Source organism: Balaenoptera ricei, chromosome 5 (assembly GCF_028023285.1).
Source record: "Balaenoptera ricei isolate mBalRic1 chromosome 5, mBalRic1.hap2, whole genome shotgun sequence".
NCBI lineage: Eukaryota > Metazoa > Chordata > Mammalia > Artiodactyla > Balaenopteridae > Balaenoptera > Balaenoptera ricei.
In genome coordinates this window covers 4,007,744-4,079,832 of record NC_082643.1, presented here as the reverse complement: position 1 = coordinate 4,079,832, position 72,089 = coordinate 4,007,744, and positions in this window count along the sequence as shown.

Below are 72,089 nucleotides of genomic sequence, written 5' to 3'. Positions count from 1 at the left end.
TCTCAGGGCCTAATAATGTGCATGGCATCTCGTATAAGTTTAATAAGGAATTTTTATTGAATAAAAAGAATATTGTGATTTGAAAGAAAGTTGCAGCTCTAATATTCCACACATTTTGAAACTATAGCCATATGCATAAAAGAAGCATATAATTTCTGTTCAATAAAGACTAGATGTAAACTGTACATAATAGAAATAATAATTCTTTAAAATTTTTATATAAACTCTGAAAAGGAAATTACTAGTTTAATTGATACTAGAACAGCTGATTATACCAGGAAATGTCACACAGGTTGCAATAGTCAAACAGCAGATGACACCAAGCTAGAACAATGTCAGGAGAATCAATGGGACAGACATTATATAACTGTGTAAGTTTCCTGAGGGCCCCACTGAGGATGAATGTATATTTAATAACAGAGCCTCATACCAATGCAGTATCTGTAGATGCTCTAAATATGTTTAATTTGGTTAATCCACATAGATGGCACTATTCCTAACGAATGTGTTTGTTGCATTTATAAGGCCTGCATATTGATAAAGCATTAACGGAAGCTACTCAAGCAAAGACTACTGACTAATAATCAAAATGAGTCTTCTCTTCTTAATAGTTCTAGAGCTAGACTCTGTGTGAGTGGGGACAATGAGGGCCACCTCCACACCTGACCCTTGGAAACCTGCATGGGGCTATCATGAGCTCTTTCCATTTCTGGATGACTGAGATAGCTCCTACCCTCACGGAAACCTTCGAAGTCATGGGTGGAAAGCATTGGAGCCTCTATCAGGCTGGGTTCCTGAATCCTAGCATAAAAACTCCCTATTCCCTACCCCCAGGAAATGAACCAAAAACAAACGTACTGGCTTTGATCCACTGCACATTTGGAGCCAGTTTGTTACCCCAGCCTACCTTAACTAATACTATTCCTGACCCAAGCGATACCAGTCAAGACTTAGAGTTGCCCTCTTTTTATAAAAATTCTGAATTAAACCCCTTGCTGTTTGAGCACATCAATCCATACAGAAAAAACATATTTCTAGTTTCCTTTTCTGTATTATAAATGAACAACACATATTTATATATTCAAATTTTCCATACAGCCATTATTTCAATACAGAAAAATATAATAATACCTCAGCAGAGAAAGAACAGTAGGGCTGAAAAAAGATTTTATGTCCTTCTTGCCTCACACTCTGAGAATAAACTAGGGGAGTCTATGACATTACTTCCTACAAAAGTGAACTGATATATGTATGTAGAATATGCTGCATACAATTTTGCAAAAAGCCAAACACATATTCATTGTATTCATGTTCTTTTAAACATTTCTTCCACGAAATGTATTTTCTCCAGTATTAGAACTTATTACAGGATTTAAATGAATTGATGAGTTGGTTAAATTCTCAGGCAAACTACTGTTGCTCTGGCTGAGAGATAAAAGGCAGTTCCTTTGTAACACTCTCCACATCTTTATATAATAAAAATGTGTCCAAAAACTCAAAAGGTAGAGAATGGAGACCGTAATAATAGGCATTGTTACTAAACAGTTTTGATACCTCAGTGTAACTGTGTTCCCTGTGGGGCAACAACAAGACATTCAGCAGGAAATTGTATCATCATTAAGGTCTGGCGGATACGGTCATTAGGGGCAGCAGGGAACTCGTGTTCCGTGGAGGAGCGCTGTCCAAGGTGCTCGCAGCAGCTTTCATCCCAGTTTTTAAAGAGGAACGTACAAAATGGCATGTGTACACCTTGACAAAATTGCCCACAAGGGCTTCATGAAAAGCATTTACCATGAAAAATCTTCATAGCAGCCTTTTGTCGGAAAAGGTAGCGGAAAGGTGTCAAATTCTGGTCTTTTGCAGTACATAATGAGCCACTGCCATTGCTAGATTGTCCTGACTAAAGCTGGGTTTTAAATGGTTCTTTAGGAGTAAACTCCTACATTTGTCAAATTTTATGTCATTCGGAAATTTTGTTTGGAATGTTTATTATGTCTCTCACCCAAGCTCTCTAAGCTGCTTACCTTTAGCTCATCCCCTCATGAAAAGAAAAGGAGAGCACAAAAGAAGACAAAGATGCTCTTCTAAAACTACACCAGACCCTCAACTCTGGTTCTCATTTGACTTAGCGATTTGCTCCTTATGTCCTAGCTCCTGTTGCTACAGGGTTTGAGTTTTAATTGTTCAATTTTCTTTGGAATTACCAGTTTCTTCATACTTTCCTTGTACTTATACATTGACAACTAACCTCCCATCCTCCCAGAAACCACATGCTTTTTTTTTTTTTTTTCTTTAAAATGGGAGTAAAAACATCCTATTTTAATTCTTAGACGATGGCAGTTGGCATGTACTTAAAATGGAGTGAGTAGTGTGAAACTATTTCTATGTCTTGAGTCCTTTATATACATCTTACTTACAGTACAAAACAGTTTAAACATATGCATTCTTGTGCTCTTTGTTACCTTCATTGTAAATATCCTTTCTATCCCCTCACTTTTTTCTTGACCATTTTCTTAGAATTTACCTGATTTCCTGTCATTGGATTTCCTTGTCTACGCAGAGCTCGATCTTCCCTTACAGTGCCTTGGCTCTGATATTATTTGAACCCACAGGAACTGACGCTGCATTGACCCTGACACCATTTTCTGGTACTCATCCCTATCCTATTCTCACTCTTCTTCACTTCCAGATTAGAACTCATGCCTTATCAATATTAGCCTCCTTTGAAGTATCCTCAACAGCCTTCATAATCTATTTCACCCATAAAACTGCCCAGAGTCCCCAATATGGGAATCTTCCATCAACTCTGTGCTTGAAGAAAAATCCCAACCTTGTTGGTTGCTCTCATTTTAAAATATGACCACTAACTTATGCAGGTCCTTGATGTGGCTCTGCCATCCTCTTACAATTCCCCAGTCCAGTAACTTGCCCACTCCTTCCAAGAAGTATTGTAACCATCTTCTCTTTCCTCAAATTCTACTCCACCATCACTTCTATCCACTTCTATCTTTCTTCCAATGCACTGTTAAAATAGAAGTAAGCACAGAAACAAAATTCCAGCTGTACCCAGCATCCTATTTCTAACTCATTCACCACTGTTCTCACATATTCTGTCCATACTCTTATTTATAAGGATCCATGGTTGCACTTGTTCTCTAGATCCCATCTACTTTTCTTTTCTTTACTCAGGGACATAATTGTAAGAATCATTTCTTTTCTCATCATTTTATTCCTTTCTCTTTGCTCCTTACTCATTTTATATTTTTTCATTAAAAAAATCTTTTTACACTGTAACCAGCCCCACCCGCTGTACCACTTTATAGCAAAACTGTTCTCTCCATGTCTTCATCACTCAGTCTTTCTTGAACTCACTAATTTTTACTCTTCTTACCCAACAAAATATCTTTGCTTATATACACTTTGCTAAATTCAATGAGTAATTTTTTGCTCACATTTTGCTTAATCTATTCGCTTCACTCAATTTGATAGGATTTAAATACCATCTCTTTGTTGATGATTGACAAATACTTCTTGGGATGTCTATCCAGAATTCTAGACTGGTATATTAGGCTAGTTACTTGATATCTCCACTCAAATGCATAAAACTTTACTCAATATCTACCTTAAAACTTACTCTTTCCATAGTTTTCTCCATCTTAATAAATGGAAACTTCATCTTTCAAGTTATTCAGGCAGAATAAATCCTGAATTTAGAGTCCTGTCTTTATTTTTATATTTCATAACCAAACCACAATGAACTCTTATCTCCACACTAAAATACACTCAACATCTGTCCGCTTGACACAGTCTCCACCAATAACAACTCCGTCCAAGCCACCATGTATTACTCCCACCTGGACCATTGCCACAAGTTCCCAAGTTATGTCTTCCTGCTTTCACTCGTGTCCACCTGTCTTCCTTTTAATGCAAAAACCAGAGGGAATGATGTCAGCCAAACCATAGCTATGTGGGTCGTATTTGTTCACTTTCAACTTGTGTTATTTACAAATTGACTTATATTTTAAATTCTACTGGTTATTTATCTTCGATTTTATCAATGTAAATATGATACCCTATTTCTCTAATTATCAAAAACAAGAAAATATATTTTCCTGATTTTTAACAAGCAATATGAGGTATATTCATGAAATTGTTTTCTTTCTTCCTCACAGTTTTCATGATTGTTAATTTGTTCCTGAAGTTTTAGATGATATTATTTTTACTACATATAAAATCTATTAAGATTGAGTAACGATGGACTATCTTAATGAATATCAATGAGATATTTGTATGAAAAATGTATGCATGAATGTACTAATCATGATTTGATTTCATGTATAAAATACATGAGTGAGAAATATTATTTTAACCAGTCAGTATTAACTTGCAACATAAGTCTCTTAAATTTCCACATAGGTTAAAATTTATGTCACAAATAAGATAGAAATGTTGAGCTATTCATAATTAGAATTGTTTTTCTGAGTGGTTGTAGGAATTGATCAGGAAGTCAAAGACATAGTTTCATTTACCATGATACAGACAAAAAATTTGGATTATGGGAGAACCAGATTGATAACAACAGAGAAGCTAGGCAGAAACGTGGAGCTACACTATAGAAGAACTGGATGACTTACCTAGCCACTTCAATTTTCCTTGTGGCAGAGTCTTAGCATGGGTACGTTTCAGTAAAGTTAAAGGCCAAGAGGAGTTACTCTTGATCATTATCATATCTTTTCCTACTAATAGGTGAGCAGATGTAGGAGAAAAGAGGAATTGATGGCACTTTCTTCTTTGTCTAAAACACTCAATAAATAGTCCTAAATATTCTAATGTTGAATAGTCAATTAAATTAAACTATGGGCACGATTTGGGATATAACTGGGACTGGGTTTCATTTCTGTGGCTAACTTGACTACTTGAGAGAAAAATACAATATGATATGCATTTATAAATTATTAACGTTTATCTCTCCATATACACGTATACACACATGACACATAGACACCCATGTTTATATTGTTTTTTCACTGCCAATATTTCTATTCTACACACTTTCTATTCCTCATTTACTAATCTTGGTTTCTCTTTCACTTGGCTGGAAACGTTCTTAGGTATTTTACTCAGAAGAGTATATATTTTCTCTGTCTTGGCAGCCATGATGTTATTTTAAATTATTTCATCACATAGACATCATTCATTACCTGCAGTGACCCTCCAGCAGTCACCTTCACTCTGGCTTAATTGCATATTAGGAGCTATAGCTTCTTAACATATGTAGAAAAAAAGGGTTGAAAAAGTTCCAAGGTTTATTGTGTCTTGACTTCAAAGGAAGATCCTGAATTATCTGCTGGTGACTTCCTATTCCTTCCTTCCTCCCTTCCTTCCTTTCTTTTTTCTTTCTTTCTTTTTTCTTTTCTTTCTTTCTTTCTTTCTTTCTTTCTTTCTTTCTTTTCTTCCTTCCTTCCTTCCTTTCTTTCTTCCTTCCTTCCTTCCTTCCTTTCTTTCTTTCTTCCTTCCTTCCTTCTTTTCTCTCTCTCTCTCTTTCTTTATTTCTTTCTTCCTTCCTTCCTTCCTTCCTTCCTTCTTTCCTTCTTTCTTTAAACACGATTATATTTTAATACACAACCAAAATGCAAAACACCAGAATAAAATGATGGCAATAAAATATGGTATTTCATTTGCATTGCATGACGAATTCTTAACACTGCCACCTCCGTCTGTTATCTACTATTTTTTTTATAGTTCTACCACTTATTTTTTTTTAACATCTTTATTGGAGTATAATTGCTTTACAATGGTGTGTTAGTTTCTGCTTTATAACAAAGTGAATCAGCTTCACATATACATATATCCCTATATCTCCTCCCTCTTGCGTCTCCCTCCCAACTCCCATCCCACCCCTCTAGGTGGTCACAAAGCACCGAGCTGATCTCCCTGTGCTATGCGGCTGCTTCCCACTAGCTATCTATTTTACATTTCGTACTGTGTGAGTACTGTATGAGAGAGTCCATGCTGCTCTCTCACTTCGTCCCAGCTTACTCTTCCCCCTCCCCATGTCCTCAAGTCCGTTCTCTACATCTTCATCTTTATTCCTGTCCTGCCCCTAGGTTCTTCAGACCTTTTTTGTTTTTGTTTTTGTTTTAGATTCCAAATATATGTGTTAGCATACAGTATTTGTTTTTCTCTTTCTGACATACCTCACTCTGTATGACAGACTCTAGGTCCATCCACCTCACTACAAATAACTCAATTTCATTTCTTTTTATGGCTGAGTAATATTCCATTGTACATATGTGCCACATCTCCTTTCATAAATAAGGAAGCAAAAATTAAGTGATGGTATATTCATACAATGCACTACTATATCTGTTTTGGACATCCCTTCTGCAGAGAAAAGTTTAAAAACCAGGACACAACATTTTTTAAAAAGTTAATTTGAAATTACAAGTCATCAAGGGAGTGACAAAGGTGGAAAAGTATAACATTTGGAAAAAGGAAGATCTTTTATATTATGAAATCAATTGGTCTTCCAGGCCAAAAGAAAAAAAGTAAGTTGAACCCTAATTCACACTGTTCACAATTGTAGATTGTAATTCCAAATTATAAATCACATTGTAAAGGGAAATAATAAAATGATTAGAAGTTTGCTTAGAATAATACCTTCATGAGTCTGAGCTTGGAAAACCAATTACCATAAAGGAAAAGATTAATAAGCAAGACTATGCTACTTTTAAGAATTTCTGTTCATCAAAAGATACATATAAGCATGAACAGGCAAAAAATGGGTTCTTATCTAGAATGTCAATATCTTATTAGAATGTCAATATCTTCTATAAAATAATATGAAAAAGCCAAACCAAAAAAGACTTGAACAAGAATTTCAAAATAGAATGTCCACATAGCTAAAAACATGAAAATGTGTCCAAACTTGTTAGTTATTGGGGAGATGCAAATGAAAATTACCAGTAATATGCTTTTAAAGACCTCTAGAATTGCTTTTAAAAAACTAGTGAAAATACCAATTGTTAGTGAGAATGTAGAATAACTGAATTCTGATTCATATACTTCTTATGGTAAATAAATACCAGTACTATGAAAAAGAAGTTTGGAATACATGAAAAGTTTTAACATGTTAATTCATTGAATACCTTAAACACATATGGTTTTTTATTTATGATTTCATACTCCGATAAAGTTATTCAACATGAGAATTAAAAGAAAGTATAGGGTGCTATATGGGGTGATATAGAAAAACCATTTTAAGACTAAAAAGTATAGAAGTATATAATATATTATCTCATTTGTGAATATAAAATAGGTAGCATTTTTCTGGAAGGAAATATAAGGAATTTTTTAGTACTTGACAAGTAGAAAAGTGGATGGGATACTCTTCATTCTGTAATTTTCTGTTTGAACATTCTACTATGTGTATGAATTACTGTTATATTAAAATAAATAAAGGAAAAACTAAGGAGTGTTGTGTACTGATACTATTAATAAAAATATTTGCAATATAAAATAATTCTATAATAATGTAAAATAGATTCTAAAAATAGGAGGTTAAAAATGAGATCATACTTAGTCACCAGAAGAAAAGTACCATAGTTATATTTCCAAATTCTCTCTTGGTTTCTTAGTGTTTTATACATTAACAAAGTATTGAATATTCTACTTATTTAGGTAAATATTTAATAAAAGTTACACTAGCTATTTATTTTATATCAAAATCATATTTTTATTAGAGAAATATTGTGAGGTTTAATTAATGTTTAATATAAGCACACAAAGGGTAATATTATTGAAGTCAAATTCTTGCATTTGTCACTTCCATGGAATATAACATTGTATAAGGTACTTAAACTTTCAGTTTTCCACACAGTAATGGATACAGAACATTTTCCATTTCATATGGATATTGTTTGCTTTATTTAATTGCTCTTTTTAAAGCATTCAGACACTTCATGTTGATAATTTCAGAATTTAATTTTATTTATTAAGGACTATTGTTAATAGTCCCTTTTAAAAATTCCTCCTTTCTCTGTTCTCTGGTTTTACTCTATAGTTACACTGACTTGAGTGTTGTGCTACACATTTTCATTCATTGCAGTGTCCTTCAACTAATTTTCTGTTGTGCTACCTAATCATGTGTAAATATGCTAAAAAGAAAGAAAGAAGCAAAATAAGAAAGAGACAAGCAAAGAAACAAAGGAAGAAGGGGAAAGAAATAATTGAAAGTTAACATTAGGAAAAAGACAGTTTAAACTAAAATGTGTAAAATGTGACCATCAGCACATAAACTGAGACCAATGAGCTTAGAATCTTCTTGTTAATTTTTCTGAATTTTCTTATTAGCATTAACTTCGTTCTCTGTCTTTCCCTATAGGGGCTGAAAGTCTTAGAATTATGTTTTCCAAACTTTCTTGTCTTTCTCATTCTAGATGCCACTTCCGATATGTCAGCAATATACACATATAAGAGATTCAGAAGGCAGAGGCAGATGATGGGGACTTTGACAGATGTGGAGATTTTGGGTAGCAGCCTGTCTGCCAGGCACCCACTCCTGCCCTGTAGATGGAGTTAGCAGCACATTCCTGGGGCATCTGACCATGGCAAACCAAAGTAATCTCTTCATCTCTGGCCCATTGCTATAGCAGCTAATATGAAGACTGGTGGTTTTTTCTCTCTAACTCCTTCAGTGCTTCCAATGTTTTTGTGGGCACCACATCCTCTATATGAATTCCTTTCTGTTTTAAATTTCTGTAATGGTTTATGTTTTACTGAATGAACCCTGACTAGCAAAGTATTCCTGAAATAATGCTTGAACTCTTTTTGACATTATTTTCTTTGTCCAGGAGATAATTGTTTTTGATCATACTTGAAGTACTTCTATTTTATTAAATCATTTGACATTATGTCATTAATTCTTTCCTCTGTTTAAAATCCAGGTTCCAAAAATACAGGCTTTTGGGGGAAAGCAGAAGCAACATAAACTTATTTTCAATCCCAAATGAAATAACCCTTCAATCACTATATATTAAAATAGAAATTCTTAAATCTTATTTTTCTCATAAAGTCTTTTATATATGATATGACTATTAAAATAACTTAGTTATTTTAGCTGGTATTTGTTTATTATGCCTTTTTGATCCCTTTAATGTGAATATTTTTTGTTTAGATTATAGAAATATCTTTGGTAAACAACATAGAAGTGGACATTTAAAAATGATCACATATGATGATCTCCTAGCTAGGAATTCTAATCCATTTACATTTATTGTGATTAACAATATATTTTGACTTGTTTATACTATCTTATTCAGTGATTCTCTATGATTTGATAAACTATATCAAAAAAGAATGTGCTTTCAACTCATCTATTATGCATCAATGGAAAAAAAAAATTACTAAAATTTAAAATTTGAAATATCATGCCCTCTAGGTAGAACTATCAAGGATATCCTATCCCAGTGGTAGATTGAGTATTTGTTTAGCCCCTCTTGCAGCTACTCATGCAATTTAGAAAGATCTTTCTTTACCTTCGTCCTACCTTTGGAGAGTAGATTCCTCGGCCATTTTCCTATATGGCCATATCTTACTTACACATTGAGATAGATTCTCATCCTCAGACATGCAAAGCATTTACAGCTTACTTTCTTGGTATAACTTTGAAAGAGAAGAGATAGGATAATGAGTTGAAAAGTAAAAGTAACTGATCATTAGGCCTTATTTGACAAAACAGTTCCCTCTATAACATGAGTGTAGGGGTGGGGAATGAGTTAAATTTATTTAAACATAGCTATACGAATTGTTTTATCTATATGTAGTCTTTCAGACTTAGGAGTCTTGTATTTTAACCGCAGTCTTCTGTGCTTGTCCTAACCCCCTAAGCTTCATCTAATCACCAATTTGAGAAAGTAGTGTCTGGCGGAGAGACACCTTAAACACTCACTGGTTCACCAGGTTTTTATTGAGAATTAACCTTGTTCCATGTCCTTTTCTAAGTACTAGAAACAGAGGAGTAAACTATTTTACTAGAAAACAGTACTAGTAGTAGAAACAGAGGAGTAAACTATTTTACTAGAAAACAGTACTAGTAGTAGAAACAGAGGAGTAAAGAGAAAAATTACTTTCCTTCTAGAGCTTATAATACAGTAGAAGGTAATAAGCAATAAAAATTAAGCACATAACATTCAGTTTGCAAAACATGTTCCAGAGAACAATAAAGAAGGATGGGGAGTAAGGGGTGTGTGTGAGACAGAGCTGTAATCTAAAATGCACATTTGAGGATGGAGCCAGTGTTACTACAACATGAAGAGTTCAGGGAACAGGAGAGAAGTAACAAAGGAGAATGATTAGGAGAAGTTACTAGTGAAAAAGGAGGAAGACTAAGATAGTGTGATACCTGGAATTCAAGGGAAGAAAGTGTTCCAAGCAAGCATCCATTTTTCCCCTGCTACATGGAGATCAATCATAACATTCACTGGGAAGTGTTTGTTCAGCTGTAAGGAAAAGAACTATTAAACAATATTTGCAAGGTAAAAGGACGGAAATCAGGATGAATACCAAGAGTGGGCAACTTTTTCCAGATGTTTTCTATAAGGGGAGAATAGGGGTCTATCTAGTGAGAGAAGTAGGGTCAATAGGATTCATGATGATAGAAGAAAAATAGAATTTCACTTTTTTTCTGATGAGAATGACAAAGCAGAGAGGAAAAATGTGATAATACAGAAGAAAAAAAATTAATGTAATTCTGTCATTGAGTTGATGAGAGAAGATGGGACCAAGCATACAACTTCCATAGGTGGAAGGAGTACTGACAAGTGATCATCCTGTCAAAAGTGAAAGATGGGTGAATGTATCAGGGATAAGGGGTTGTGGATGTGTGTAGAAATCCTTTTCTGATGTATTCAATATTCTGAGTAAAATAGGACACTAATCCATGAGCCAAGATAAGAAAAAGGGAGGATGTATGGGGAGATTGAGGAGAAATTAGGAATAGTCTTCTAAGAGAACGGGAGAGTGAAGGAGTTGGGGAAATGTAGGGTGATCTCCAGACAGATTTTAGAGTCCTCTTAATATTCATTGTACTGGGTAGAAAGTAGACTAGTCAGCTAAGGGACTGGCTAATACCAGCTAGAAGATGATAAAAAGGACTGATGTGTGTATATCCATGGAGTAAGAAACACTTACACAGTGATACAGATGCACTATAGTTTACAGCGGACTGCTTCCAGCCAGGTGGCCAGCACAGAGCCTGAGTTGCTAGGTATGTTACAAAAGTCATGGTTTAGGGAAAAAATTTGAGAAGGATCCAGTTTTTACCCCAATGGCAGCATCATTACCATTTGTGCCATGCTTCAATAGGAAATATTATGATGGCCATGACAGCCACACCTCTACTTGGTTCAATGCCTAATATACATTATTTATATATATATATATGAAATATATATTTATAAATGTATATATATTCTTAATTTCTTAGACCCTAAACTCACATTAAAATTACTTGTTTATCTTTTGTTTGTGTTTCCTTCTGTCAATCATTGTCACTCCTATGACAACCATGACATCCCTATATGAATATCCTGGGTGTTTATTTTTAAGTTATATTATAATTCTCAAAGTTGTTTATCCTTTACACTACATTTAAACTGATTCACTTTTTAACACCAGCTAGTCCGTTTTATGACTGTACTATTTCATAGTGATATTTTTTTAAATGTTTTGAAACACTTGAGACAAAATTTAGAAAGGCCAGTATAGCAAATAGACATACTCGTCACATCATGCAGCTTAGGAAATAGAATATTAATATAGTTTAAGTTTTGTTTACACATCTCTCTGCTCATATGCCCTTCCCTCTACGCAACATGATTATGCTATGCTTAGTGTTTAAAATATCCATGTATTTTCTTTATACTTTAACAACATATTAAGCTTTATATTCTATACTTTAACAACAAATGTTTAAACAACTTAAGTATACCTACACTATGCTAACATTTATGTGCATTGTTTAGTAGGATTTCAAACTTTATATGAATGGTAATATACCACACATAACTCTCTTAATTTTTCCTCCCCTAATGTGCTATGAAGGTTAATTTCCACAGTCCTGGAATTAGCAAGGACTATTTTGCTAAAGTTCCTGCATATCACTAACCTTGGTAAAGTCATGAACATACTGACTGATGGTGTTTCTTTGTAACCATGAGTACAAGGAGTTTCAGGGTGGTGTGTACCAGCTTATCACCACTGTTCATTGATAACAGTAAGATTGAAAATGGTAAACCAGAAGGCTTTATTGTGAAGCTGGTTGCATAGCAAGAATATTTTTGTGTGACCAGTATGGCCTAAGAAACCCTGACCGAGATTCCATTTTGTGCTTTTCGGTCCTGAGGCATTTTGTGCACATCTTGATAATTTCTGGTTCAAAAGAAATATATAGAAATATATTTGTATGTTTGTCCTCATTGAGGGAGGAAAATAGGAGCTAGATCTTAGCACCTCTAGACCCCATGTTCTGAGACAGCTTTGGGTTATGAAATAAACCTTTAATTTAATGTTGTTGCAATATTGCATCTTTTCCTGCAATAAACTGTAGATTTGTAAACATTGTCTTTTGAGGCCCTGTAAGTCTTCTTTAGTAATTGAACACTGTCTGCTTACCATTGTGCACCTAGCAGCACTATGTTTATGAAACTAATTCACAAACTAATACAGCACTATTTATTTCACATTTCCTGCCGCCTGTGTGTTTATTTTTCCACTATCTTATTGATAGATATTAGGTTGTATTCTATATTGAAAACAATGCCTCAGTTAGCATTCTAATACATATCTCCACCTGTATTTGTGTAAGAATTGAGCTACTAGGTCAGAGGTTATAAATAACTTCAATTCATTAAATTTTGCTGGAATGTCAAGCTCTTATATCAATGTATAGATCCAAAAACAGTATATAAGTGTTTTCATTCTCCTTAATCTAGGAAAAAATACTTATTTTGAGACTTTTATGTTGACCAATCTGTGGAATGGTTCTTGGGTTAATACTGTGATTTTCCTGGATTCCTAGTAAGCATCTTTTTATATATTTATTGGCCATTACTATTAGTGTTCTTGAATTACTTTTCACAGAAGAGTAATTTTTTTCTTTTTTCTTTTTTTCTACCTTTTGCTTATTTTTTCTAGTTGGTTAGTCTTTTCTAATTCATTTGTACAATTTATTTACATGTTTTATATAACAATTGTTATTTATATATACAGCAAATATCCCCTGTAAATCTGAAGTTTATGTTTTTACTTTTTATTGTGACTTTTGAGGATTTTTTAAATGTAGTCTATTTCACAAACTTTGAATTTGTTTCTGCTTCTTTTGTGTCTTGTTTTAAAAATACCTAGATACTCTGAGATCTTAAGGATATATTTCTAAATTTTCTTAGAAATTCCAAAATCTTAGGATTTCACATTTATATTTTTCATTCATCTACAATTAACTTTATGTATGGTGATGAGTCACTTTTTCCCCATAGTTATTGTAAAATTTATCAGATTTTTTTATTAGCATTTCTCCTTAAAGGCATAAATCACATTAATGTACTTTGGTTTTTGGTGTTTTGTTTGTACATTAACATATTTTGTTATGTTAAAATATTCTTGCATTCTTGGTCATGATTTTGGGTTATATTTCTATATTTAATTTGAGTTTTTCAATGTTTATAGCTATGATCATAATTGAGATTATCCTACAAATTTTGTGTGCCCTTGTGGAGTTTTGGTACCATAGTGAAAGAGTTCATTAAAAAATTGATGAGTAATCTTTCTCTTTCATCCTCTGGAAGAATGTGTATCAGTTTGGAATTTTGTGATTCTTGAATGTTTATTAGACCCAGTTAGTACAACTATCAGCGTGTTGATTTTGTTGGAGGAAAAGTCTTAAATATTAAATTTATTTTATAGTTCTATGAATATTTTAGATTTATAAAATGTAGTCTTTCTTTGGACACAGTTTATTTATCTTCATTTTAAAATGTGCGTTGCAAAAGCTTTCATATAATTTTCTTAGCTTTGACCACTCTACCCAAAGCAGTACATTTTCTGACATATCCTTCAGACTTTCACTTCTCCAGATTCTTGACTAAGTCTGACTGATAAAGTGCAAAAAGTTGTTATTGGGGAAGAGAGCCTTGAGGACAAGTGAATATTTTCCAAGTAAGACAGAAAAAGTAAAACGAAAAACCCAGATATATGCTCCTAATTAGGAACATATTTAAACTATAAAGAGATAGAACACAAGAAAGTCAAACAAGAGGATAATATCAATGGAAACCATTGTAGCTATGATAATGCCTATCATTATAGATTACTAAAGAATAATAGGAAACTCAAGGCTAATTTTAACAAACAGAAAATCTCACTACTTATATTAATATCAGTTAAAATATATATGGTAACCACTTAATACAAAATGCACTAAGAAGATGTAAAAATCTTAACTTTCATGCAATTGGTAACATACCTGAAAAATAGATAAAAACAAAATTACAGACTTGTGATGAATAAATCAATAAATAAACAAACCTGCCATTAATGGAAAGTACCCTCCCCCCATTTCAATTATTTAAGAAAACTGTGTCCTTTAATCCATAGAATTTAAATCGTGATGTTTACTTTTTACAAACGTGAATAATCTGATGATTACATATAGAAGCTTCTTTAGATTCAGGTTTCTTTTGGGGGGCAAAAATACAAGGTGCTGCATGTTTCCTGTCATCATGCTAGATAGAGTATCTGGTTTTCCCATTTTGAATACTGTTAAGATTGACACTATTCAAGATCTATTTGTTATAATGTTCCCTATAAATGTTTTACCTAATAGTTTCATCATCATTGATAACTGCTGTCCCAATTCACTGCATTAAATGTGTCAAAATATTTTATTTTTAAAATATCATTTTAGGGTTTTTTGGTTGTTTTTTAATGTAATTGGTGTACAATATTATGTTAGTTTTAGGTGTACTACATTGTGATTTGACAGTTGTATGCGTTATGAAATGATCCCAGTGTTAAGTCTAGTAACCATATGTCCCCATACAAAGTTATTCCAATATTATTGACCATTGCCTTATGTTGTATATTACATTGCTGTCGCTTATTTATTTTATAACTGGAGGTTTTTACCTTTTAATTCCCTTCACTGATTTCACCCACTCCTCTGCCCTAAACTACGCACCTCCCGCTTTCTGGCAACCACTGTTTGTTCTCTGTATCTGTGAGTATGTATTCATTTTGTTCTGTTTATGTGTTTGAGATTCCACATATAGGTGAGATCATACAGTATTTGTCTTTCTCTGACTTATTTCACTTAGCGTAACACTGTCTAGATTAATCTATGTTGTTGCAAATGGCAAGATTTCATTTTTTATGGCAAGATAATATTCCATTGCATATATAGCACTTTTTATTTATTTATCTATTAATGGACACTTGGGTTCCTTCCATATCTAGGCTGTTATGAATAATGCTGCAATGAACATTGGATGCATATATCTTTTCAAATTAATGTATTTATTTCCTTTGGGCTAATACTCAGGAGTGAAATTGCTGAATCATATGGTAGTTCTGTTTTTAATATTTTTAGAAACATCCATACTGTTTTCCAAAGTGACTGCACCAATTTACTATCCAAAAACAGTGCACAGGTGTCCACTGTTCTCCACATCCTTACCAACACTTATTACTTGTTTTCTTTTGGATGATAGCCATTCTGACAGCTGTGAGGTGATATTTCTTTGTGCTTTTGATTTGCATTTATCTGATAATTAGTGATGCTAAGCATCTTTTCATCTGTCTGTTGGCTATTTGTGTGTCTTCTTTGGAAAAACAAATTGTCTCTTCATGTCCTCTGCCCTTTAGTATGATGTAGTCTTATTTTGCTTTTGTTTCCCTTGCCTGAGGAGACAGATCAAAAAAAACAAAAAATTGCTATCATCAGTGTCAAAGAGTGTACTGCCCGTGTTTTCTTCATGGAGTCTTATGGTTTCAGATCTTACATTTAAGTCTTTAATCCATTTTGAGGTTTTTGTTGTTGTTGTTATATGGTTTCAGAAAATAATCCAGTTTGATACTTTTGCATGTACTTTCCAGTTTTCCCAACATGCTTTATTGAAGAGGCTGTCTTTCCACCATTGGGTATCCGTGCCTTCTTTGTCATAGATTAATTGACCATATAAGTGTGGATTCATTTCTGGACTCTCTATTTTGTTCCATCATTTCTAAGCAACAAACCAGACTATCTCCAAGTACTACAAAGACTTTATACTTGAGAATTGGAAGTTCTTCCCTTTCTAAAGAATTTGTTCATTTCAATATTCTTTCAGTTTTAATATTCTTTCAGTTTTAATATAAAAGTAATTTAGTATACTGGCACCAGATAATTTATCCAGGAATAATACATTAAGGAACATTTATTGACTCAACAAAAAATTAATCTCAACCCACTATATACCGAGCACTGTCCCACAGCACTGGATCAAATAGACATAAATACTGCCCTCCAGGTAATTACAACATCTTGTGAATACAAGTGTGTTAGTTAGTATTTTCCAGAGAAACAGAACCAATAGGAAATGTAGAAACAGATACAGCTTTATCTATCTATTGAGAGCTTAATTATAAGAAAAGGGATCACTCAATTGTGGAGGCTAGCAAGTCTGAAATTTGTAGGACAAGCAGGCTGTAAATTCTGGTAAAAGCTGATATTGCGTTCTGGAGGCTGAATTCCTCAGGGTGACAGCTGCAAACTGCAGACAGGCTTTCTATGCTGTAGTCTTGAGGAAAAATCCTTTCTTCAGGAACCCTCAGTCTTTTCTCCTAATGCCTTCAACTGATTGGTTGAGGCCCACTCCCATTATGGATGGTAATCAAGTTTACTCAGTTTACTAACTTAAAAGTTAATCACATACAAAAGAAAACACAAAACCTTCACGGCAACATCTACACTGGCATTTGACCTAACAACTGAACACAATATCCAAGTTGACACATAAAATTAACCATCACATTAAGGGAGGGACTTATGGTGGGTTACAGAGAAGGAAGGGTGGTGAATCCAAATAAATTACTGAATTAAAGGATCATGGTATCAATAAAAGAGGATGACAAACTGGCTGGAGAGAAAGCAGAAACGAGGGATCTGGGATCTCTTGATTGATCCTCTAGATCAGATGATCTCTAGTGTTTATTCATCTCGTAAAATTGAAACATTGTATCCTTTGACTATGTGATTTGAGGACAGGGTAATCAGACAAAGGCAGTCTCTTCTAGTGCTCCTGTTGCACAGAGAGGAGAAAAAAATGAAAGGGCTGAGAAATGCTTCTGAAGGTCACAGCCAAGGGGCCAAAGCCAGTAAAGGATAAACAGATTTAATCACAAGATTATAGAATGCCTGCTTTTCCAACACCTATCACTACAAGAATAGGGCTCCAGGATAACAGTAGTGAATTACATCTGGGATAGCTGCAAAACAGACTCTGTTTAAGAAAGCATTATTAGGGAAATCCAGAGACAATGGGGAGAAAAACAACAACAAAAAGACTGGAGGACATTAAAGCCTCTGGCACCTGGAGCCGCAGACAACATTAAATATTTCTCTGTTCTTACACAGATTCATATAAAACCTCACATTAAAAGCTAGATTATCTTAGTTCCTATAACCAGATACATCATTTCCAGCTTTCAGTAAGAAAATACAATGCATATTAAAGACAAGAATAAAGAAAGTTAGAAAAGATAAAGCAAAGCATCAGAAAGAGACTCATACATGACACAGATTTTGTAATTATCAGAGAATTTAAAGTAACTATGATTAAAAGGGCTCTAGTGGAAAAAGTAGACAAGATATAAGAACAGATGAATAATGTAAGGAGAGAGATGGAAATTCTATGAAAGGATCAAAAGAAAATGCTAGAAATCAAAAACATTGTAAAGTAAATGAAGAATGCCTTTGATGGGCTAATTAGTTGACTGGACACAGTCCAGGAAAGATTTTGTGATCTTGAAGATTTGTCAATAGAAAATTCCAAAACTGGAATGCAAAGAGAAGAAAAGAGTGGGATAAAAACTGATAGAACTGCAAGAAGAAATGGAAAAATACATTATTATAGTTGGAGATTTAAACACATCTTTATCAGTAATCGACAGATCTAGCAGGCACAAATTCAGTAAGGGTATAGTTGACCTGAACTGAACAATTAATCTAGATCTGTTTGATATTTATAGATGTGTCATCAAACAAGAGCAGAATATATGTTCTTCCCAAGATCACATGGAACATACACCAATATATACCATATTCTGGATCATAAGCCAGACATTAACAAATTTAAAAGAATTGAAATCATACAAAGTATGCTTTCAGACCACAGTGGAATTAAACTGAAGAACAAACAAACAAACAAAACAGAAGCTGAAAAATTAAAATATATTTGGAGATTTAGAGAAACATTCATTCATGTATTTCAAATAACATATTAATCAAGAATAAGTCTCAAGAGATTCAAAAATATTTTGAACTAAACGAAAATAAAACTCATCAAAAATTTTGTGATGCAACACGCATTGAATACATATATCAGAAAAGAAGAAAAATCTAAAATCCATAATCTAAGCTTCCAAGTTAGGAAACTGGAGGAAAAATAGCAAATAAAATCCAAAAAACAAAGAAGAAAATAAATAATAAAAAGTAGAGCAGAAATCAATGAAATTGTAAATAGGAAAAAAATAGAGGAAATCAATGAAACTAAGTGTTGGCACTTTAAAAAGACCAATAAAATGAAAACCTTTAGCCAGGCTAACAGAGGAAAAAGGAAGGCATAAATTTCTAATGTCAGAATGAAGGAGGGATCTCATGGACATTAAATGGATAATAAATTGATTTTATGAACAACTCTATATCCACATATCTGATAACTCAGGTAAAATAAACCAATTCCTTGAAAGACATAAATGACGAAAACTCATGCAAGGAGAAATAAATAATTGGATAGATCTATTTCTGACAATGAAAAAAGCAATAAATCAATAATTTATGAACTTCCAAGGAAAAAAACACCAGACCCAAAAGGTTTCACTTATGTATTCTATCAAACTTTTATCAAAAGATTCTCTACAATCACATGCAGAAAATAGAAGCAGAGGGAACACTTTCTAACTTATTCTATAAAGACTGTATTAATAAATAAAGACTTTATAAGAAAGGAAGACTAAAGATCAATATCTCTCATGCACATAGATGTAAACATCATCAAGAAATTATTAGCAAATCAAATCCAACAATGTACAAGCAGAACCATTCTCCATAAACAAGTAGGATTTATTCCAAAAAGTGCAAGGATCTTTCAGCTTTTTACAGTCAATTAATGTAATTCATTACATCAACCAGCTAAAGAAGGAAAGTCATATGATCATATTAATAAATGTGGAAAAAGCATTTGACAAAATCCAGCACCCATTTATGATAAAAACTATCAGCAAAGTAGGAATAAATGGAAACTTCTTCAACTGGATAAAGAACATCTACAAAGAGTTCACCACTCATATCACACTTAATGGTTAGAAATTAGATGCCTTCCCCCTACAAACAGAAAGCAAACGAGTCCCCTCTCATCACTCCTACTCAACATTTTACTGGAAGTCTTAGCTAATGCAATGGGACAATAAAAGGAAATAAAGGGCATACAGATTGGGAAGGAAGAAAGCAAACTCTCATTATTCACAGATGTCATGATTGTCCTTGTAGTAAATTCCCAAAGAATAACAAAAAACTTCTGAAACCAATAAGCAATTACAATAACAAGGTTACAATACAAAGGTAATATATAAACTCAATTGCTTTTCCATATACCAGCAATGAACAATTGGAGTTTGAAATTAAAACCACAATACTAGTTATATTAGCACAAAAAATGAAGAAAATACTTAAGTATAAATCTAACAAAATATGTACCAGACCTATATGAGGAAAACTAGAAAACTCTGATAAAAGATATCAAAGATTTAAATGGACATGATCATTGATGTTCATGGATAGGAAGACTCAATAGTAACAAGATGTCAGTTTCTTGCAGCTTGATTTATACATTTAACACAATCCCATTCAAAATCCTATTAAGGGGGCTTCCCTGGTGGCGCAGTGGTTGAGAATCTGCCTGCCAATGCAGGGGACACGGGTTCGAGCCCTGGTCTGGGAGTATCCCACATGCCGCGGAGCAACTAGGCCCGTGAGCCACAACTACTGAGCCTGCGCATCTGGAGCCTGTGCTCCGCAACAAGAGAGGCCGCAATAAAGAGAGGCCCGCGCACCGCGATGAAGAGTGGCCCCCACTTGCCACAACTAGAGGAAGCCCTCGCACAGAAACAAAGACCCAACACAGCCATAAATAGATAAATAAATAAAAAAAAATTAAACTAAAAAAAAAATCCTATTAAGTTATTCTGTTGCTATAAACAAAATGATTCTAAAGTTTATAATCTAGAATATAAAAAGTTTAAGATCTAGAATAGTCGACACAATACTGAAAAGATTTAAATTGGAGGATTGATACTACTTGACTTCAGAACGTATTATAATGCTGCAGTAATTAAGACGGCATAGCATTGGTAGAAGAATAGACAAGTAGATCAGTGGACAGAATAGAGTTAAGAAATAGGCACACATAAATTTTTTTTGACAAATGGGCAAAGATAAGACTTTTCCAGTGCTGCACTGCACCCTGTGACTCTTCCAACCCAAACTTTTCCCATCTCCCTGCACAGGTGTCAAACTGGTGCTGTAGTCTGAGACTCTCTCTAGCTATGCTAGCCCCCTTGCTTTTCTATCCTTCACAGATATCCCTCCAATATATCTCTTATGTTTCTTGACGTTGCTTCCTTGAGAACCTGAACTGACAGACAGTGCCTGCAATTGTGTTGTCAAGTAGTAGATAATCAAATACTTATTATATGATTAAATATTTTTGATCTGGTAACACTGCTGGAAAGTGTTTCAGTTATGCAAACATAAAGCAAACTGCTTCTCTTGTTGAAGACGTTAGAAAAGAGAAGCCAAATAGAACCAAATTTAATTTTCTGTTTGGTAGTGTAGATTGGGTGCATATTTTTGGCAGTTATGTTTGAAGATGTGTTGCTCTTTATGTGCAGATTTTCTAGCCCTGAGCATCATTGCTCATGGAAAGGATGTGCTTGTTTATGTTCAACCAGTTGCCTACAGAACATTCAGTGAACAGGCTTCAGTCTTGAAGAGAGCAATTATAGACAATGCATCAGCCTGTCATGGTGCCACATATGGGTTAATAATGACAAACTGACTGGTAGAAATGTACTTTTATGCACCCATTATGTTTTGTTGTTGTTCCTGCTGCTAATGTTGTTAGATCCATATGGTTAGATAATGTCTGAGGTTGGTGCATGAGGCAACCCTGGAGGGATGTGACATGCCCATTCTCAGTTACCTGGAAGAATGCAAGTCTTGTAACAGAGTGTGAGTTGGGAGTGTAGCCTTAGGCTTGGATGAGAAAAGAAATGTCACTGCTTCCTTATTTGGAAGTGATTATGAGAATCCCTGATAGATATAAACTTGCCCAGTCACATGGTGACAATTACGATCTAGGTCGGTAGTGCTCAGAAAGAAGCCTAAGTGGTGAGGCCTTTGAGACAGGGAAGTATGGAAGCTTCCTCATATTTGGTATTCAAATTGCCTTCAATTATTTCCAACATAATCATATATGGGCCCTGGGATATTAAAGAAGTGTATTTGATCATGCTTTTTCCTTATCACACAAAGAGTGCCTAACATGAGGGGAAATAACCAGACAGTATAATGTTTAATAGCCAAGGCTCTGGAATCAAACCACCTGGTTTCAAATCCTTGCAACACTGCTTTCTAGCTTTGTAAACTTTGCCTGAGTTTTCATCTGAAAAATTAAGATAATAGTGGCATGTAAAAGTAGTAATGACCTTTATGTCTAAACTAATCAACACAATTTACTCAACCTGGTCACATTTTATTACTACAGAAATGAGTGTGAGACACATACTCACATGTCAATTTAAAAGAGAAACATTTTTATTACCTATTTTAAAAATAGGAAGATGTAGCCCTACGAAATGACAACAATGATCCTGTGGACATGAGAGGAATTTTAAAGCTGTAAAACAAAGCTGAGGAATCCAATATGGTTATCAAGCTTCATCTAAAGCCATTCTATCCTAAATGTTTTGTAAAATAACCTATCTTGTTTATGCAAACTTAGGCTAGGTCTCATTCATTCTTAATTAAAATTCCCTAATGTTATATTTTATTTATTTAAAAATAAAAATTAAGTCAGATCGAAAGGGGTAGGCAAAGAGCAATATTAACCAAGGATTTTGAATATCCTGAGAGCAAATCTAATAATTATTCAATATAACTATGTTATATAATAAAAAATCAAGATAGAAATAAGTTTTTAGACTTGTGTTCCTAATCTTTTTTGCATCCAGACATAAATAGAAAATCACAATATTTAAAATAAAACTGAAGTAAGTGAATAAAGAAGATGTGGCACATATATACAATGGAATATTACTCAGCCATAAAAAAGAAATGAAATTGAGTTATTTGTAGTGAGGTGGATGGACCTAGAGTCTGTCATACAGAGTGAAGTAAGTCAGAAAGAGAAAAACAAATACTGTATGCTAACACATATATATATAGAATCTAAAAAAAAAAAAAAAAAAAAGGTTCTAATGAACCTAGGGGAATGACAGGAATAAAGATGCAGATGTAGAGAATGGACTTGAGAACAAAGGGACGGGGAAGGGTAAGCTGGGACGAAGTGAGAGAGTGGCATTGACATACATACACTACCAAATGTAAAACAGATAGCTAGTAGGAAGCAGCTGCATAGCCCAGGGATATCAGCTTCGTGCTTTGTGATGACCTAGAGGAGTGGGATAGGGAGGGTGGGAGGGAGATGCAAGAGGGAGGGGATATGGGGATATATGTATACATATAACTGATTCGTTTTGTTATACAGCAGAAACTAACAAAATATTGTAAAGCAGTTATACTCCAAGAAACGTGTTAAAAAAAAAAAAAAAAAACTGAAGTAAAAGGACAAGACATCTTGCCCCCAGAGAGCTGGGAGCTCCAGTGCCCCAGTCAGTCTCTACCTGGGCTCTCCTGATGGAGGAAGGGGTTACCATCTTGTTCATACCGGTAAACCATTCATACCATACCCTCACTAAGTGGCACAGAGTTTGGGAAGTTCTATTCTAGAAAACTATAATATAGGAGGAGTTAGGCATGAAAGGAAATGAAAAACATGTAAAATGTTTCTGTCTTATGCATAAGGAGATTAGAAACACCAAATAACTTTTCACCTTTGTAAGATAAACATGACCCCATGATGTAATCTAAAATTTGTAGATAGCTACTAAAACTATAAGACTATAGCTGGAATTCACAATTTCCAATGGGCTGAAGGATAATTAATAGAGGGGAAAGAGAATAAATAAGAATTGATAACTTCCAAGAAGAGAGAAGAAGAAGACAATGCAAAAAACAGAGCAGGGGGAAAATGTAAAATAAGATAGCAGAAATCAGTTGAAATATGTCAGCAATTACAAAAGTATAAATGAGTTAACCTCACCAATATTAAAAGGCTGAGATTTTCACATTGACCACAAAAAATCCACTTATATGTAGTATACTATAGTATAGAGCATTATCTAAAACAAAATGAATGTGATTGAAAGTAGAGAGATGAGAAAAATATTATAGCAAATAGCAAATACAGCTGTCCTATCAATATGATATCATATAAAAATTTAAGATATAAATAGGGATATTACATTATAATATAAAAAACATCCAGAAAAATACAATTAACATTTATTTTCCTAACAATATAGGCTGAAATTTTCAGAGATAAGTAACAGAATTACACAGAGAATTAAAACAAGAACAGTATAATGAATGTGATTAATACAACTCTCAAAGGAAATGATAGCTCAAGCAGACAAGAAATAAGTAGATATATAGAAGGTCAGAAAAACATGATTAACTAATCCATTATAATAGCTACAGAGAGACCCTTTAACCCAGTAGAGAGTATGCATGCTTTTAAAATAGACATTGAGCATTTGTTAATATTGACATCTTATAAACTAGAAAGAATGGGTCAAGAAACTCTGGAGTCTCAGTGTTATATCCTCTGATAACAAAGCAATAAAATTAGAGGTAAATATCAGATTGTTAAAACACATTATACCACAATTAAAAACTGAAAATATAGCCATAAGTTATCCACACATTAAAATGGTAATTAAGATGTATTTAGAAATAGATCACTGTGAAATCATTACATCTCAAAACTATTGGAAACAAATTGTCACTTATGAATAATTTTTAGCTTTCTTATATATATAGCAAAGCAACAAATTTTAAAAAAATAAACATTTAAATCAACAAGCTAGAGTAAGATATATACATAAAGTTGATGAGTTAGAGAATAAAAGAAACTGCCGCCCAAATAGGAAAAATCCAAAAGCAGTTCTTTGAAAATTAGAATGGAATAGAAAAAATAAATCATGGGATAAAACTAATCAAAACAGAAACTAAACAAAACAAACAAAAAACAAAAAAGACACAACAAAACCCAATAATAAGTGCAAAATAAGGACATGGAATTAATCTACATACACATGTGGGGTTTAAAAGTCATAGGAAATTTTTATGAAATAAATTCAGGAATCTAAATTTGAAAATAAATTTAAAAATTCATTTCCAGATAAACATAAATGACCAAATTAATTCAAGAATGTAAAATTGTTAAAATAGACTAATAAGCAGTTGTATAAATAGGCAAAATTTCACACACATGCGTACATATACTCACAGCCAAATTTTCCTAACACTTCAAAAAAAAGTAATCCTCAGTTGTTATTTTGAACAAAGCTTTCTAAAGAATAAAAGAAGGAACAGCTACAAGATGTATTTATGCAGTTTACATAATCTTTACACCAAAATTGATGATGGATTGTTCAAGAAAAGAAAATTACATAGATCAATCTCACAATATTAATATAAATGCAAATCATTCTTCTAACATAGCAAATGAAATCCAGCACCATATCCAAGATAAACCATGCTCATTAGGCTTTGTCATAGAATGTGAGAATGGCTTATCAAGATACCTAGTAATGAAATCTACCACATTAACAGATTAAAAGAAAAATATCACCATAATTGTCCCAGAGGCAGGAAAAGAATTTTCTAAAGTCACAGAGGTAGCAAGTGGCCAAGCTAGGGTGTGTGAGTTTAAACCTGGGCTTGCTTCACTGTGCTTCTAATACAACACAGGAACTGAGAGAAAAGTTTCAAAATCTTTCTATTTTTATGATGCCATGTACTGTTTTGCACTTGCATCACACACTAATTAATACGAATCTACAAGTTCTCTACACTTTGTTCTTTTAATCATCTAATTTGATCTTCCTTTCTGTCTCTACTGTGTCTGCCTTATCCTGATCTCTGTCGTAATTGCCTTGCCAGGCCTCTGAGCCATCTGTGTATAACAGATTCAGTGCACAAGAGTCCAGGTTCTAAAACTATTTCAGGAATGCATCTAGAATGGAATACAACATCAAATTACAAAATGTTTTCAAATTTTCTTAATTTATAAAAATACTTCCACTAAAATGAATTATAATTAATTAGAAATTCAGCATTTATAAATTGTATAAATTATCTACAATATATAAATTATCTATAATACAGTCAAATAGTCTTTATTTTGAACCAAATTAAGTAACTATAGAGCTACTATATAGGTTTTTATATGAATTAAAATTTATTTACTTAGAGAATATTTAGTATGGACTCTGTTGGGAATTTATGCTTAAGGATTTTTCTTTTATTGAGGTATAGTTGATGTATAATATTATATAAGTTTCAGGTGTACAACATAATGATTCACGAGTTTTAAAGGTTATATTCCTTTTATAATTATTATAAAATATTGGCTATATTCACTGTGTTGTACAATATATCTTTGTAGTTTATTTATTTTATAAATAGTTGTTTGCCCTTCTTAATCCCCATTCCCTATCCTGCGCCTCCCTGGTTCCCTCTGCCCACTGTTAATCACTAGTTTGTATATATATGAGTCTGTTTCCTTTTTGTTATATTCACTAGTTTGTTGTGTTTTTTAGACTTCACATATAAGTGATATCATACAGTATTTGTCTTTCTCTCTCTGACTTAATTTCACTTAGTATAATACCCTCAATTTCATCCATGTTGTTACAAATGGCAAAATTTCATCATTTTTTATGGCAGAGTAGTATTCCATTGTATATATACCACATCTTCTTTATATGTTCATCTGCTGATGGACACCTAGGTTGCTTCCATGTCTTGGATATTGTAAATAGTGCTGCTATGAACACTGGGGTGTCTGTGTTTTTTTGAATTAGTGTTTTCGTTTCTTTTATATATATAACCAGGAGTAGAACTGCTGGGCCATATGGTAGTTCTATTTTTAGTTTTTTTGAGAAACTCATACTGTTTTCCACAGTGGACGCACCAATTTACATTCCCACCGACAGTGTAGGAGTGTTCCCTTTTCTCCACATCCTTGTCAACATTTGTTATATATGTTCTTTTTGATGAGAGCCATTCTGACATATATGAGGTGATATATAATCACAGTTTTGATTTTCATTTCCCTGGTGATTAACGATGTTGGACATCTTTCCATGTGTTTGTTGGACATCTGTGTGTCTTCTTTGGAAAAATGTGTGTTCAGGTCTTTTGCCCATTTTTTAAATCGGGTTGTCTTTTTGATGTTGAGTTGTTTGAGCTGTTTATGCATTTTGGATATCAATCACTTGGTCACCTCATTTGCAAATATCTTCTAACATTAAGTAGGCTGTCTTTTCATTTTGTCAATGGTTTCCTTTGCTGTGCAACAACTTTGAAGTTTAATTAGGCCACATTTGTTTATTTTTGTTTTTATTTCCCTTGCTTTATGAGACAGATCTAGAAAAATATTGCTAAGATTTATGTCAAAGATTGTTACACCTATATTTTCTTCTAGGAGTTTTATGGTTTCCCATCTTACAATTAGGTCTTTAATCCATTCTGTGTTTATTTTTGTGTATGGTGTTTGAGAATGTCCTAATTTTATTCTTTTACATGTAGCTGTCCAGTTTTCCCAGCACCACTTATTGAAGAGAATGTCTTTTATCAATCATGCATTCTTGCCTCCTTTGTCATAGATTAATTCACCATAAGTGCCTGGGTTTATTTCTGGGCTTTCTACTCTGTTCCATTGATCAATGTGTCTGTTTTTGTGCAAGTACAATACTGATTTGATTACTGTAGCTTTGTAGTATAGTCTGAAGTCAGGGAGCATGATTCCTCCAGCTCTGTTCTTTCTCAAGATTGTTTTGGCTACTTTGGGTCTCTTGTATTTTCCATACAAATTTTAAAATTATTTGTTCTAGTTCTGCAAGAAAGGCCATTGGTGTTTTGATATGGATCACATTGAATCTGTAGATTCTCTTGGGTCCTTTTAACAATATTAATTGTTCCAATCCATGAACATGGCATGTCTGTACAACTGTTTGTGTCATCTTCAGTTTCTTTCATTGGTGTCTTATAGTTTTCTGAGTGCAGTTCTTTTACCTCCTTAGGTAGGTTCATTAATAGGTATTTTATTCTTTTTGATGCAATTGTAAATGGGATTCTTTCCTTAATTTCTCTTTCTGATAGTTCATTATTAGTGTATAGAAATGCAACAGATTTCTCTGTATTAATTTTGCATCTTGAAAGTTTACTGAATTTATTCATGAACTCTAGTAGTTTTTTGGTGACATCTTTAGGATTTTCTATGTATAGTATCATGTTATTTGCAAACAGTGACAGTTTTACTTCTTCCTTTCCAATTTGGATTCTTTTTATTTCTCTTCCTTCTCTAATTGCTGTGGCTAGGGCTTCCAATACTATGTTGCTTATTGTGGATATAGATGACTTTACTACTTTTGTCTTTTACCTTCCTATCAGCTTTGTGTTTGGATGATTTCCTACCTTTACTATATGTTTGCCTTTACCAATGAGCTTTTTCATATCTCCATTTTCATGTTTCTAGTTCTGGCCTTTTCTTTTTCAAGTAGAGAAGTTCCTTTAATATTTTTTATAAAGCTGGTTTGGTAGTGCTGAGCTTGCTTAGTTTTTGCTTCTAAGCTTCTGATCTCTTCAAATCTGAACGAGAGCCTTGTTGGGTAGATTATTCTTGGTTGTAGGGTTTTCCCTTTCATCATTTTATTTTTTTAAAGTTTTTTTTATTATTATTTATTTTGGCTGGGTCGGGTCTTAGTTGCGGCACGTGGGACCTTCTTTGAGGCATACAGGATCTTTCATTGTGGTGTGCAGGCTTTTCTCTAGTTGTAGCATGCAGGTTTTTTCTCTTCTGTAGTTGTGGCACACAGGCTCCAGGGCACATGGGTTCTGTAGTTGTGGTGCATGGGTTCCAGAGTGCGTGGGCTCTGTAGTTTGCAGCATGCAGTCTCTCTAGCTGAGGTGCACAAGCTCAGTAGTTGTGGCACGCAGGCTTAGTTGCCCCATGGCATGTGGGATCTTAGTTCCCTGAACAGGGATTGAACCCACGTCCCCTGCATTGTAAGGCAGATTCTTTACCACTGGACCACCAGTGAGGTCCCTCATCATTTTAAATATATCATGGCACTCCCTTTTGTCCTGCACAGTTTCTGCTGAAAAGTCAGATGATAGTCTCATGGAAGTTCCTTTGTATGTTACTTGTTGCTTTTCCCTTGCTACTTTTAATATTCCCACTTTATCTTTAATTTTTGCCATTTTAATTACAATGTCTCTTGCTGTGGTCCTCTTTGGATTGATTCTATATTGGACTCGCTGCACCTCCTGGACTCTGATGTGTGTTTCCTTTCCCAGGTTAGGGAAGTTTTCAGCTATGATGTCTTCAATTATGTTCTCAGCCTCTTTCTCTCTCTATTCTTCTTCTGGGACCCCCATCATGCAAATATTAGTGCACTTGATGTTGACTCAGAGGTCTCTTAAACTGTCCTCATTTCTTTACATTCTTTTTCTTTTTTTTTTCTGTTCGGCCTTAGTGATTTCCACTACTCTGTTTTTCAGCTCATTGATCCATTCCTCTGTATCATTTAGTCTACTATCGATTTCTTCTAGAGTATTTTTCATTTTAGTTTTTTATTCTTCATCTCTGTTTGGTTGTTCTTTATAGTGTCTAACTCTTTGTTAAAAAATTCTAACTTCTCACTCTGTACATCTATTATTCTCCCTAGTTCTTTGATTATCTTTACAATGACGACCCTGAACTCTTTCTTGAGTAGGTTGCCTATCTCCACTTCACTTAGTCCTCCCTCTGGGGTTTTGTTTTGTTCCTTGTTTGGAACATATTCTTCTGTCACCTCATTTTTCCTAACTTGCTATTTTTCTTTTTACGTACCCGGTAGGTTGATTACATTCCCAGCCTTGGACAAGTGGCCTGTTGTTCAATGTGGTCTATGCATCCTGTCAGTTCTAGGGTTATCTCTATGAGGGCTGTGTGGGTCTTTCTGTTGTGCTGGGCTGACTATATGAGCAGTCTGGTAGGATTGGTTGGTCCCTGATCCAGTTGGTTGCCTTGTCCTGCCTTATGTGAACATTCCCAGTGGCTGGTTGGCAGGACTGTGTCACAAGACAGCAGATTGCAGAACCCCAGGGGCCCCAGGGCTAGTGCTGGGTTACTGGTGGGTGGAGTCAATTCCAGGAGACCTCAGGGCTGTTGTTCACCCACTGATGGGCAGAGCCAGGTCCCGGGGTCTGGGTGCAGGGTCCAGGGGTCCTAGAACTGGTGTTGGATCACTGGTAGGTGGTGTCAGTTCCTGACACTGTTGGCTGTGAGACCTGGGGTTTCTTGAAGGGAGTCTTAAGGCAGCTTGTCTGCTAGTGGGTGTGGTTGTATCCATGCACAGTTAGTTGCTTGGCCTGAGGTGTCCCAGCACTGGTGCCTACAGACTGTTGGACCAGGGCAGGGCTGGGTCCTGGGGTTAATAACCTAGAGGAAGGATTCCAAAATGACACTTGAAGCACCAGTCTCCACAAGGTAGAAAGAGCTCCCAGAATAGCTGCCCCAGTGTCTGTGTCCCTGGGGTGAGCTGCAGTTGCCTCCTGCCTCTCCAGGAGAATCTCCAAGATCAGCAAGTAGGTCTGACCTAGGCTCCTATAAAATTATGGCTTTCACCCTGGGCCTTGGAGCCAGAGCTTGTCAGATTGTGTGGGTGCTCCTCAAAAGTGAAATCTCTATTTCTTCAAGCCCTCTGAGACTCCCAAAAGGAAGCCCCACTGGCCTTTGCAACCAAATGTTCTGGGAACTCATCTTCCTGGTGCAGGACCCCTATGCTGGGGAACCTGATGTGGGGCTTGGACATTTCACTCTTTTGGAAGAACCCCTGCAATGTAATTATTCTCCTGTTTGTGGGTGGCCTACTTGGGGACATGGGGCTTGACTATATCACAACTTCACCCCTCTTACCCATCTTATTGTGATTCCATTTTTTATCTTTAGTTGCAGAAGATCTTTTTCGGTAGGTTCTTGTCTTTTTCATCGATGGTTGTTTTCCAAATAGTTGTGATTTTGGTGTGCCTGTAAGAGAAGGTGAGCCCGGGGTCTTTCTACTGTGCCATCTTAGCCATCTTTTAATTGAATTCTATATTTAAGACTTAATAATCCCCTGTTTTAGCATAAAATTTAAACCAACCTTCTTTTGGGAACAATCCATCCAACAAATTACAACAGAAAATAATGCCACCTATTTCTCTCACTGCATTTCCCACTATGGACATATACTCAGAATCAAAACACACAGCATTTTATGTAGTTGAGTTTCCAGGGAGAAGGTGCAACAGTGCCTAAAGCCATAATTTGTAATAGCATACTAAAAAATATTCATCAACCACAAATGGAACTCAAATTATCTGCATAACAAAACTCAAAATACCTGTAAGTTAGAGGTAGTTCAGAAGGTAATAAAGGCAGTTGACAGATACTTCATCAAATGTTCCCTCTGCAGACCTGTCGAGTCTTTTCAAAGATAAAATCATCCTGTTGCTAGATTTGGCAGGTCAATTCAGAGACAACATCCTGGTGTATTTTCTTATACTGATTGATAGGAATTTAAAAGTGACCACACATTTTCCAGAAAAATATATGTTTGCTTACAATGCCATTTATGATCCAATACAGATTTTCATTTTTTTAATGTAAGTGCTAAAGAAGAATAAAAGTTATGCTGGTTTGCTCTGAAGAAGTTTTTTGTTTGGAAAATATTTTAAAATCCATTTACAGCTTTAAACTGAAAAAGTAATATAAATCTTATAAACCATTTTTAAAGATTCATAATTATTACATATCACTGAGAAATTAATTTAAAAATCATAAGAAGTAGTCTATTAAACAAAGCTCTAGCCAGGAGAGACTGGTAAATATGATGGGGAGGTGGTTATATTTTTTTCTACCTTTTCATAATATAAGAGTATGGGTTATGTATCATCTCAAATCCTTTAGAGGAAATTATAAGGAATTTCAAGCAGATTACCATTAATGTATGACTAAATATACAGTTGACCCTTAAACATAGGTTTGAACTGTATGGGTCCACTTACATGTGGATTTTTTTAAATAGTAAATACGACAGTACTACACAATCTTCAGTTGTTTACATGCATGGATGTGGTACAACAGATGCAGAGGAATTGCATATTTGGAGGGCCGACTATAAGTTATATACAGATTTTTGATTGTGAGGAGGGTCAGTGCCCCCAACCCCCACATGTTCAAGAGTCAACTGTATTAAGTGAACTAATTAATAAATACGTGAAATACAGAAAGGTGGTCTCAGAGAACGAGAACAAAAGATAAGGGGAAAACAAGAGATGACATAGCCTTAAAACTATCTTAAAAGAATAGGTCTCCAAGTGTGATCACTGGGACAGTAGCACAAGCACCAACTGGAAACTTGTTAGGCATGCAAATTCTCAGGATCCTCCCCAAACCTTCTGAACCCAGAACTCTAAGTTTGTGAATCTATAATCTGCGTCTTTAAAATGTATTTAGGGGATTCTGAAGCATGGTAAAGTTTGAGAAGCACTACCTTAAGATCACCTTCTGTGGATCCTAATATCGCTTATACAAAGTAGAACTCATGATCCCTCATTAAAATCCTATCCTTGCGGAAACCTTACATTTATGTGTGCCTCTATCGCCTAATTGTACATTTTTGGCAACAGTCATCATGATTATATCCAACTCATTGAACAGCTGAATATGCCTAATAAAATACCTACAAACATGAAGATTGATCTCACTTTATACTCACAGCCACTAAGGTCAAGTGGGTCTTTAGTGCAGCTCCAAAATCCTACTTCATAACCCAGCCCATTCACTCTTCTATTCCCCTAGACTATCCCAAGCCTTCTCTTCATTCCACTCCAGATCTCTTCTCTCATTTTCACTATAATTGGATAACCACATTTCCTATTTATGGAGAAAACAGAAATGATCAGAATAGGATTTGTACTTGATGATACCACCATTTTTAACAATTTGCATTTGCCCAATTACTCTCCTGTCTCTCCTGCTCCAATGAAAGAACTATGTGTGCTCCTAGTTAAGGCAGTGGCTACTCTTGCACTTTTGGTCCCATCTTCTCTCACCTCGTCAAGGACAGAACTCCAATACAACCCCTCTATCTCTTGTATCATTTTATTTTCCTCTTTACAGAACATTTTTATGAGCATAAAACATCTTATGATTTCTTCCATTAAAAAAAAAAACCCTCTCTCTTGACCCCATAGGATCTGTTCCCATGTCCTCAAATCGTTATTGTCATCTTTTATTTTTCTCTTCCTTTTCTGCTTAGTCACACTGTCTTCTTGGTGGTTCCTCGAGTACTTCAGGCACACTCAAACCTGAGTCTTTGCTCTTAGCTGTATCCTTTGACTGGGATTTTCTTTCCCCACACAATTGCTTGGTTAACTGCCTCATCTCTTCAAGGCTCACTTTATCTGTGAGATCTACTTGGACAACCTTAATTAATAGTGTGCCATCATCCTGACCCCTGGTACTTCTGCATCCTCTTACTTATATACATTTTCCTACAGCATGTAGTGTGTTCTAAAACTATGCAATTTACTTATTTATTATTCCATTAAAATTTAAGATAGAATATAAGGTCTAAGGTAGAAAAATATCTGTTTTATTACTTACGTATCCCATATCTGGAACAAGGACTGAACTCTTGCATGTTTAAGTATTTGTTGAATTAATTAATGCAAATAAATGAATACACTAACCTCAGGATGCTTTTTAACACTTAACATTAACGGAAAATGCAGACTATAGAGAACTTTGAGTTGAAACACATATTTGAAGAATAAGAATTATTTTACATCCAGAAATGTTCAGGTTAAAAGGAGATAGTGTTTTACTGTTTTTATGGTGTTTTGTGGTGGTTCATCTCTCTTGATAAATTTTCTCAAGGCTGTCTTTACCATTTTAATTGTTCCCAGAAATGTGAAGGGAAAGGAATTCTGGGAAATGTAGTTTCAAATTATCTAATTTCACATAGCATGAAAGATCCACAGTCCACATCTTAACAACTGGATATCCATACTAGACATCTTCTCTTAACTATTCTTAACGTCCCAAAACAGGCGGTATTTAAGTTGTTTCCACATCACACAATGCAATTATTCCTTTTACAATTTGAAAAAAAGTGCTCATTCAACTCCCTAGATGAGGATACAAAGGCTGGTATATCATTTATTTGTCCTTGGTTGAAGTTTGCATCCACTTTCAACTAAGTCACAAACACTTTGTTATCCTAAATCCTGATATATTATGTCAATCCTTATGAAAACATTTTATTTCAGCTGATAAAGCAGTGAAATAGAGGAAGAAAACAATTACTGAATATATACACTGATGTATTTATATAAAAATAAAGAAGAAACTATTATAACTATTACATTCCTCATTTCATATTTTATTGCTGGTATTTATGTCTGCTTTTTCCACTGTCCATTCCATATTCCCTTTACCTTCAGCAAGCAATCGCCTGTTGTGATTCCTTGCATTGTTTGGTGTATAACACTTTATTCTGAGGGTATGGGATCATAGTGGTCCTACCTGCCCTGAGTTGTAATCATTGTCATTACATTTTATTACAGGACATGGGTTTCCTGAGAGGTGTCTCACGGGCTATCCTTCATTCCAGACATGCCTCTCCTTTCTCCCATTGTGTAGTGGCAACCTAATTTCTCTTTGAAAGTAAGGGATAATCAGTAATTCGCTTTCCTGCCTGTTGGTTTACTGGAATGAGAGTCCAAAGAAGGCATATGCCAATCTCACCCTCCAGTTTAATGAAAGCATTGCCATGTCCCCCACTGAAAGCATTTTTCACAATGAAACAAAGACTTGGATATCTGCAGAAAGTAGTGTCATGAAAATCGAAAATAAGATATTTGCTGTTCAGTCACTGAGGGTAATGATGGGAGAATTTTCTCCCATTTCATCTTTTTAAGTCCTGGACCTGTGACCACTTCTTATGGGGTAAAGAGCACCATATATCGGTTGTTGGTTTAGAATATAGACATACGTTGGATTACATTATCCCAAACCTGGAATATATCGCCATCCACTTGCACAGTATTTGAATTTTCAAAAGGCTATTCGTAATTCTACTGGGACAGCTATGTCAGTGTGAGAATGAATATGGAAAGAACAGTCAATTCCATGAGCATGCATTCATTGTTAAACTTCATCTTATATAAAATGAGTCCCCTGGTTAGAAGCAATGCAGTATAGAATATGATAAGGGTGAGCAGGTCATTCTGTAACTACATGAATGATGGTTTGGGCAGAGCATTGAGAGCAGGGAAGGTAAATTCACGTACAGGAAAACTGCCTCTTCTATGGTGGGTATTCTCAGCGTAGGCAACCTGCCTCAGGTAGCCAGAAGAATCCCTTGGAGAAGGATGCCATATTGGAGTCTCAGTGTGACCACCGAGTGTGGACACAACTGCCAACTTGCTGTTGGCAAGTCACACACTCAACAGTAGGTATTGTTTAATGAGCCCATGCATAACTTAGTCCCTGCTGTCATACCCACTTTGTTCACAAGCCAATTTTGTGAGGATAGAATGGTTGGGAAAAGGTTGAATGATGTCTACAGAACAGAACATTTTTTACTCACCTAATTACTAAGATCCTCTTCTGCTGAGATTGCTCCTTGGTGAACATTTATGTTGAGCATATATATCTTCACATTCTGTGTGCATTTGGAGAAGTCAACCCATACTTTTATTCAGCAAAAATCCTTGTCTCTAATTTCCTAATTGTATCTTTTCTGAGTTACCCACTTTTCAGCCAAACAATTCTCCACTTCTTATCAATCAGTGTAGGTCAGTATATTTATCAGTCTCTCCTTCCATTCAGGAGAAATGAACAATCTAGTGCACAGCTCAAAAGTCTGCCCACTGGGAATATTTTCCTAAAGTTTTGTTCTTTAGAAGCATCCTTGTGTGGGGTGTGGTATTTCAGCCATCCACTTCACCTGCAGCCAGTGTATCTTCAAAATCATATGTAAAGTATGCCCACCTTTTATTTCTTCCCAAGTCAGCTGGTCATAGTAAATTCCCAATGAAAACGTAGGTGTAGACTGAGTGAGAGGAGGCAATGTAGTAGCAATAAGTTCCATGGGCATGTGGGTACTTGTTCTTAAACATGCTTATACCACTAGAACCTTCTTGATCCTATTATTATACATACCACATCCATTTGATCCTGGAGTGCTTCATGCAAGCCCAACTTCATGGCACACTGGGCCGACCACGACATGAAACCAAGGACTTATGCGGTGTCCTCCATAAGCCTCTCAGTGGTGGGCCACATGAATTTGGGTTTCTAGGAATTAGTAACTGTTGAGAGCCAATATCTAGTCACCCTCCCAATGTCTGATTATGTCCCTTTACCTAATGCTCAGTCACTCTGGCACATGGTTTCACGTACCTTTGGATAAAAGCAAAAATTTCACAATATAAACATTTTATAGTATAGCAGGAGCCTTCCTCAAGGATCAGCTAGCTGAAATCAGTGACCTCCACTGGTTAGACTATTGTGATTACTGCTACTACTCTACCACCTATTAGGATAACCCTGTGCATTTTTCCTTGGGCAATTAAATACCATAGCTTGGTCACTAACATCCTAAAATACCGTCTTCCCCAGTGAATTACGGGAACCCAGTGGACTGGATATACTTACCCCGGTGCCTTTCCTGACCAAACAGAGAATAACCACCACAGAGCTTTGTAACAATGCCAGGCTCCCCTCACAAATGTTCTTATGTCTTATAGTATTTCTTATAGCTTTGGTAAAGGTAATAACCTCTGGACACTCTCCTATGACCAGGTAGGGAGTGAATGAGCAGTTTTCACGTGATAAACCTGCTCTAGTGTGCCAACCTCACTGTACCTTTGGGTAATTCCTTTCACAGGAAGTTCTGCCATTTCTTTTTTTTTTAAATGAATTTTATTTCTCTTGGCCACACAATGCAGCATTTGGGATCTTAGCTGCCTGGTCAGGGATGGAACCCACGTCCCCTGCTTTGGAAGCACGGAGTCTTAACCACTGGACCACCAGGGAGTTCCCTCTGCCATTTCCATTTGATTCAGTGTAGGTCTTCATTGAGTCCATGTTTCAGTCACACAGCCTAAAAACTCTTAGTCTCTCCCAATTGCTGGAGTTAATACAGTGAATCCAGAATATCCACCAACAAATATGATGTGATCCAACATTATTTTATTTCATCCTCATTCACCCTTAGAAAGCATTGATATAAACTGGAAAAATCTTACACTCTTTTGAGTCTTCTCCCAGGATTAAATTTATAACTTACCACCTGGGGCCTTCAGTTATGAATCTAATTTATTTCTAGAAGCTGTGAGAGGTGGTGGGCATAGTCCTTAGGAAAATCAGCAATTCCCTTGATGATGGTTGGTTCTTCAGGCAAGGGAAGACCATGCTCTTCCAGGGAGGAAAGCTTGTTTCTGCAGATAAGGCTTAGCAGAATTAGGAAGTCCAAATGCCTATTTTTATAAGAATTCACACATACACCTATATCCCATTTTTTAGTGTCCCACTCCTGTCTAATCAATGCCTTAACTTTAACATAATAGTACTCCTGAAATTGTAAATTCAATTTGCATTGCAATTTAACTGCCTATAAGATTAAGCTGTGGCTTTGGCTTTCATAATCTCTGTGTCTACAAAGGATAAGGATTTATTTTAGAGTCATCACAAATTTTTTCTGATCACTTTCCCAGACCTCTAGTTGTGGATTTAAAGCCCTGAACAAATTATTCTTCTTTTTCCTGTAAGTACTGCTGTACAATTAGAAACAACCAATGAATTACATTACACTCCTTATTTTCACTAAAATATTTCCAGTGGTAACTATTTTGTTACTTTAAGCCTTGCCTCCTACAGACATTTTATTACAAGAGGTTAATTTAAGTATGATAATGTAAGTGAATGTTTATCATAGGTTTCCATGGGCTACCAGCCCACTTGACCATGCCAACAGTTGCATTTATGCCATTGGATCTAATCGTATCAGAGAAATATTTCAGAGGACACTTCTTGAAGGTTGTGTTTCTTGGAACCACTTGCAGGACTAGTGATTGATCAAGGATGCAAAAATAATATGTGTGATACAAAGTTAAGCTATGTTGTTGTAATTAGCCTTTCCATAATTGTGGGAGCATGCAACACATTTGTATGGCAGGCTCTTGCCTCTCCACTTAAGAGTGAGTCTGAAGTAACTGGAGGGTAAGATGTCAGTAAAATGCTGGATGTGAAGTGGAGGAGAGCAAGGACACATAATAACCCATGAGGACAACCCACAATCCATGAGTGTAAATGCCAACCTTGATGAAAGAAGCTGTCACCTTGCCATTATTCTGCACACACCATGCCTGGACCAGAATTGGAATCTATGAAAGAGGAAATCTGGAAGGAGCTGAGGACCTGTGGGCTTGGGTGCAGCCCACACCAACAAAGTGACCAGCAGGTAAGTGACAATGTACCTGAGACACTGTGGCAACAGGTATCCTTCACCAACCTTCACAGTAAAATGGCTGCTGCTTCACTTCCACCTTCCAAATCCTGCACGCATTTCTTCTGTTGTCAACTGTCATTCAGATCCATGCAGGAATGTGGTTTCTGGCAAAAGTAATTCTAATTTAACTAAGTTGATGGAGTACAAATCCTCCACAACCCACATCAGACATCAAGGCCCACCTTCCATAATTCAAACACCTTCAAAGGCAAAATCTTGTCTATTAGCAAATCTTTGTCACACAGTCTAATGAATAAAACACACAAGACCTTGAATAGATGTGCATTATATATTTACATAAACTTAAAAAGTGGATAGAACTGGAGTAGCCAGTGAAAAGGGGATACATTTTTAGAGTGAATACATTGAGATGAGTAGAGAGTGAAAATGACAAAATGCAAAACGTGTTTGAGAATCAGTGAGCATATAAATTCAGTCAGAGGTAGAGTTAATATAGAGAATAAAGGAACATGATTTTGGAAATATAGTTTAAAAAACAAATCGTGAATGACTTTCAATGACAAACCTTGGAATGTTGAACCAATGTATGCCATAGTTTAATGGATATGCAATATCTTTCAAACACAGTTTGATTTAAACATTTCTGCATTCATGAATAAATATGCCTTCTCAATCAAAAGACATTAGAAGTTCCTTTATCCAGTATTAATTAAGCCTGGGAGATTTGTTTTTGCGTATCTTTTAAATGGCAACATGATTTTTAAGCCTTCTATGTATGCTCTGGGATTTTGGTTTTGCTAATATACTCATAACAGATGTTAAATTCTTCTTTATTCTTTTTTCTAGTCCTCATTGGAGAGGTTATAATTCAATTTCAAGTAATAATTTATAAAATACTTTCTGTCTAGAGAATTTCACATATTTGTATCTAATGCCTTAAAATATTTAGATGTTTCAATTAACATAGTGATACACAAACAAATAATATCATTTAAATCACAATCATTTGATTCCATCTCCATATTACTAACAGAGATCAATTTATTTTAAAGATATCTATAGTGTTTTCTTATTTTCATGAGTTCTCAAGGATAGTTGCCCAATATTCTTCCATTTTGTACACTTTTTAAAGCCAACATTTAGAGTCATTCTCCAATTGAAATCACCACTAAGACCACCACACCAACCTCAGTAAAGGCTATCTTTCTTCACTAAGCTCCTAGCCAAGGAGGCTTTCCTTGACTATCCAGAAATTTCTAAAACCAGTTTGAACTTTTAAGGATGCTTTTGTGAAAGCATAGAAGAAGCCCTCTGTGCTTATCAATAGCTTATTTATTTCCAGATCCATTTCTTGTCTTCCTCCTGCAAGTTATATTTCAAAGCCTTCCTTGCTCACTGGCTTCCTGATAGATTGGGTCAACAGAAGGCAATTGTAGAAGATTTGAAGGAAGGAATGAGGGGAGGAAGAAAACTAGAGCAATAAAGAGAAACCAAGGATATTTCTCCTCATTTCTCTCTGCTTCCAGCGATGGGTGGCTTCCTGTGATTTCGGTGCCATTGGCCTGACTCTGCTTTCATGGCACTGGCCCCTGCAGGGTACCACTGCTTTGGTTCAAGCTCAATCCAGAATTCTGTGGTTTCTCATTTTCTCTCTGTGTACCCCCTGCCCAAGGAATGGCGACATCATCTACAGCTAATCTCTGGGGTACACTACTATTTATTAGTCAAAACCTCAGCTTCTCCAACAACCTAATTTTTTAGGTTTAACTAATTCCTTGAATTAAATTCCCTAGACTTGAGATGTCTGGAGTAGTCTCCATTTTCCTAAGTAGACCTTCACTGATATACACTCTTATCTGACAATAATTAGAGTAAAATATAGATTTTTTTCTGGGTGAGAACCACTCCGCTATCCTTTATATTTAAGCTCTGCATCTTCTGTAAACCATTACAGCAAACACAATTTAATAGAAATGAACACACTAGTCCAAGTTCAGATGTATAAAACAAACATTTTTCTAATGAGTGTCATAATTTTCACAGGCATAGTTTATGTTATTAAACAGAATAGTCATCCTAGTCTTAAATATCTGTTCTGGGATTACTTTACTTCATGCAGCTTCTCACAATGGATAGACACTTTCCTTATATGGGCATAATTAAGGGCTCACTAAAGTGTTTTCTGTTTCAGATCCACCTCTAGAAGAAAATAACTCCTAAAGGAAAATCTCATTTTGATCCAAAAAAAAAAATAGCTTATGACAATTTGGATCATTACATTTTTTGTCCTGCCTCTTAAACAAAGCAACAAAACAAAAACACACTGTCAAAAAAGCCCTCAGTAGGGCCATATCTCTTGTGCCCATGGTCGCTGGCTTCCCTGTGCATCTGGCACTGCCAGGGCTCCTGCAATCCAAGCAGTCATACCAGCTCTGTGCCCTATCCTCACTGGGGCAGACCCAAGAGCTCCAAGGCAGCCTCAGGACCAGACTCCTGTGGGTGGACCACACACAGAATGGTGGATAAAACCAAAGCTGAACCCCAGGGACAGGGTGACTGAGGAGGAAGAAGAATGAAAATCTTTCCATCAGCTGTACAAGCTGCAGATTAAATCCCCGTGACCAGCTGGGTAGACCCTGTGTCTATGGAATATCTGAGTAGACAATGAGTGTTTCCACAAAGGAAAACTGTCTAGCTGTGGCAGCTGTGGACTTTGGGGGCAGCAATGCAATATTTGGGCCAGATCAGAGTCTGAGTGGTCCCCACAAGGCCTACAGCAGGTCCAGAGACCAGTCCAGAGACCAGCCCAGGGGCAGAGGAGGGCCTCTTGGGGAGGCAGAGGTGGACTGTGCCTCATGGCATGTGCAAGGACACTTAACAGCTGAGACCCCATGGAAACCTAATTATTACTATTAATTTTATTATGTTTTGATCCATTCTGTTGTGGGTTCTTGCTTTTTGTTGTTGTTTTTTGACTTTCTTTTTGTTTGTTTGTTTGTTGTTTTAATATATTTTTTTAATTTAGTCTTTTGGGATCTTTGTGTTTTATGACAATTTAAATTTTTTTATATATTTTTATTTTTACTTTGCTTTCCTGTTGTTCTGTGCTCTTTTCCCATTTTTGTCTTTCTTTTCTTTAATATGTATATTTTTTATATTTCCATTTCTACTTTGCTTTTCTGTTGTCCTATGTTTTTACCCTTTTTATTTTATTTTATTTTATTATTTTTGTCAGTTTGTTCTGTTTCCTTGCTTTATTCTTCAGTTGGCACACCTGCTTTGGTTTTGTTTTTAGGTTTAGTGTTTTTGTTAGTTTTGATCCTAACTGTTTGATTTAGTTTTTGAATTCTTCTATTTGCCTGGTTATTCTCATTCTTTTTGTTTTATTTGGTTCTGTTTTTTTTTTTCTTTTGCATGTGTGTGTTTCCTTGTTTCTGTTTTTGTTTGTTTGATTTTGCTTTTACAATTTCTCTGGGATTTTTTTTGTCTTTTTTAAAATACCTTTTCTATTTTATTTTTTTATATTTCTATTTATATGTGGCTTTTCTGTTGCTCTGTCTTCTTTTCCTATGCTCTTTTTCTTTTTTTATTAATCAATTTTTCGATTTGTTTTGTTTCTTTGCCTCATTCTTCAGTTGGCACTCTGCTTTGGTTTTGATTTTGGTTTTGTGTTTTTTCAGTTTTCAATTGTCTGATTTTGTTCTTGGGTTCTTTTGTTTGTCTGGTTGTTCTCTTGCTTTTTGTTTTATTTGTTTCTGTTTTTGTTTCCTTTGTATGTATGCGTGTTTCCTTGTTTCTGTTTTTGTTTGTTTGATTTTACTTTTTACCATTTGTCTGGGGTTTTGTTAGTCTTTTTTTTTTTTAGTCCCCTTTATTAACAGGACAACTGACTTGCGGGGTCATAGTTCCTTGACTGGAAGTCAGGCCTGAGGCTCTGGGGAGGGAGTACCGAGCCCAGGACTCTGGACCACTAGAAAATTCCCTGCCCCAGGGAAGATTAATCACCGAGAGTTTTCACGGAGGCCTCTATCTGTATCCAAGACACGGTTCCACCCAACGGCCAGCAGCTCACAGTGCAAGATGCCTCACACCAAACAACAAGACAGGAACACAAACCCAACCATCAACACACAGACTACCTAAAGTCAGAGTAAGCTCACAGACACCCCAAAACACAACACCTGACATGGCCCTGCTCTTCAGAGGGAAAAGACTCAGATCCACCCACCTGAATGCAGCCACCATTCCCTCGCATCAGGATGCCTATGAAAGCCACTGGACAAACCTCACCACAGAAGGCAGATAACAGAAGCAAAAGGAACTACGACCCTGCAGCCTAGGGAAAGGAGATGTCAAGTACTGTAAATTAGACAAAATGAGAAGACTGAGAAATAGCTTGCAGGCAAAGGAGGAAGATAAAGACACACGTGACCAAATAAATGAAGAGGAAATAGGTAGCTACCTGAAAAAGAATTCAGAGTAATGATAATAAAGATGATTCAAAATCTCAGGAATAGAATAAAGAAAATACAGGAAACATTTAACAAGGACCTAGAAGAACTAAAGTGCAAACAAACAGTAATGAAAAAAACAATAACTGAAATCAAAAGTACGCTAGAAGGAATCAATAGCAGAAAAACTGAGGGAGAAGAAAGGAGAAGTGAGCTGGAAGACAGAAGGGTGGAAATAACTACTGCACAGCAGAATAAAGAAAAAAGAATGAAAAGAATGGAGGACCATCTCAGAGACTTCTGGGACAATATTAAGCATGCTAACATTCCAATTATAGGCATCTCAGAAGAAAAGAACAAAAGAAAGGGTCTGAGAAAATATTCGAAGAGATTATAGTCAAAAACTTCCCCAACATGGGAAAAGAAATAGTCAATCAAGTCCAGGAAGTTCACGGAGTCCCATACAGGGCAAACCCAAGGAGAAACACACCAAGACACATATTAATCAAACTAACAAAATTAAACACAAATAAAAAAATATTAAAAGCCACAAAGGAAAAGCAACAGATAATATACAAGGGAATCCCCATAAGGTTGACAGCTGATCTTTCAGCAGAAACTCTATAGGACAGAAGGTAGTAGCAAGACATATTTAAAGTGATGAAAGGGAAAAATCTAAAACTAACATTACTCTACCCAGCAAGGATCTCACTCAAATTCAATGGAGAAATCAAAAGCTTCACAGACAAGCCAAAGTTAAGAGAATTCAGAGCCAACAAACCAGCTTTACAACAAAGGCTAAATGAATTTTTCTAGGCAGGAAACATAAGAGAAGGCAAAGACCTACAAAAACAAACCCAAAATAATTAAGAAAATGGCAATAGGAACGTACATATCCATAATTACCTTAAATGTAAATGAATTAAATGCTCCACCAAAAGACACAGACTGGCTGAATGGATACAAAAACAAGATCCATAAATATGCTGTCTACAAGAGACCCACTTCAGACCTAGGGACACATACAGACTGAAAGTGAGGGGATAGAAAAAGACATTGCATGCAAATGGTAATCAGAAGAAAGCTGGAGTAGCAATACTCAAGTAAGACAAAATAGACTTTAAAATAATGACTATAATAAGAGACAAGGAAGGACGCTACATAAAGATCAAGGGATCAATCCAAGCTGAAAAAACAGTTGTAAATATCTATGCACCCTACATAGGAGCACCTCAATACATAAGACAAATGATAACAGCCATAAAAGGGGTAATTGACAGTAACACAATAATAGTAGGGTACTTAAACACCCCACTTACACCAAAGGACAGATCATCCAAAATGAAAATAAATAAGGAAACACAAGCTTTAAATGACACATTATATCTAATGGATTTAATTGATATTTACAGGACATTACATCCAAAAACAACAGAATACACTTTTTTCTCAAGTACACATGGAACATTCTCCAAGTTAGATCACATCTTGGGTCACAAATCAAGCCTCAGTAAATTTTAGAAAACTGAAATCATATCAAGCATCTTTTCTGACCACAACACTATGAGAAGAGAAATCAATTACAGGGAAAAAAATGTAAAAAACACATAGAGGCTAAACAATATGCTACTAATAACCAAGAGATCACTGAAGAAATCAAAGAGGAAATCAAAAAATACCTAGAACAAATGACAATGAAAACACAACAACCCATAACCTATGGGACACAGCAAAAGCCGTTCTAAGAGGGAAATTTATAACAATACAATCCTACCTCAAGAAACAAGAAAAATCCCAAATAAACAACCTAACCTTACACCTAAAGCAACTAGAGAAAGAAGAAGAAGAAAAAAAAAACAAAAAAAAACCCAAAGTTAGCAGAAGGAAAGAAATCATAAAGATCAGATCAAAAATAAAAAGAAATGAAGGAAACAATAGTAAAGATCAATAAAACTAAAAGCTGGCTCTTTGAGAAGGTAAACAAAACTGATAAACCATTAGCCAGAATCATCAGGAAAAAAAGGGAGAAGACTCAAATCAACAGATTTAGAAATGAAAAAAGAGAAGTAAAAACTGACACCACAGAAATACAAAGGATCATGAAAGGCTACTACAAGCAACTATATGCCAATAAAATGGACAACCGGGAAGAAATGGACAGATTCTTAGAAACGTACAGCCTTCAAAGATTGAACCAGAAGGATATAGAAAATATGATCAGACCAATCACATGTAATGAAATTGAAACTGTGATTAAAAATCTTCCAACAAACAAAAGCCCAGGGCCAGATGGCTTCACACATGAATTCTATCAAACATTTAGAGAAGAACTAACGCCTATCCTTCTCAAAATATTCCAAATATAGCAGAGGGAGGAACACTCCCAAACTTATGTTACGAGGGCACTATAACCTTGATACAAAACTAGATAAAAATGTCACACAAAAAAGAAAATTACAGGCCAATATCACTGATGAACATATATGCAAAAATCCTCAATAAAATACTACCAAACAGAATCCACCAACACATTAAAAGGATCATACACCATGATCAAGTGGGGTTTATCCCAGGAATGCAAGGATTCTTCAATATATGCAAATCAATCAGTGCAATAAACCATATTAACAAATTGAAGGAGAAAAACCATATGATCATCTCAATAGATGCAGAAAAAGCTTTCAACAAAATTCAACACCCATTTATGATAAAAACTCTCCAGAAAGTGGGCATAGAGGGAACCTATCTCAACCTAGTAAAAACCATGTATGACAAACCCACAGCCAACATTCTCAATGATGAAAAACTGAAAACATTTCCTCTAAGATCAGGAATGAGACAAGGGTGCCCACTCTTACCTCTATTATTCAACATAGTTTTGGAAGTTTTAGCTACAGCAATGAGAGAAGAAAAAGAAATAAAAGGAATCTAAATTGGAAATGAAGAAGAAAAACTGTCACTGTTTACAGATGACATAATACTACACATAGAAAATCCTAAAGATGCCAACAGAAAACTACTAGAGCTAATCAATGAATTTGGTAAAGTAGCAGGATACAAAACTAATGCCCAGAAATTTCTTGCATTCCTATGCACTATCAACAGAAAATCAGCAAGATAAATTAAGGAAACACTCCCATTTACCACTGTAACAAAAGAATAAAATACCTAGGAATAAACCTACTTAAGGAAGCAAAAGACCTATATGCAGAAAACTATAAGACACTGATGAAAGAAATCAAAGACAATACAAACAGATGGAGAGATATACCATATTCTTGGATTGGAAGAATCAAAATTGTGAAAATGACTATACTACCCAAAGCAATCTATAGATTTGATGCAATTCCAATCAAATTACCAAAGACTTTTTTCACAGAACTAGAACAAGAAATTTTACAATTTGTATGAAAACACAAAAGATCCCGAATAGGCAAAGCAAACTTAAAAAAGAAAAACAGAGCTGGAGGAATCAGGCTCCCTGACTTCTGACTATACTACAAAGATACAGTAATCAAGACAATTTGGTACTGGCACAAAAACAGAAATATAGATCAATGGAACTGGATAGAAAGTCCAGAGGTAAACCCATGCACATACAGTCACCTTGTCTTTGACGAAGGAGGCAAGAATATACAGTGGAGAAAAGACAGCCTCTTCAGTAAGTGGTGGTATGAAACTGCACAGCTACATGTATATGAATGAAATTAGAAAACTCTCTAACACCATACATAAAAATAAACTCAAAATGCATTAAAGACCTAAATGTAAGGCCAGACACTCTTGGAGGAAAACATAGGCAGAACACTGTATGACATAGCAAGATCTAAATCACAGCAAGATCCTTTTTGTCCCACCTCCTACAGAAATGGAAATAAAAACAAAAATAAACAAATGGGACCTAATGAAACTTAAAAGCTTTTGCACATCAAAGGAAACCATAAACAAGACGAAAAGACAACCCTCAGAATGGGAGAAAATATTTGCAAATGAAGTAACTGACAATGGATTAATCTCCAAAATATACAAGTGGCTCATGCAGCTCAATATCAAAAAAAAAAAAACAAAAAAAAACCCAATCCAAAAATGGGCAGAAGACCTAAATAGACATTTCTCCAAAGAAGACTTACAGATTGCCAACAAACACAGGAAAGGATGCTCAACATCACTAATCATTAGAGAAATGCAAATCAAAACCACAATGATGTATCACCTCACATGGATTAGCATGGCCGTCATCAAAAAATACTACAAGCAATAGATGCTGGAGAGGGTGTGGAGAAAAGGGAACCCTCCTGCACTGTTTTTTGGGAATTTAAATTGGTATAGCCACTATACAGAACAGTATGGAAGTTCCTTAAAAAACTAAAAATAGAACTACTGTTTGACCCACTTCTGGGTATATACCCTGAGAAAACCATAATTCAAAAATATACTTGTATCACAATATTCATTGCAGTACTATTTACAATAGCCAGGACATGGAATCAACCTAAGTGTCCATCAACAGGTGAATGGATAATGAAGATGTGGCACATATATACAGTGGAATACTACCCAGCCTTACAAAGGAACGAACTGAGTTATTTGCAATGAGGTGAATGGACCTAAAGTTTGTCATACAGAGTGAAGTAAGTCAGAAAGAGAAAAACAAATACTGTATCCTAACACATATATATGGAAACTAAGAAAACGGTACTGATGAACCTTGTGGCAGGGCAGTAATAAAGATGCAGATGTAGAGAATGGACTTGAGGACACAGCGGGGGAAGGGGAAGCTGGGATGAAGTTAGAGAGTGGCATGGACATATATACAGTACCAAATGTAAAATAGATAGCTAGTGGGAAGCAGCCGCATAGCACACGGAGATCAGATCCGTGCTTTGTGTCCACCTAGAGGGGTGGGTTAGGGAGGGTGAGAGGGAGATGCAAGAGGGAGGAGAAATGGGGATATATGTATACATATAGCTGATTCACTTTGTTATACAGCAGAAACTAACACAGCATGGTAAAGCAATTATATTCCAATAAAGTTGTTTAAAAAAAAGAAATAATTGAATAGAGGAGAAAATAAAGCAGTTCAAGAGAAGGTGTTAGCAATGGAGTAATGAATACCTTGCATTAACAATGGATTTGTGCTCAAAACAGCCAGGATAAATTCTTGTCCGTGGGTCAGTGAACCTGGTGGCTTAGGATATGTCAAAATTCATAACTAATGCCAATAAAAAATTTAAAAAAGAAATAAAAGATCACTATAATTCTAAGTAAGACAAAGCCTAGAGCTCAAAAGGTGGAAGGAAAAAAATAATTTAAAGCTGTCATTATTTTAGAAACTATGACATCATTCAAAATTAGATATTTTCACAAGTGTGCCTCTTTGTTTTTGTGCTCTTTTTATCACATACTTTTATCCTCAAAGCTATTATGTTATATCACTAGGGTCTTCTGCATTCCTATTATCTGCTTCAGTGTTTCACAAATTTCTTTATTCACAATCAAGCTTCACAATAATATGTAGAATCTCAACACTTTTATACCTTATTTTGTTATTTAGTTACTTGGGAGGTATATGAGATGGCATTTTCCTACCCTGCATCTAGCCTTGGTTAACCAAAGATAATAATTATTATTTTTTTAATTTCAACCTCCATAGATTATTTCTACATTGTCTTCACTTTTCTCTCTGTGAATAGAAAGTAAAATTACTTTGACAATTTTGCTGTTAAAGGATGCCTATATATTCTGCAAAAGAAAACTAGGTGCAATTTAATGAAAAGGCAGAAAAATACTTATGCTGCACCTAGACAGAATAATGATCATGTAGCTCTCTCTTTCAGTATTGCACTTGATCATAGCAGGACATGAATATCCAAAGAATTTTCATGGCTTCGGAGGCAAAGTGATTATATACGACGAAATCAAAACCTGTCATATACTCATCCCTTTAACTGTAATAACATACAATGGGATGAAAAAAAAAAAAAAGGTCTGAAAAAATGGCAACAATGTTCCTTTCAGAAGAGGTTAAAAATGTGGTTAAAAACAGAACAAAACAAACAAACAATAAAACCCAGAGTGAAGAAACAAATTCTTAATAAACCTTTCTAACAGGTGCAGTGAAAGTTAAGATCCTTGAGTCACATGATCAAAGGAGAAAAAAAAATAAAGGCCACCATTCTATATAGCAAAGTTAACACAATTTTCTCACTTCTTTGTCTTGTGACTTTTGATAAGTTATTTAATCTATCTATATCTCATCTATCCTTTGTAAAACATGTAGAATTCTTGGACCTAGCTGATAGAATTGTGTGATAAATGAATGAGAAAATAAGGCAGAGCACTAAAAATAGCACCTGGCCAAAAATATTGGTTATCATTAATGAACAGTGAGTGCCTAGCCTTCTTCCCTTGCTCAATTCCAAGAACTCCCAGAACAAACGTGCCTGGCAAATTAGTATCCTTTGGCAGATGGAAGTCATCTTCACTGGGAGAAAGAAACTGCCCCAGAGAAAAGACCTTTTATTTTGGTTTTCTCAACGTAACAGCTCTGCCAGATCATCCTTTAATCAAATTCATAGTTGAAGGCAAATTAACACACATGGTGATCCTTAACAGCTTTTTAATGCGTAATTATTAAATATGTTCAGATAGATAGGTATCCCCAGCACTTGAGGAAAATAAAATCTAATAACAAGACAGAAAAGAAAAGAAGCAAATAAAAAATAGTACCTTTTAGTAAATATAATATATAAAGGCAAGGAAGGAATCTTTGAAGGTTATCAATGTCATAAACTTTAAGAGCTGATACACCATTGCACCTATGAAAAAAGAACAGGCTACTGCTATAAAGAAAAAAAAATCATAGAAAAAAGAACACCTGAAATTAAAAATATAACAGCAAAAATAAAAATTCAGTAGAAAAATTGGAAAATAAAGATGAGGAAATAAAGCAAATAAGAAAAAAAGATGAAAAATGGTAAATACATATAAGAAAGTTGGAGAACCAACCTGGAAAGACTAAGCTTTAAATAATAAAAGTTCATTAAAAAGGAAAACCATGAATGGAACACTAAAAATGGGAGGAAGGAATTGCCAAAGAAATTATTCAATAAATTTTCAGATGTAAGAAAATGTTTCACAACGGCAAAGACCCACAAAGTAAATACATAGGATAGTAAATAGAAATGGATCCAAATAAAGGCATATCTTTGTGAATTTTAGAACATTCAGAATGATGGAGAAATCTTAAGTTCAGAGAAAAAAAATTACAAGGAAAGAATCCAGGATGAATAAGACATCCATAGTCTTAACTGCAACTTAGGAAGACAGAGAACACTAAAATGACATCTCAAACTTTTCAGAAGTAAAATTTTATGTTCAGTATGAATGTGAGAATAGATTAAATAAATATATTTTTACAAACTCAGTGTCTCAATAAATGCCTTTACCCCAAATCTATCTCAGAAAGGATAGAATATACACTCCACCAAAATAGGGGAGTAAATCAAAAAATAAAAATAGGAGATCCAGGAAATAGGAAAATTCTCATAAGAAAAGATGAGAAAAATCCCAATGCTGATGAAAGGAGATCCTAAGATCTACAACAAATCTAGAAAATATACCTATACAAATATACAGATATACATATAGGTACAAAAAGTACATATGCATATTACACACCTAGTTTAATTGGGAATTTTGTCTCTGTTGTTGAGTTGTAAAAACTCTATATATACTGGATACTAGAATTTATGACATGTATAATTTGCAAATTTTTTCCCATTCTTTGCATTGTCATTTCACTCTCTAGATATTTCTCCAAAGAAGATATACAAATGGCCAACAAGCCATGAAAAGATGCTCAACATCACTAGTCGTTAGAGAAATGCAAATCAGAATTACACTGAGAAACAGCCCCAGACCCCCTAGATTTAAATCATCATCATCATCATCATCATCATCATCAGAAAATGTTGGCAAGGATATGGAGCAATTAGAATTCTTGTACATTGTTGGTGTAATGTAAAATGGTGCAGCCACTGTGAAAAAGTGTTTGGCAGGTCCTCAAAAAATTAAACATAGAATAACTATATGATCCAGCAACTATACTTCTAGGTATAAACCAAAAATAATTGAAAATGTGTATTCAAACAAATACTTGTACAGGAATCTTCATAGTTGCACTACTCACAATAGCAAAAAGGTAGAAAAACTCTGAAGATCTATCATCTGATAAATGGATAAACAAATACGGTTTATCCAAGCAATGGAATATTATTCAGTCATAAAAGGGAATGGACTATGGATACATGCTACAATGTGGATGAACACTGAAAATATCAAACAAGTAAAATAAGCCAGACACAAAAGGTAATGTTGTATGTTTCCATTTATGTAAAGCATAAAGAATAGGTAAAACTATAGAGGCAGAAAACAGACATTGCCAGGGCCAGAGAATGGAGCGTGACTGCATAATGAGGATGGTGTTACTTTTGGGGGTGATGAAAACATCTTGGGACTAGACATAGGTGACGGTTGCACAATATTGTGAATGTACTAAATGCCACTGAATTATACACCTAATGGTTGATCTCATGTCACAAAAATTTTATCTCAATTAAAAAAAAGAATGGTAATTCAAACACCTAAAATGTGTGAAACTGTATAAAATCCAAACACTGTAATAGAAGTAGAAGCAAAAATTTACGATCACAAAGAAAATATAACAATTAACACAAATAAAAAATTAAGGACAATATCATGATGAAGAAATATTTGAACTGAGATTTTAAAGATAAATAGAATATTAATGATAGAGAAGGTCATATGGCTTTCAACCTGTGTGTTCAATATGAGCAAAAGCAAGAGAATGTGATAGTACATAGCATATTTTCAGCTTTGTGCAGTTTGGGATGATTATAGGATAAAGTGAGTGAGACAACATAGTTATAAATGAATGCTGTCAAACAGACAAGAGCCAGATGGAAAAAGTAGATAAACATATGACATGGCATTTTGCCTTAATTCTGTAGATATCAGTATACTATTGAGCCATTTTGAAAATAAATTATATATAAGTCGATCTGTAGATTTAGATGTCTTTGCTGGGCATTTGAAAAGAAGAAATATTACAGTCATTTGAACTGTTTAAAATAGTTTAGGCCAAAGATTATAAAACTCTAACCTGAAAAGTGGAAATACAGGAAAAAATGTACATACAACATTTTTCAGGGGTAGCAGTGATTAAATTAGGTTTTTTTTTTTGAATGCTAGTTTAATTTTTGTTTCATGTATAAGAAAATTAACTTAAATAAAAATTAAAAGAAAATTCTGTTAAGTATTGATATCCCTAGTTAGTAAGTATTTACTAACAGACTAAATAAATGCTTCTGTGATGCTTATATTATGTAAATGCCTTATTTTGTTTGGTGAAGCATAACACATGTCCTGGAATGTGTTTTCAATGCATAGATGCTATTCTTACTGATTATTTTTGCATTTAATTCCATCTACTTATGCAAACGATTGCGTATGCTATCTCATTTTTCTTTTTTTTTTTTTAAAACTCTTTATTGAAGTATAATTGCTTTACAATGGTGTGTTAGTTTCTGCTTTATAACAAAGTGAATCAGTTATACATATACATATGTTCCCATATCTCTTCCCTCTTGCATCTCCCTCCCTCCCACCCTCCCCATCCCACCCCTCTAGGTGGTCACAAAGCACCGAGCTGCTCTCCCTGTGCTATGCGGCTGCTTCCCACTAGCTATCTATTTTACATTTGGTAGTGTATATATGTCCATGACACTCTCTCACCCTGTCACATCTCACCCCTCCCCCTCCCCGTATGCTCAAGTCCATTCTCTAGTAGGTCTGTGTCTTTATTCCCGTCTTGCCACTAGGTTCTTCATGGCCTTTTTTTTTTTCCCTTAGATTCCATATATATGTGTTAGCATACTGTATTTGTTTTTCTCTTTCTGACTTACTTCACCCTGTATGACAGACTCTATCTCCATCCACCTCATTACAAATACCTCCATTTCATTTCTTTTTATGGCGGAGTAATATTCCATTGTATATATGTGCCACATCTTCTTTATCCATTCATCCGATGATGGACACTTAGGTTGCTTCCATGTCCTGGCTATTGTAAATAGAGCTGCAATGAACATTTTGGTACATGACTCTTTTTGAACTATGGTTTTCTCAGGGTATATGCCCAGTAGTGGGATTGCTGGGTCGTATGGTAGTTCTATTTGTAGTTTTTTAAGGAACCTCCATACTGTTCTCCATAGTGGCTGTATCAATTTACATTCCCACCAAGAGTGCAAAAGTGTTCCCTTTCCTCCACACTGTCTCCAGCATTTATTATTTCTAGATTTTTTGATGATGGCCATTCTGACCGGTGTGAGATGATATCTCATTGTAGTTTTGATTTGCATTTCTCTAATGATTAATGATGTTGAGCATTCTTTCATGTGTCTGTAGACCATCTGTATATCTTCTTTGGAGAAATGTCTATTTAGGTCTTCTGCCCATTTTTAAATTGGGTTGTTTGTTTTTTTGTTATTGAGCTGCATGAGCTGCTTGTAAATCTTGGAGATTAATCCTTTGTCAGTTGCTTCATTTGCAAATATTTTCTCCCATTCTGATGGTTGTCTTTTGGTCTTGTTTATGGTTTCCTTTGCTGTTCAAAAGCTTTTAAGTTTCATTAGGTCCCATTTGTTTATTTGTGTTCTTATTTCCATTTCTCTAGGAGCTGGGTCAAAAAGAATCTTGCTGTGATGTATGTCATAGAGTGTTCTGCCTATGTTTTCCTCAAAGAGTTTGATAGTGTCTGGCCTTACAAATAGGTCTTTAATCCATTTTGAGTTTATTTTTGTGCATGGTGTCAGGGAGTGTTCTAATTTCATACTTTTACATGCATCTGTCCAGTTTTCCCAGCATCACTTATTGAAGAGGCTGTCTTTTCTCCACTGTATATGCTTGCCTCCTTTATCAAAGATAAGGTGACCATATGTACGTGGGTTTATCTCTGGGCTTTCTATCCTGTTCCATTGATCTATATTTCTGTTTTTGTGCCAGTACCAAACTGTCTTGATTACTGTAGCTTTGTACTATAGTCTGAAGTCAGGGAGCCTGATTCCCCCAGCTCCATTTTTCATTCTCAAGATTGCTTTGGCTATTCGGGGTCTTTTGTGTTTCCATACAAATTGTGAAATTTTTTGTTCTAGTTCTGTGAAAAATGCCAGTGGTAGTTTGATAGGGATTGCATTGAATCTGTAGATTGCTTTGGGTAGTACAGTCATTTTCACAATGTTGATTCTTCCAATCCAAGAACATGGTATATCTCTCCATCTATTTGTATCATCTTTAATTTCTTTCATCAGTGTCTTATAATTTTCTGCATACAGGTCTTTTGTCTCCTTAGGTAGGTTTATTCCTAGATATCTTATTCTTTTTGTTGCAATGGTAAACGGGAGTGTTTTCTTAATTTCACTTTCAGATTTTTCATCACTAGTGTATAGAAATGCAAGAGATTTCTGTGCATTAATTTTGTAGCCTGCTACTTTACCAAATTCATTGATTAGCTCTAGTAGTTTTCTGGTAGCATCTGTAGGATTCTCTATGTATAGTATCATGTCATCTGCAAACAGTGACAGCTTTACTTCTTCTTCTCTGATTTGGATTCCTTTTATATCTTTTTCTTCTCTGATTGCTGTAGCTAACACTTCCAAAACTATGTTGAATAATAGTGGTGAGAGTGGGCAACCTTGTCTTGTTCCTGACCTTAGTGGAGATGGTTTCAGTTTTTCACCATTGAGGACAATGTTGGCTGTGGGTTTGTCATATATGGCCTTTATTATGTTGAGGAAAGTTCCCTCTATGCCTACTTTCTGCAGGGCTTTTATCATAAATGGGTGTTGAATTTTGTCGAAAGCTTTCTCTGCATCTATTGAGATGATCATATGGTTTTTCTCCTTCAATTTGTTAATATGGTGTATCACGTTGATTGATTTGCGTATATTGAAGAATCCTTGCATTCCTGGGATAAACCCCACTTGATCATGGTGTATGATCCTTTTAATGTGCTGCTGGATTCTGTTTGCTAGTATTTTGTTGAGGATTTTTGCATCTGTGTTTATCAGCATTATTGGCCTGTAGTTTTCTTTCTTTGTGACATCTTTGTCTGGTTTTGGTATCAGGGTGATGGTGGCCTCATAGAATGAGTTTGGGAGTGTTCCTCCCTCTGCAATATTTTGGAAGAGTTTGAGAAGGATGGCTGTTAGCTCTTCTCTAAATGTTTGATAGAATTCACCTGTGAAGCCATCTGGTCCTATTCTTTAGTTTGTTGGAAGGTTTTTAATCACAGTTTCAATTTCAGTGCTTGTGACTGGTCTGTTCATATTTTCTATTTCTTCCTGGTTGAGTCTCGGCAGGTTGTGCATTTCTAAGAATCTGTCCATTTCTTCCAGGTTGTCCATTTTATTGGCATAGAGTTGCTTGTAGTAATCGCTCATGATCGTTTGTATTTCTGCAGTGTCAGTGGTTACTTCTCCTTTTTCATTTCTAATTCTATTGATTTGAGTCTTCTCCCTTTTTCTCTTGATGAGTCTGGCTAATGGTTTATCAATTTTGTTTATCTTCTCAAAGAACCAGCTTTTAGTTTCATTGATTTTTTCTATTGTTTCCTTCATTTCTTTTTCATTTATTTCTGATCTGATCTTTATGATTTCTTTCCTTCTGCTAGCTTTGGGGTATTCTTGCTCTTCTTTCTCTAATTGCTTCAGGTGCAAGGTTAGGTTGTTTATTCGAGATGTTTCCTGTTTCTTGAGGTAGGCTTGTATTTCTATAAACTTCCCTCTTAGCACGGCTTTTGCTGCGTCCCATAGGTTTTGGGTCGTCGTGTCTCCATTGTCATTTGTTTCTAGGTATTTTTTGATTTCCCCTTTGATTTCTTCAGTGATCACTTCGTTATTAAGTAGTGTATTGTGTAGCCTCCATGTGTTTGTATTTTTTACAGATCTTTTCCTGTAATTGATATCTAGTCTCATAGCATTATGGTCGGAAAAGATACTTGATACGATTTCAATTTTCTTAAATTTACCAAGGCTTGATTTGTGACCCAAGATATGATCTATCATGGAGAATGTTCCATGAGCACTTGAGAAAAATGTGTATTCTGTTGTTTTTGGGTGGAATGTCCTATAAATATCAATTAAGTCCATCTTGTTTAATGTATCATTTAAAGCTTGTGTTTCCTTATTTATTTTCATTTTGGATGATCTGTCCATTGGTGAAAGTGGGGTGTTAAAGTCCCCTACTATGATTGTGTTGCTGTCGATTTCCCCTTTTATGGCTGTTAGTATTTGCCTTATGTATTGAGGTGCTCCTATGTTGGGTGCATAAATATTTACAATTGTTATACCTTCCTCTTGAATCGATCCCTTGATCATTATGTAGTGTCCTTCTTTGTCTCTTGTAATAGTCTTTATTTTAAAGTGTATTTTTTCTGATATGAGAATTGCTACTCCAGCTTTCTTTTGATTTCCATTTGCATGGAATATCTTTTTCCATCCCCTCACTTTCAGTCTTTATGTGTCTCTAGGTCTGAAGTGGGTCTCTTGTAGACAGCATATATGGGTCTTGTTGTTGTATCCATTCAGCCAGCCTGTGTCTTTTGGTGGGAGCATTTAATCCATTTACCTTTAAGGTAATTATCGATATGTATGTTCCTATTTCCATTTTCTTAAATGTTTTGGGTTTATTATTGTTTTCCTTCTCTTGTGTTTCTTGCTAGAGAAGTTCCTTTAGCATTTGTTGTAAAGCTGGTTTGGTGGTGCTGAACTCTCTCTGCTTTTGCTTGTCTGTAAAGGTTTTAATTTCTCCATCAAATCTGAATGAGATCCTTGCTGGGTAGAGTAATCTTGGATGTAGGTTTTTCTCCTTCATCACTTTAAGTATATCCTGCCACTCCCTTCTGGCTTGCAGAGTTTCTCCTGAAAGATCAGCTGTTAACCTTATGGGGATTCCCTTGTGTGTCATTTGTTGTTTTTCCCTCGCTGCTTTTAATATGTTTTCTTTATATTTAATTTTTGACACTTTGATTAATATGTGTCTTGGCGTGTTTCTCCTTGGATTTATCTTGTATGGGACTCTCTGTGCTTCCAGGACTTAACTATTTCCTTTCCCATATTAGGGAAGTTTTCAACTATAATCTCTTCAAATATTTTCTCAGTCCCTTTCTTTTTCTCTTCTTCTTCTGGGACCCCTATAATTCGAATGTTGGTGCTTTTAATGTTGTCCCAGAGGTCTCTGAGAGTCTCTTCAGTTCTTTTCATTCTTTTTTCTTTATCCTGCTCTGCAGTAGTTATTTCCACCATTTTATCTTCCAGGTCACTTATCCATTCTTCTGCCTCAGTTATTCTGCTATTGATCCCATCTAGAGTATTTTTAATTTCACTTATTGTGTTTTTCATCCTTGCTTGGTTCCTCTTTAGTTCTTCTACATCCTTGTTAAATGTTTCTTGCATTTTGTCTATTCTACTTCCAAGATTTTGGATCATCCTTACTATCATTATTCTGAATTCTTTTTCAGGTCGACTACCTATTTCCTCTTCATTTGTTAGGTCTGGTGTGTTTTGACCCTGCTCCTTCATCTGCTGTGTGTTTTTCTGTCTTCTCATTTTGCTTATCTTACTGTGTTTGGGGTCTCCTTTTCACAGGCTGCATGTTCGTCATTCCCGTTGTTTTTGGTATCTGTCCCCAGTGGCTAAGGTTGGTTCAGTGGGTTGTGTAGGCTTCCTGGTTGAGGGAACTAGTGCCTGAGTTCTGGTGGATGAGGCTGGATCTTGTCTTTCTGGTGGGCACGTCCACGTCTGGTGGTGTGTTTTGGAGTGTCTGTGGCCTTATTATGATTTTAGGCCGCCTCTCTGCTAATGGATTGGGCTGTGTTCCTGTCTTTCTAGTTGTTTGGCATAGGGTGTCCAGCACTGGAGCTTGCTGGTCGTTGAGTGAAGCTGGGTCTTGATGTTGAGATGGAGATCTCTAAGAGATTTTTGCCGTTTGGTATTACGTGGAGCTGGGAGGTCTCTTGTGGACCAGTGTCCTGAAGTTGGCTCTCCCACCTCAGAGGCACAGCCCTGATGCCTGGCTGGAGCACCAAGAGCCTTTCATCCACACGGCTCAGAGTAAAAGGGAGAAAAAATAGAAAGAAAGAAAGAAAGAGGGTATAATATAGTGAAGTAAAATAAAGCTATTATAAAGCAAAGCTATACAGACAAAATCTCACCCAGAAGCATATACATATACACTCACAAAAAAAGGAAAAGGGGAAAAATTAATATATCCTGCTCCCAAAGTCCACCTCCTGAATTTAGGATGATTCCTTGTCTATTCAGGTATTCAACAGATGCAGGCACATCAGGTTGATTGTGGAGCTTTAATCCGCTGCTCCTGAGGCTGCTGGGAGAGATTTCCCTTTCTATTCTCTGTTCGCACAGCTCCCGGGGTTCAGCTTTGGATGTGGACCCGCCTCTGCATGTAGGTCGCCTGAGGGCGTCTGTTCTTCGCTCAGACAGGACGGGGTTAAAGGAGCAGCTGCTTCGGGGGCTCTGGCTCACTCAGGCGGGGGGGAGGGAGCGGTACGGAGGAGGCGGGGCGAGCCTGCGGCGTCAGAGGCGTCATGACGTTGCAGCAGCCCGAGGCGCGCCGTGCGTTCTCCCGGGGACGTTGTCCCCGGATCACGGGAGCCTGGCCGTGGCGGGCTGCACCGGCTCCCGGGAGGGGCGGTGTGGAGAGTGACCTGTGCTCGCACACAGGCTTCTTGGTGGCGGCAGCAGCAGCCTTAGCGTCTCACGCCCGTCTCTGGGGTCCGCGCTGATGGCCGCGGCTCGTGCCTGTCTCTGGAGCTCATTTAGGCGGCGCTCTGAATCCCCTCTCCTCGCGCACCAGGAAACAAAGAGGTAAGAAAAAGTCTTTTGCCTCTTCGGCAGCTGCAGACCTTTTCCCGGACTCCCTCCCGGCTAGCCGTGGTGCACTAGCCCCTTCAGGCTGTGTTCACGCCGCCAACCCCAGTCCTCTCCCTGCGATCCGACCGCAGCCCGAGCCTCAGCTCCCAGCCCCGCCCGCCCCGGCGGGGGAGCAGACGAGCCTCTCGGGCTGGTGAGTGCTGCTCGGCGCCGAGCCTCCGTGCGGGAGTCTCTCCGCTTTGCCCTCCGCACCCCTGTGGCTGCGCTCTCCTCCGTGGCTCTGAAGCTCCCCCCTCCGCCACCTGCTGTCTCCGCCCGCGAAGGGGCTCCTAGTGTGTGGACACCTTTCCTCCTTCACGGCTCCCTCCCACTGGCGCAGGTCCCGTCCCTATTCTTTTGTCTCTGTTGTTTCTTTTTTCTTTTGCCCTCCCCAGGTATGTGGGGATTTTCTTGCCTTTTGGGAGGTCTGACGTCTTCTGCCAGCGTTCAGTGGGTGTTCTGTAGGAGCAGTTCCACGTGTAGATGTATTTCTACTGTATCTGTGGGAAGGAAGGTGATCTCCGCGTCTTACTCTTCCGCCATCTTCTCTCTGAGCCTCTAAATTAGGTTTTAAAGTGAATATGTTGGGACAGGCGTAGGAAAAGTTTTAAATGGATTATGGTTAGGAGATTTCTAGCTCTGTTTTTTGAATGGAAAGTGTCTCTTACTGAGAACTGGGATATGAAAAGAGGAGAACAGTGGATAAGACCCTTAATTTTGATCACTAAAAAGTATGTGGTATGTTTAATGTGTGTTCTATTTGTTAATGCAAATGTAACCAACTATCACCATTCAGAGAATGTGAATGAAGTAGCTTTAAAGAGGCTTGATTTCAAATATTTATCAGAATCTCCAAGATTGTCTTCAAAGGTCTAGCTCTGAACTCAGTTATTTTTGACATTTCCTAAAATCAGTTTTTTGTAGATATGACAAACCAATGTTTGTCTTTATATTCCCCAGGAAATAGTCATTGTAGCTTTTTGTTTTCAGTTCCATAATCCTACTGTTGAAGTTATTTACCACATATTTAATGATGGAGTGTCACTGAATTGCGAGAATGCTGTTGCAGTTCCTAGGGTACTCTGTCTTGAGGTTACCAATCCACTAGATGCCAGAGATGAAGCTAGAGATGAAGAAAATAGTACCCTCCCCTCCATAGTGCTAAGCTCTGTAACCTCAAAAATAAAGGGCTATGGCTGTTCTCATTAAAATTTGTATCAACTTTCCTCTTTCCTGACTCTTTCACTAGAAATTCCAGTGATGTCCCAGAATCAGAGTGAGCAGAGGTACTTCTCTATTTCCATGGCACCTATCACACTTAGTACTTCTGTCTTGCAGTAGAGCACAAGTTTTCTTGTGTACTAAACATGCAATACACAAGGGTTTCCCAGACTTGAATATCTCATGGCTTAGCAAAACTTAAAGCAAAGCACTTGCTTACTACCATGGAATAAACGCCTTTTTACTTTGTCAAAAAAAATCATAATTTCATAAAAAGGCTATTTACCCCCAAATTAAAGGGCATTATCTTAGAATACAAACAAATTCTATTAGTGTAAAAAAATAAATGTACTAATGTATCCGTAATGGGAGAACCACCTGCCCAACTAAAAAGGCCTGCGAAGAGTCAGGCTAAATTAGGACGCTCCACTATTAAACATGAGTATCAGTTATCACAGTCATAGATCAAAAAAGAAAGCTTATTTTTAATTACTCAGTCCTCATGCGAAAATTTTATTTAATTTGTTGCTGCTCGAATTTAATTGTCTACATCCTTGTTTCTGGAATATATGAGTCAGATAAGCTTGCCTCTTCTTTCTGGAACGTGACTTTTCACTAGAGGTTTTGAGTACAAAAATTGGAATGAATAGGAGAAGTATGGTTTGATGCCCATTTACATAACTTAGCATTTATATAAAACATAGGCAAGTGTTTCCTCAGATTACTTTTATATGTACCTTGAACAGGGGTGATATGGGGAAGAAGGTCTGTAGGATACAGTCATTCTTTTTTGCCAGTAGGTGTATTTTAACAGAAACATCTGAGAAACATTACACTTATTTCCAAATAAAAAATTATATCTTTAGTTATATCTTTATAGAGAAAACAGGGACATATAAACTTTTCTATTAAAGTAAATGATCCCAAACATATACTATGCAATTAGTAATCATAAAAGTATTTTTCATTCAAAAATCAAAATTCTTCTTTAATATAATGTGTAAATTTAATTTGTGCTTTCATTCAAAACGTAAAAAAAATACTGAACTTATTCAAATATCTGATTTTTGAAATGGAAAAAAAACATTTTTTAAACTTTTAAATCTTAATAGTGATATACATTTATTCAAGATAAATTGCTTACCTTTATCTAGATAATTTAACACCCTCTCTACTGTGTTGTTATTGATTCTCTGGCCTTATTTTAGACTGTTGAAAATAACTTAGTTTAGGATTCTCAGGTTCACACACTAAGTAGAGAACACTTTTTCAGCCCAGATAAAAATTTTGTTAGGGAAATTCTTACAAACATTAGACTGAGGGACTGCAGGTGTGAAGGCTCAGGTTACCAAGCAGACACGGTTTATTAGAGAAATTAATAGACCTGAAAGTGTTCTCAGAAAACCCGTGCATTGTTATTAACTACCAGTAAAGAAGCCACAAGATCCTTCTCTAGACTGTGAAAAGTATAACATAGCTTTTTATCAAAAGGAGCACAGCCCATGCTCCACAACTGCTAACAATTCTCATGCTGCACCAATTATAATTCCTAAGTTCCTCAAAAACACTTCCTTCTCCTCCTACTTTAAAATAGAATAAAGTGACAGCACAGTGAGAAGTGAATTTTATGAATAAAAAGATAGCATGGAGGAGGGAGAGGAGACTTAAAGTCCTTTTGGGGGCTTCCCTGGTGGCGCAGTGGTTGGGAATCTGCCTGCCAATGCAGGGGACACGGGTTCGAGCCCTGGTCTGGGAAGATCCCACATGCCGCGGAGCAACTGGGCCCGTGAGCCACAACTACTGAGCCTGCGCGTCTGGAGCCTGTGCTCCGCAACAAGAGAGGCCGCGACAGTGAGAGACCCGTGCACCGCGATGAAGAGTGGCCCCCGCTTGCCGCAACTAGAGAAAGCCCTCGCACAGAAATGAAGACCCAACACAGCCATAAATAAATAAATAAATAAAATTTAAAAAAAAAAAAAAAAAGTCCTTTTGGATCCTCCATCCTCCAGAGATCTTTAATGTAACATACTTACTGTATCCTTCTGTTTCAGGATCCCAAAGTCAGTTAGCCACAGACACTTAAGTAATGTCAGGAATACACAGAACATCATATGAGTCAGTTGGAGATGCATATATATATATATATTTTAATTTTTTAAAAATTTATTTATTTAATTTATTTATTTTTGGATGCGTTGGGTCTTTGTTGCTGCGTGCGTGCTTTCTCTAGTTGCAGCGAGTGGGGGCTACTCTTCATTGCAGTGCATGTGCTTCTCATTGCAGTGGCTTCTCTTGTTGCAGAGCATGGGCCCTAGGCACACGGGCTTCAGTAGTTGTGGCACGCAGGCTCAGTAGTCATGGCTTGCAGGCTCTGTAGTTGTGGCACACGGGACTAGTTGCTCCTCGGCATGTGGGATCTTCCCGGACCAGGGCTCGAAGCCATGTGCGCTGCCTTGGCAGGCAGATTCTCAACCACTGCGCCACCAGGGAAGCCCGAGATGCATATATTTTTAAATAAAGAATTGATTTAAGTAATTGATGGTAACCGGGCTCACTACCAAACAAGTGGTATAATCAGTTGCATAATTCTTAGAAAATAAAAAGGGAAAATTTCTTGAAAGTTATCCAAATTTTTAAGCTCCCAGAGATCGTGTGATGCATGGAAGAGGAGTTCATAAACAAGGCTGTATCCACAATTAGAGAATTTGACTTTTTTCCAGCATTTTTGGCATCATAGGGTTTGTTCTGTGTTTCTCCATCACCATATCTTTGCATATACAATGCCACAAGAATAATTTCTTTTGCCAGTAAACATACACACAGACACATAAATCAAAAGCGCAAGATTATATAATTTCAACATAATGTAAAAAATTAAAGTGAATTTCAATGTGGTGTTTTCTTGCATAAAATATATTCTAAAGTGAATTTTAACATGTATGTTGAACATAGTTCTAGGTTGAGTGTTGAAAATTTAATTTCTATCTCTACCTTATAAACTCTACTACTTGTAGGAAATTTGTCAGTCTATGTATTTTCTTTTTTTCATTAAGGATATCAGCTTTCACCATTTTATTTGAAATTAAAACTTGGATAGTGATTGGTACTTTGTTAGTGCTTAACAATAACTTTTTGATTGAAGGAAAAATAAATACATTACTTCACAATGTTAGCCATTTTAATTACTTATCTAAGCCTCAGTTTTCACAAGTGTTCCTCATACAACAATTTATTTGAAAATATAAATTGTATTCATGTCTACATAATGTTAATTAGGCTAATAGCTAAGTTTAATTCAGGTTTGCATTCCCTCATTTTTTTTTTTTTCCCTTATTTTTAAATTGAGGGTTTGGGACTAAACCACCTTCAGTAATTTCTAATATTTCATATTGAATAAAAAATAAGAAAAGAGGTTCCGATTCTGCTATGGTCTATTCTTATGGTATAAGCCTCCTCAACTCCATCCATTCTGATGACACCTAAAATATGCATGAAATATTTTTTAAAATACCTGGAAACTTTAAAGAGTAAGTAAAAGCAGATGTGATTGTGGAGGAATGTCAAAACACATACAGGGATATACTTTTCATTGTCACTGTTGTTATTGTTTTCTCTTTACCCCAGTGGCTTCACCCCAAGTCTGGGACCTAGTTGCAGACAAGAGAAGCAGTGTAGAGAGAACAAAAAACAAGAGTAATTCCATTTCTCAGTCCAGAGAAACGAGAGAAGGGATCCTCTGTAAACATAGAGTATACGATAGTCCGTAAAGGAAGACAGCTAGAGGAGCTTCTCTAATTCTTGATAAGAACCCATATATGTATTAGCCTAACACCAAAGCTACACAACACAGGACAGACCCAAATAACCTTTGAAAGTTGAACTATCTGAGCCAACCATGTCTCAGACTAACCGCTGAATAATGCATAATTGCACAGACCAACACCAACATATCAAAGACTTTAACAAAGAGAAGCAAACATGAAATTAAGAGAAAAAAAAGAAAAACAAAACTTTTCATCAAAAGAGAAACTATAATAAGGTCAACTGGGATATTTGTATATGTAAAATACAGTATATGGGGAGAAAAAACCTTACTGAATGGGATCAATAGTAGAATGTACATAATAGAACAGTCAGTTAAGATTGGCATAATTTTTGGACTTTGAAGACAAAGAAATAAAAAAGAGATTGATGACAAATGAACAGATTTTAACACACCCATGGGAAGTCAAAAAGTATAACATATGTGTAATTAGACCTCCAGAATGAAATGAGAAAGAGATTAGTGGAAAATCCTATGTGTGTATACTTGTGATATATTAATAACTATACTTAAGTGTACACATATATACACATGGTAAACATAAACATACATATGTGAAATAATGGCTGAAAATTTCATAAACATGGTAAAAATAACCATACATTTACAGATTCCAGAAGCTCAGGATTTCAAATACGATAAATTCAAAAAACATCACATCTAAGCACATCATAATCAAACTGCTATAAACCAAAGAAAAATAAAAACTCTTGAAAGCAAACAGAAAAAGATAAAAAGTTACAATGATTGTGAATTTCTCACCAGAAATCATTGTTGCCAGAAGAAAGTGGAACAACATCTTTAAAGCACTTAAATAGAAGTGCTGTCAATCTAGAATTCTATATTTAGTAAAATATAGTTAAATTTATATTTATTCTATTTTATATATTTATTTTTATAAATAAATATAGCTAAATTTAGCATAAATGCAGAATGGAAGTGAAGATATTCTCTGGTGAAGGGAATTTATTTCTGAAAAACATACTCTATTGGTAATGCTAATGGCATTCCATCAAGATGAAGGTAAAGATACCAGAGGGAATCTTGAGATTCAAGAGTAATGAGAGAGGAACAGAAAGAGTAGAGAGCTATGTAAAGATAAAAGACATTTTACCACTCCATCCTTCAAAATATGTATGAATGTTTAGAGTAAAAATTAAAAAACCTTCTTGAGGGGTTGTCAGTGTATGTGAATTTATAATTATAATAATTAAAACATGAAGGTGAGTGGGGGGGATAAAAAGACCTATATGCCTTCAAGGATTTTATATGTCATTTGAAGTAGTATAAAATTAGCCCTTAGTAGACTGTTAAAGTTTATGTGTGTACTTTGCAATCTCTAAAGCAATCAGAAATAAAAATCCAGTAGTTACAAAAGGATACTAAAACATATCAAAATATTACAATATCACAGAGGCACACAAAATAGGGAAACACAAATAAAACAAATAATAAAATTGTAGATTTAAATAATATCTTATCAATATTTACATTAAATCTCATTATTTTAAAATCCCAATTTATTTTTTTAAAATTTTTATTGGAGTATAGTTGATTTACAATGCTGTATTAGCTTCAGGTGTACAGCAAAGTGAATCAGTTATATTGATACATATACATATATCCACTCTTTTTTAGATTTTTTCCCATATAGGTCATTACAGAGTATTGAGTAGAGTTCATTGTGCTATACAGTAGATCTTTATTAGTTATCTATTTTATATATAGTAGTGTGTATATGTCAATCTCAATCTCTCAATTTATGCCCCCCCTTTCCCGCCATTAACCATGTTTGTTTTCTATATCTGTGACTCTATTTCTGTTTTGTAAGAAAAGTTCATTTGAACCCTTTTTTTTAGATTCCACATGCAAGCAATATCATATGATATTTGTCTTTCTCTCTCTGACTTAATTCACTTGGTATGACAATCTCGAGGTCCATCTTGTTGCTACAAATAGCATTCTTTTTATGGCTGAGTAATATTCCATTGTATATTGTACCACATCTTCTTTATCCATTCCTCCATTGAGGGACATTCAGGTTGCTTCCATGTCCTTGCTATTGTAAATAGTGCTGCAGTGAACATTGGGGTGCATATATCTCTTCAAATAATGGTTTTCTTCAGATATATGCCGAGGAGTGGGAATGCTGGATCATAAGGTTGTTCTACATTTAGTTTTTTAAGGAACCAACATACTTTTCTTCATAACGGTCACACAAATATACATTTCCACCAAAAGTGTAAGAGGGTTCCCTTTTTTCCACACTGTCTCCAGCATTTACTGCTTGTAGAATTTTTGATGATGGCCATTCTGACTGGTGTGAGGTGATACCTCATTGTCATTCTGACTTGTATTTCTCTACTAATTAGTGATGTTGAGCATATTTTCATATGTTTTTTGGCCATCTGTACAACTTCTTTGGAGAAATGTCTATTTAGACCTTCCACCCATTTTTTTGATTGAGTTGTCTGTTTTTTTAATATTGAGGTGCATGAGCTGTTTGTATATTTTGGAGATTAACCCCTTGTCAGTCACTTCATTTGCAAATATTTTGTCCCGTTCTGTGGGTTGTCTTTTCATCTTGTTTATAGTTTCCTTTGCTGTGCAAAAGCTTTTAAGTTTAATTAGGTCCCATTTGTTTATTTTTGTTTTTATTTTCATTACTCTAGAAGGTGGATCCAAAAAGCTTTTTCTGTGATTTATGTCAAAGAGCATTCTGTCTATGTTTTCCTCTAAGAGTTTTATAGTGTCTAGCCTTACATTTAGGTCTTTAATCCATTTTGAGTTTATTTTTGTGTATGGTGTTTGTTAGGGAATGTTCTAATTTCATTCTTTTACATGTAGCTGTCTAGTTTCACAGCATCACTTATTAAAGAGGCTGTCCTTTCTTCATTGTATTTTTTTTCCTCCTTTATCAAAGATAAGGTGACCACATGTGCATGGGTTTATCTCTGAGCTTTCTATCCTGTTCCATTGATCTATATTTCTGTTTTTGTGCCAATACCATATTGTCTTGATTACTGTAGCTTTGTAGTATAGTCTGAAGTAAGGGAGTATGATTCCTCCAACTCTATTTCTTTCCCTCAAGATTGCTTTGACTATTCAGGGACTTTTTTGTCTCCACACAAATTTTAAGATTTTTTTGTTCTAGTTCTGTAAAAAATGCCATTAGTAGTTTGATAGGGATTGCATTGAATCTGTATATTGTCATGTTGACAATATTGATTCTTCCAATCCAAGAACATGGTATATCTCTCCATCTGGTTGTGTCATCTTTGATTTCTTTCATCCGTATCTTATAGTTTTCTGCATATAGGTCTTTTGCCTCCTTAGGTAGGTTTATTCCTAGGTATTTTATTCTTTCTTGATGTGATGGTAAATGGGATCGTTTCCTTAATTTCTCTTTCTGATCTCTCATTGTTAGTGTATAGGAATGCAAGAGATTTCTGTACATTAATTTGGTATCCTGCAACTTTACCAGATTTATAAACTCTAGTATTCTGGTGGCATCTATGATTTTCTATGTATAGTATCATGTCATCTGCAAACAGTGACAGTTTTACTTCTTTTCCAGTTTCGGTTCCTTTTATTTATTTTCCCTCTCTGTTTGCCATGGCTAAGACTTCCAAAACTATGTTGAACATGAGTGGCGAGAGTGGATATCCTTGTCTTGTTTCTGATCTTAGGGGAAATGCTTTCAGTTTTTCACCATTGAGAATGATGTTTGCTGTGGTTTTGTCATATATGGCCTTCATTATGTTGAGGTAGGTTCCTTCTATGCCCACTTTCTGGAGAGTTTTTATCATAAATGGGTGTTGAATTTTGTCAAAAGCTTTTTCTGTATCTATTGAGATGATCATATGATTTTTATTCTTCAATTTGTTAATACAGTGTATTGCACTGATTGATTTGCATATATTGAAGAATCCTTGCATCGCTGAAATAAATCCCACTTGATCATGCTGTATGATCCTTTTAATGTGCTGTTGGGTTCAGTTTGCTAGTATTTCATTGAGGATTTTTGCATCTATTTTCGTCAGTGATATTGGCCTGTAATTTTCTTTTTTTGTAGTATCTTTGTCTGATTTCGTTATCAGGGTGATGGTGGCCTAGTAGAATGAGCTTGGGGGTGTTCCTCCCTCTGCAAATTTTTGGAAGAGTTTGTGGATAGGTGTTAGGTCTTCTCAAAGTGTTTGATAGAATTCACCTGTGAAGCCATCTGGTCCTGGACTTATGTTTGATGGAAGAGTTTTAATCACAGTTTCAATTTCATTACTTGTGATTTGTCTGTTCATATTTTCTATTTCTTCCTGGTTCAGTCTTGAAAGGTTGTACCTTTTAAGAATTTTTCCATTTCTTCCAGGTTGTCCAATTCATTGGCGTATAGTTGCTTGTAGTAGTCTCTTATGATCCTTTGTATTTATACAGTGTCAGTTGTAACTTCTCCTTTTTCATTTCTAATTTTACTGAAATGAGTTCTCTTGCATTTTCCTGATGAGTCTGGCTAAATATTTATCAATTTTGTTTATCTTCTCAAAGAACCAGCTTTTAGTTTCATTGATCTTTGTTGTTTTCTTTGTTTCTATTTCATTTATTTCTGCTCTAGATTTTATGATTTCTTTCCTTCTACTAGATTTGGGTTTTGTTTGTTCTTCTTTCTCTAATTGCTTTAGGTGTTAGATTAGGTTGTTTATTTGAGATTTTTCTTGTTTATTGAGGTAGGATTGTATAGCTATAAACTTCCCTCTTAGAACTGGTTTTGCTCTGTCCCATAATTTTGGGTTGTCGAGTTTTCATTGTTATTTGTTTCTAAGTATTTTTTGATTTTCTCTTTGATTTCTTCAGTGATCTCTTGGTTATTTAGTAGCATATTGTTTAGACTCCATGTGTTTGTGTTTTTTACATTTTTTCATGTAATTGGTATCTAGTCTCATAGCATTGTGGTTGGAAAAGATGCTTGATGCAACCTCAATTTTCTTAAATTTACTGAGGCTCAATTTGTGACCCAAGATGTGATCTATCCTGGAGAATATTTTGGGTGCACTTGAGAAGAATGTGTATTCTGCTGCTTTTGGATGGAATGTCCTATAAGTACCAATTAAGTCTGTCTGGTCTAATGTGTCATTTAAGGCTTGTGTTTCCTTAATTAGGTTTCTGTCTGGATGATCTGTCCTTTGTTGTAAGTGAAGTATTAAATCCCCCAGTATTATTGTGTTACTGTCAATTTCCCCTTTTATGGTTAGCATCTGCCTTATGTATTGAGGTGCTCCTATGTTGGATGCATAAATATTTATAATTGTTATATCTTCTTTTTGGATTGATCCCTTGATCATTATGCAGTGTCCTTCCTTGCCTCCTGTAATGGTCTTTATTTTGGAGTCTATATTGTCTGATATGAGATTGCTACTCCAACCTTTTTATGATTTCCATTTGTTTTCATGGAATATCTTTTTCCATCCTCTCACTTTCAGTCTGTGTGTGCCCCTAGGTCTGAAGTGGGTCTTTGGTAGACAGCACATATATGGGTCTTTTTTTTTTTTTTTTTTTTCATTTAGCCAGTCTGTCTTTTGGTTTGAACATTTAATCCACTTACATTTAATGTAGTTATCGATATGTATGCTTCTGTTACCATGTTCTTAATTGTTTGGGGTTTGTAGGTCCTTTCCTCCTCTTGTGTTTCCCACCTAGATTTGTTCCTTTAGCATTTGTTGTAAAGCTGGTTTGGTGGTGGTGAATTCTCTTAGCTTTTCTTGCCTGTAAAGCTTTTGATTTCTCCATTGAATCTGAATGTGATCCTTGCTGGCTAGAGTAATCTTGGTTATACCTTTTTCCCTTTTATCACTTTAAATATGTCCTGTCACTCCCTTCTGTCCTGCAGAGTTTCTGCTGAAAAACCAGCTGATAACCTTATGGGGATTCCCTTGTGTGTTATATGTTGCTTTTCCCTTGCTACTTTCAATATTTTTTTCTTTGTATTTAATTTTTGTTAGTTTGATTAATATGTGTCTCAGCCTGTTTCTCCTTGGATTTATCCTGTTTGGGACTCTTGGAGCTTCCTGGACTTGAGTGACTATTTCCTTTTCCACGTTAGGGAAGATTTTGACTATAATTTCTTCAAATGTTTTCTCAGACCATTTCTCTTTCTCTTCTTCTTCTAGGACCCCTATAATTCAAATGTTGGTGCGTTTAATGTTGTCCCAGAGTTCTCTGAGACTGTCCTTATTTCTTTTCATTCTTTGTTCTTTATTCTGTTCATGGCAGTTATTTCCACCATTCTATCTTCCAGCTCACTTATCCATTCTTCTGCCTCAGTTATTCTGCTATTGATTCCTTCTAGTGTATTTTTTTTTTCAGTTACTGTGTTGTTCATCACTGTTTTTCTGTCGTTTAGTTCTTCTATGTCCTTGTTAAACATTTCTGGTATATTCTCGATCCATGCCTCCATTCTATTTCCGAGATGTTAGATCATCTTTACTCTCATTACTCTCAATTGTTTTTCTGGTAGATTGTCTATTTCCTCTTCATTTATAGGTCTTGTGGGTTTTTACCTTGCTTCTTTGTCTGCAACACATTTATTTGTTTTCTCTTTTTGTCTAGCTTATTGTGCTTTTGGTCTCCTTTCCACAAGCTGCAGTGTCATAGTTTCTCTTGCTTCTGGTGTCTGGCCCATGGTGGGTGAGTTTGGTGCCAGGCCTTGTGTAGACTTCCTGATGGGAGACACATGTGCCCACGCTCTGGTGGGTGGAACTGAGTTTATCTCTCTGATGGGCAGGGCTGCATCAGGTAGTGTGTTTTGGGGTGTCTGTGAGCTTAGTATGACTTTAGGCAGCCTGTGTTCTGATGCGTGGGGCTGTGTTCTTGTCTTGCTGGTTGTTTGGCACGAGGCATCCAGCACTGGAGCCTGCAGGCAGCTGGGTGGGGCCAGGTCTTGGAGTCGAGATGGAGACTTTCGGGAGCACTCTCACTGATTAATATCCCCTGGGGCGGGAAATTCTGTGTTGTCCAGTGTTCTGGACTTGGCACTCCCACTACAGAGGCTCAGACATGACCTCTGGCTGGGGAACCAAGACCCTGCAAGCCATGCAGCATGGCAAAGAAAAGAAATGAAAAAACAAACAAACAAAACCCAAGACAAATAGCAAAAACAAAAACAAACAGCAACAACAAAAAAGAAAAGAAAACAGACACACTAAAGACAAATGGTAAAAGCAAAACCAAACATAAACAAAAACAAACAGACAAAAAAAGAAAACAAAAGCAAGAGAGCAACCAAAGAACTCAAAAATGAAAACAAACAATAAAATCAAAACTAATAAAAGAAAAAAACAAAACAAAAGCAGAAAGAAAACTAAAAAGAAGCAAAGAAAACATAAAACAAGCACACAAAAACAATCCAAAAAAAGATAAAAACAAAACCAAGAACAAAACTAAAAACAAGAAAAAAACAGAAAACCACAAAAAAGCAAGTAAAAAATATATTAAATTGTTTTTAATAATAATAATAAAAAAACAATAGAACAAAATGTATAATAGTAATAAGAATCTTTTCCTGGGGCCTCCTCTGTCAGTGTCCTTGCCCTCACAGTGAGCCACAGCCAACCCCTGATTCCCCAGGTGGTCCTCCAATGTCTCTAGGGAGGTATCTGGAACTGCTGTGGGCAAGGGGGGTGCAGCTCACACGCTGACCTGGCCCAATTCCCATCTGTATTTGCCCCCAAATTCCACAGTGGCTAATGCTAGACCTGTCTCATTTGGGCAACACTTGTTGTCCATTCAGATATTCCATAGACACAGGAACTAGTGGGTAGCAGGGATTTCATAGGCAGCTTGTGCAGCTGCACAAACAGTTTTCTGTTCCTCTTCCTTATTTGCACCACCCCTGGGACTCAGCTTTGGTTTTGGCCCCATTTCTGAGTGTGGGCCATCCTCAGGCATCCATTCCCTTTGCAGGTGAGAGGGGGTGAAAGCAGCAGCTGATTTGGGCACACCCATTCAGGCTCTGCAGGGTAAGGTGGCCATAACTGAAGCATGTGCGAAATGCCTGTGGCAGCAGAGACCAGCAGGAATTTGCAACAGACTGGGGCATGTTGTGTGCTCTCCTGGGGAAGTTGGCCCCAGATCATGGGGCCCTCAGCAGTGACAGCCCATGCAGGCTCCCAGGAAGCTTGGGCCAGTGACCTGCACTTGCTCACTGGACTCTCTGTGGCAGCATGGGTGGTCCGTGCCCACCTCTGGGGTCTGAGATGGCAGCCGCAGCTCATGCCCACCCCTGTAGCTCCTGTAGGTGGTGTCCTGCTGGCTGTGACTGCACAGAGAAACAAGTTCCTGTGGCAGGACCGCCCCTCTTTGCACACC